The 63,119-nt window shown below is 50.0% G+C and overlaps 1 protein-coding gene across 1 annotated transcript; it reads right to left on the bottom strand.

Annotated features, from left to right (window-relative positions):
• Nucleotides 1–1,447: 1,447 nt before the first annotated feature.
• Notch3 (notch receptor 3) lies at nt 1,448–38,807 on the bottom strand. The gene is given in 44 exon segments (XM_037197999.1): nt 1,448–2,535; nt 2,537–3,109; nt 3,112–3,369; nt 3,371–3,535; nt 5,038–5,135; nt 11,816–11,963; nt 13,599–13,903; nt 14,965–15,127; nt 18,247–18,331; nt 20,117–20,339; nt 20,590–20,744; nt 20,988–21,320; nt 23,200–23,420; nt 23,422–23,766; nt 24,096–24,139; nt 24,142–24,213; nt 24,296–24,328; nt 24,331–24,555; nt 24,632–24,646; nt 24,649–24,763; nt 26,039–26,223; nt 26,593–26,740; nt 26,869–27,070; nt 27,388–27,424; nt 27,427–27,552; nt 27,555–27,611; nt 30,031–30,102; nt 30,105–30,185; nt 30,657–30,749; nt 30,752–30,769; nt 31,290–31,441; nt 31,520–31,712; nt 33,584–33,694; nt 33,819–33,984; nt 33,987–34,054; nt 34,396–34,509; nt 34,813–34,926; nt 36,161–36,346; nt 36,440–36,595; nt 38,081–38,254; nt 38,257–38,313; nt 38,400–38,478; nt 38,480–38,521; nt 38,607–38,807. Coding segments are annotated over 44 exon segments (6,453 nt in total). The 3' UTR covers nt 1,448–2,490.
• Nucleotides 38,808–63,119: the final 24,312 nt, after the last annotated feature.

Consider the following 63,119-nt stretch of genomic DNA (forward strand, 5'->3'; position numbering starts at 1 on the left):
TCATGTTAGAGGGAGACATCATGGGGATAGGAAGAAACCCAGTGCTAGGGGAGTTCCCAGGAATCCATAAGGATGACCCCACCTTAGACTACTAGCAATAGTGGAGAGGGTGCCTGAACTGGCCTATCCTGGTAATCAGATTGGTGAATACCCTAACTGTCATCATAGTGCCTTCATCCAGTAACTGATGGAAACAGATGCAGAGATCCACAGTTAAACACCAGGCTGAACTCCAGGAGTCTAGTCGAAGAGAGAGAAAAGGGATTTTATGAGCAAGGGGCATCAAGATCATAATGGGGAAACTTACAGAGACAACCAAACCAAGCTAGTGGGAACTCATGAACTTTAGACCAACAGCTGTATAGCCTCCTTGGGACTGGACTATGCCCTCTGCATAAGCAACACCATTGTATAGCCCGATCTGGTTAAGGGCCCCCCTGGCAATAGGATCAGGATCCATCCCTGGTGCATGAGCTGGCTTTTTGGAGCCAACTACCTATGGTGGGACACCTTGCACAGCCTTGATGCAGGGGAGGTGCTTGGACCTGCCTCAACTGGATGTACCAGGCTCTGCTGACTCCCCATGGGAGGCCTTACCTTGTTGCAGGAGGGAATGGGAGGTGGGTTGGTGGGGAAGACTGGGGGGTGGAAGGAGGGAAGAGAGGGGAATCTGTGGTTGGTATATAAAATGAATAAAGAATTTCTTAAGAAAAAAGAAATTCTACCAAGTTTACCTCACCATGTTAACCTACTTGTAAACAAGAAAGCTAAATCTCTAAGTTATTGAAATAAAATAATTTGAAATGTAAAAAAAAACATTAATAATAATAATTTTTAAAGAAAATAAAAGTTTTCAAGCAAGGCACTCTATTGGTTCATCTTAAGGCAGATATCCACCCAAGATTCAGTAACTGGAATCACCTGATGTGATGGTTACCTTTGTCAACTTGACAGAATCTATAATCACCTGGGGAGAGAAGTTGTCTACATCAGGTTGACCTGAGAGCATGTCTGTAGGAGATTGTCTTAATTATGTCAATTGATGTAAAAAGACCCAGCCTACTGTGGGTGGCACCATTCCCTAGGCAGGGGTTTCTGAACTGTATAAGAATGTAGAGATCCATCTGAACACAAACAAGTATGAATGCATTCATTTCCTTCTCTCTGTTCTTGACTGTTGATTTGATATGACTGTTTTAAGTTCTTGCCTTGACTTCCTCACAATGATGAACCTGGAACTGTAAGCTAGAATAAACTCCTCTCTTCTCTAAGTTGCTTTTTTGTTAGGTTTTTGTTTAAAGTAACAGAAATGAAGCTAGGAGACCTGGCCAAAAAGGAATCAAAGGTGGACTGGAAAGCCACATGGCTTTGCTCCAAGATGGGAGTTCAAGTTAGCCCTGTGTAGGGCTGTCCAGAAGTGCCCACTTTGGACAGAAACCAAAGACACTGGGTGTTAACTATTTCTTTATTAGGTGGTAAGGGAACTGGGGAGGTGAGGGTTGTACAATGCGAGACCTGGGAATTCAGCTACAACGGCCAGTGACCAAGTGCCATATTATAAAAATAGCCTAAAAACATTTCTATTAGGCAGTGAGGCTGAGCCAAGGGGATACCAGGAAGAGGAGGTGTTACTCCCTCAGGCACCGCATTCCCACCTTCAGCCCTGTATTTACAATTAGAAGTGGAATGCAAACGAAATACATCTCCCCTGACCCCGCCCCCGGCCCTAAAAGGTGAGCCAGGCTCTGGGAGGGGGGCCTTAGTGGGGGCTTTGGTGGGAAAGACCCCTTTCCCAGTGAGTCTACAAGTTTTATCTGGAATGCAGTGAAGTGAGGAAGGAGGATAGGGAGAGGAAGGAGGCTCCCAAGTGTCCCCTGACCCCAGGGGAGGGTGTGCCCAAGGCTGGCTACTTGGTACATACCAGGGCCGCATACTCAGTACACGGGACCCTAGTCTTGTCTGTGTACTCGGTACACAGAGTCCGGATTGGCCGAATGGGCCCACAGACTCAGCCCCACGGGGGCGCTGGAGGGATTTGCAGCGCGGGGAGGGAGCATCTCCATATATATATTTTGTAAAAAATAATAATAATAATAAGTTTGTTTAAATGAATTTGTCTCTATACAAAATGTAAAAAAGAAAAAAAAATAACTCACTCATGCCAGTGTGAGAAAATGAGGAGCAAGAAGAGGCAAAAAAAAAAAAAAAAAAAAAAAAAAAAGGAGGACAGGGAATGGAGGCAGGGTGAGGGGTTAAGTCCCAGACCCCTTACCTTAAAGGGCCGAGATGGTGGGAAGTCAGCCCCTACCCATTATAAATAAAGGAAGACTGGGGGTCTGGGCTGGTGACCAGCTTGGTCACACTATAAGACAGAGAGGTGCAGGAAGGCTGGTACAGAGAAAGGGATGAAAATAAAATTAAAAGGGAGAGAGAGAGAAGCCAGGGAGGGATGTCACTTCAACACCGCCACCCCCGCAAAGATCCAAGAACTTAGGCCATCACTTGCCTCTTAGAGGGGACTTCTGGCTGGGGCCCCCAGCTGTGTCTGGGCCTGAGGGAGGGAGGGAACAGATATGGGGTGTGGCTGAGCAGGTAGCGCTCCAGCCGCTGTGGCACCAGCCGTAGTCGCTGGGCTAGGCGTAGAGTCGGACCAGTCTGAGAGGGAGGGAGGGGATGGGCTGGCCCAGTGCTCTGGGGACTCGGGAGATGGGGTCAAATAAGGATGCTCGCTGGGAACCCGCAGGAAGCGGGCTTTTGTGGGGCTGCTGCGGGTCCCCGCTGCAGGGTATTCCTCTCCGTGTCCTGGGGCAGCCAGGTAGGGTGGCGGCCGCTCCTGGGGAGAAACTGGGGTTCCCGAGTTGAGTAGCTGGGGTCCCGGAGCCAAGGGCAACAGGAATGAGGTTCCTGGTGGAGCAGGTGGAGGCAGCCGGGCCCAGTCGAGGGGGACAGCCACAGGGTTGAGGAGACCCAGGCTGAGCACGCAGCCCCCAGGAGGCTGGCGCCCCAAAGGGCCTGCCCGACTTGCACCAAGCTGTGCCAAGGACACCGCAGTAGCCGTGGTGGCATAGGGACCCTCCAGGGGGAAGCCTCCAGGGGAAGCAGGGGGCCCCCACCGAAAGGCCTTGGGGAGTCCAGCGAGTCCACAGGCGACAGTGTGACAGAGCTGTCTGCCAGGGGGCCCGGGCAGGCCAGTGTCAGCTTCTTGCCCCGACCCCGGGTTCCCTGTGGCCCCAGCCCTGTCTTGCCAGGCTGCCTCCTGCTCTTCTTGGTCCCAGACTGCACTGCCTTGAGCCCAGGAAGGAAGGCCCCTGGTGGGCAGAGCAGGGGCCCCAAGCCATGGGGGCCGGGGGGACTGCGGGGGCCACTGGGGCTGGTCCAGCAACCGCACAATGTCCTGATGCAGCCGCTCCTGGGCCACATCCCGGGGCAGCCTGTCCAGGTGATCTGTGATCTCCCGGTTGGCAAAATGGTCCAGCAGCAGCTTGGCAGCCTCAAAGCTGCCCTCACGAGCAGCCAAGAACAGTGGAGTCTCCTCCTGAGGTAAAAAGAAAGGGCAGAACCCACAGATGTCAGTCACTCTCTGTCCAACACCCGGGTCTCTAATTCCTAGGCCATCCTGAGAAGTACAAGTCGAAACCCTGCAGATGGATAGATCTAGGTTCGGATCCCAGCTCTGCTGAAGGAACAAGCTCTCTCTCCTCAGCCATGACCCTGCTGCAGGAGCATCTGGACAGGACTTACCTTAGGCACAAAATTTAAAGGGGCATCAAAATCTCCAGTCATCAAGATAAATTACACGTTGATGCAATGATTTGTAAAAGACTAAAAAGCCAGGGGTCAGGGCTTTCATGGAGATGCACACCTTCAATCCTAGCACCTAGGGGCGAAGGCAGGTGGATCTCAGTGAGTTCCAGGCTAGCCTGGTCTACACAATGAGACCTTGTCTTTAAAAAAAAAAAAAAAAGTAAAAATGAAAGGAAAACCCAAAACCAGGTGTGGCAACTAACTCATGCCTGTAATCCCAGCACTTGGGAGGTCAAGGCAGAAGACTCACCAAGAGTTTGAGGTCACCTTCTGCTAAAGTAACCAGTAAGACCTGGTCTCAAAAGGAAAAGGAAACAGAGTAGAGCAAGCACTTGTCAGCAAGCCTAGTCACTTCAGTTCCGTCCTCGGTACCCACCCGGGCAGATCGCACCTGGGTGCAACTCCAGCTCCAGGGGGATTCCACACGCTCTTCTGGCCTCAAGGGAACCAGCGACTCATGTCCGCATAACTACACATACACACACACACACACACACACACACACACACACACACTCTAATAAAAAATAAAATACATCATTGAAAAAAAAAATAGCCAGGCACGACAGTATATGCCAAGCATTTTAGGCAGCAGAAACATGAGAATTGTGAGTTCAAGGCCAGCCTGGAGTGTCCTCTCTCTCTCTCTCTCTCCATATATATATATATATATATATATTTCATGTTTTAAAAAGTAAGGGCCAGTGAGATGGCTCTGCAGGTAAATGTGCCTGATGACCTAAGTTCAAACAACACGATCTAAATAGCGGAAGGCGAGAACTGACTCCCACAAGTTGTCCTCTGACATCCACAGGCTTGCTGTGGCAAGCGCACACAAACATATACAGTAACTAAATGTAACACATAAAAGAGATTAGGGACTGGTCCTTTGGCGAGGTTTTTGACAGTCAGCCTAACACTTCCCTGAGGATCTGCTCAGTGCCTGACTGAGGTGCTCATTCCCCTTGCTGAAGCTCAGCAAGTGCCGTCGAGTGGATGTTGCTGCTTCCCTAATCCACAGGAGGACACCAAGTTTCAGAGATGTTTAGCAACTTGCTCCATGTCACACAGTGACTACTACAAATGTCCTCCTTTGATCCGCTATCGGAGCCTTTAGGCCTGACTCCCACTCCCGAAAGCTGACTGTAGGCAAGACGGATGCCCCCTAAAGGCTTATTCCCGCCCTGCGTGTCACGTGCAGGGGGCCGTGGCAGTACAGCTCCCAAGGGCTCACCTTGCTGTCCTGCATGTCCTTGTTGGCTCCATTTTTCAGCAGAGCCAAGGTGGCCTCCACGTTGTTCACGGCTGCAGCCCAGTGTAGGGCTGATTTCCCTGCAGGGAGACAAACGGCAGCAGTCAGGGTCATGCCGGGTCCCCACACAGGACAGGCAGAAGTGTCTAGAAAATGACCTGGCAGCGGGCAGGACAGTTCCAGGCACACCCTAGTGTCTGAGCTCTTGTGTTGAGATCCGAGTAGATGCAGATCTACAGAACGCCTCCTTCCAAGGGGCGCCCTGCACGTGTGTGCGTGTGAAACTGATTTTAAAACAAACAAGGGCCAGCAGGATGGCTCAGCGGGTAAAGGTGCCTACTGCATACACCTGACGACCTGAGTTCCAGCCCCAAACCCACATTAGAGGTAATTTCAACAAGAACAACAAAATAAACAACACATCGCCAAAACTGAAACTCTCATTCTTCCAAGGATACCTTCAAAGACATGCAGGCTAGCGGCTGGAGAGATGGCTCGGGAGCTAAAAACATCTGCTGTTCTATTGTGGGAAGTGGAGGGGTTTTGTTTTAGTTTTAATGTTACGTGTAGGGCTGTTTCACTTGCATGGTATATCTGTGCACCATCTGTGTGCCTGGCGGGCGTCCACAGAGGCCAGAAGAGGGCGTCGGATCCCTGGCACCGTGCTAACCAGGCGTGGTGGCACACGCCTGCCATCCTAGCACTGGGGAAGCTATGTGGCTTACACTCTGTCTTAGGGCTTCTATCGCTGCCAGGAAACGCCTTGACTAAAGGAAGTTGGGGAGAAAAGGATTTATTTGGCTTATACTTCCATACCACTGTTCTTTACTGAAGGAAGTCAGGACAGGAACTCACACAGGGCAGGATCCTGGAGGCAGGAGCTGATGCAGAGGCCATGGAGGGTGCTGCTCCCCATGGCTTGCTCAGCCTGCTTTCTTAGAGAACCCAGGACCACCAACCAGCCCAGAGATGGCACCACCCACCATGGACTGGGCCTTCCCCCATTAATTGCTAATTAAGAAAATGCCATAGGACTAGATCTCATGGAGGCATTTCCTCAACTGAGGCTCCTTCCTTTCTGATGACTCTGTGTCAAGTTGACACTCCAAATAAGCCAGGACACACTCTCAGTCCACAGTCCATCACTGAGTGAAGCAACACAGGGACTTGAAGTCAGGCCTGCCTGCTATTCTCCGCAGCATTTCCTCCAGCTAAGGAACTCACCCCACAGCCAAATACAACAGCAACTATGGGATCCATAGCCAAATACAACAGCAACTGTGGGATCATGCTTGCTGGCTGGCTCACTCGCAGGTTCATCCTCGGGTAACTTTCTTATATAGTTCAGGATTACCTGCTCAGGGGATAGTGCTGCCCGCAGTGGGCTGAGCCCTATTGCACCAGTCAAGACAATCTCACATGGAATGGGCAATCCCTCAATCCAGGCTCACTTCTCAGATGACTCTAGGCTATGTCAAGTAGACAGTTAACACTAACTAGGACTATGTCTCAAAAATTTTATTCTTAATATCTTTTCTTGTTTAAATTATATATATCTTTGTTCTATCGGTTAATCAATTTTTACAGCATTTTTGTCATTTTCATTAGCCAGCATTGGTCAATCCCCTCACATCCCAAGCCCTAGGCAACTGTTGATATGCTGTCTTTACACTCTATATTTCCTGTTCTGAGTGAGTTGTTTTTTTGTTTTTGTAAGATTTATTTACTTTTTGTCTTTTAAATTATGTGTATATACGCGTTTGCATGGGGGAAGCGCATGAGTGCAGGTGCCCGCAGAGTCCAGAAGGGGGCATCAGATCCCCTGGAGCTAGAGTTACAGGTGGTTATGGGTCGCCCACTTGGGTGGTCGGAACTTATCGCAGGTCTTCCCCAAGAACAGTGCATGCTTTTAACTGCTGAGATATCCCCTATTTTCTTGTTGTTGAAGACAAGATCTCAAGTATCCTAGGCTCGCCTGTAACTCTATGTAGCCAAAGACAACCTTAAACTTCTGATCCTCCTGACTCCAGATAGGTCCTAAGCACTGGAACTACAGGCTTGCCTAGAATTATCATCTATATGGTGGTAGGGATTGAACCTGGAACTTTGTGCCTTAGGCAGGGTACTCCGCCAACTGAGCTATATCATCCCTAGTCCAATATTTTAAATGTTCAGTGAACTAAAGAAAACTGAGCTCTTTATTTGTTCAAGCCACATTTCAAGTGCCCAACTGGACTAGACGGCAGCCAAACTGGACTAGACCAAGTATTTCTTCCAACCCTCTGAGAAAGTTCTAGCAGCCAGCCCTGAGCTACAGGAGTCTGATATCAACAGACAGCTCCTTACAGTTAGTTACCTTGTACAACTGCACTCAACTCACGCTAACCTCGATGTCAAAGTCTTCCTCGTGTGCTTTTACTCTCCACACAGGTGCAGCCATCACCCGTTGGCTGCCGTTCTGGATCTTTGCCAGCTGTAAAGTTGTACCACGGTCCCTTGGATGGACCCTCTTCTGAGGCACTCTATAACTAACTGCTGCTCCCCTCGCCACACTCTGTCAGCCTCGAAGCAGTTACAGAGTCACACCCCCAAGTTCCTAAAAGCAGTTCAGGTGATCTCTAAAAGCGGAATAATAAGCCATGAACCATCCAGGTCATCCCTCTTCTTGCCACTCTGGTCATCGTTTTCAGGACTCAGAACTGAAACAGCTGTACTGACGCCTTCGATGCATCAGTTAACCTCTCTGTCTCACCAGCTCACACATCCTTCAGGGCCAGCTCGACCCCTTGACTGCTGCAGTACTCCACAGTAACTAGGTCTGGCAGCTGAGAGATGGCTCAGCAGTTAAGTGCAATGCCTGCTCTTCCAGAGGACCCGAGTTCAAGTCCCAGCACCCACATGGCAGCTCACAACTGTCTAACTCCAGTTCCAGAGGACCAGACACACATGGCAAAATGCCAATGCACATTTAATTAAAAAAAAAAAAAAAAAAAAAAAAAACAGCTAGGCAGTGGTGGCCCACGCCTTTAATCACAGTGCTTGGGAGGCAGAGGCAGGCGGATTTTTGTGAGTTCGAGGCCAGCCTGGTCTACAGATCGAGTTCCAGGACAGGCACCAAAACCACACAGAGAAACCCTGTCTCAAAAACAAACAAACAAACAAACAAACAAACAAAACTTTAATTCCAGGAGCTGGGGAAATAGTTCAGTGGTTAAGAGTGCTGGCTGCTCTTCCAGAAAACCCAGGTTCAGTTCCCAGCACCCACATGACAGTTTACAACTGCCTGTTAACTCCAGTTCCAGAGGATCCCACTCCCTCTTCTGGCCTGTGTGGGCACTGCATGCATGTGGTACACAGACATGCATTCAGGCAAAATACATAAAATAAAAACAAACAATGTTTTTTAAAAATAGCCCAGTGGGGCCCATCAATGACCTGTCCAGGAGCCCACCTTTGATCCTCCAGGAAGTCTGAGTCATCTGAAGACATGCTAAGGACAGGACTTTAATCCCTGTAATGACATAAAGTACTTCTCCTTCCTAGGAGCCCCTCTCTCAATGCAGCTGCCTGCAAGATTTCCACCAGGGCCTCCACGATGCAGCCTGCCACATTTTATGCTTTGGCCATGTATGCACGGTTTTGCGTGTGTGTGTGTGTGTGTGTGTGTGTGTGTGTGTGTGTGTGTGTGTGTGTGTGCTAGATCTTCCAGCATATTCATTGAGGTAGTGTCTCTCAGTCAAACCCTGAACTCACTGATATGGCTACTCTTGTCAGCCAGCTTGCTCGAAGGCTCCCTGTCTCTGGAATCACACACATGTGGTCACCACACCTACTTAGCGTTCACACAGGTCTCTGGAGATCCGAACCCAGGCCTTCACACTTTCGTGGCAAGTGCTGGAACCACTAAGGCCCCTTTTCCTTCTTTTCTATTTTGTTGTTTGTTTGTTTATTTTGGGTTTTTTGTTGTTGTTGTTTTTTGAGACAGGGTTCCTCTGTGTAGCCCTGGCTGTCCTGGAACTCACTCTGTAGACCAGGCTGTCCTCAAACTCACAGAGATCTGCCTGGCTCTATCTCCCGAGTGCTGGGATCAAAGGTGTGTGCCACCACCCCACCTCTATTTTCTTTTGGATTCTGAGCAAAGCCTGGACACGACTCCCTGATTCTCTGAACCCTCTCACTTGCCCTCTGAAGCTCACCCCTCCCCAGCTTCCACCAGGCTGCGGTTTCCCAGCTGCCATCTCAAAAGACATGAATTTCCCTTCCTCTTCTCCATCTCTCTATTCCGTTAGACTGTGTTAGAGCTTTCTTCTGAGTCCATTTCTAATTCTGTCTATCGATGGAACAAGGAACCAAGGAAAGATGCCCAACTTACACAGTAACATCAGAAGAGGGATGCCATCCCCATGCTGTAGCGCACAGCCTCGACCCTCCTCCAACACACAAACCAAGAGTGATCCAACCACAGATGTCAGTGAGGATGAAGTTGAGAACCTAAGGGTACTCCACAGGATGTCCGTAAGTGTCTGAGTGTGTCTACAGCGGGGTGAGACCCTTTGGACATAAGGACAGCTTGCTGTGACTCTGCTCATGTCATACCCAAGACCAGGCAGCTGCCCTCACTTACAGATCGCCGGATTTGCTAGTTTAGGACAGCTGTCCAGCAGGTGGCAGTATAGTCCAATTTTCCCAGCAAAGCAGCCAGGCTGGGGTGCCGCCCAACAGTTAGAGCATTTGCCTAGTGTGAGCAAGGCATCATCTTCCATCCCCAGTATGACCAAAAAACAAAAACAAAAAACAAACAAAACAGATGATGATGATGTATCTTCCTCAAAAAATGGGAAAAAGTCTTTGCCAGCTATTCATCTAACAAGGGAACTGTAGTCAGAATATAAAAAGAACTTAACAGCCGGGTGTGGTGCCGCTCACCTTTAATCGCAGCACTCCGGAGGCAGAGGCAGGTGGATCTCTGTGAGTTTGAGGCCAGCCTGGGCTACAGAGTGAGTTCTAGGACAGGCACCAAAACTACACAAAGAAACCCTGTCTCGAAAAACCAAAAAAAAAAAAAAAAAAAAAGAAAGAAAGAAAAGGGAGGGGGGAGTACTACTCAGCAGAGAAAAACAATGAAAGCATGAAATTTGCAGGCAAATGGATGGAACTAGAAAAAATCATCCTGAGTGAGGTAACCCAAACACAGAAAGACAGTCATGGTATGTACTCACTCATAAGTGGATTCTAGATATAAAATAAAGAACAATCAGACCACAACCCATAGAACCATGGAGGCTATATATATAGCATGGAGGTCCCTAGAACGACTGTGGCATATAATAAATTTCAGTTTTACTCAATTATTGAAAAAAAAATAGCCAAATGAATGGAAACACATGAACTATGAACCAAAGGCTGAGGGGCCCCCAGCTGGATCAGGCCCTCTGAATGGGTGAGACAGTGGAATGGCTTGATCAGTTTGGGAGGCAACTAGGCAGTGGGACTGGGTCCTGTGCTCATTGCATGAGTTGGCTGTTTGAAACCTGGAGCTTATGCAGGGACACTTGGCTTAGTCTGGGAGGAAGGGACTGGACCTGCCTGGACAGAGTCTACCAGGTTGATCGCAGTCCTCGGGGAGGATTTGCCCTGGAGGAGGTGGGAATAGGGGGTGGGCTGAGGGTAAGGGGAGGGGTGGGTGGGGGAGAATAGGGGAACCCGTGGCTGATATGTAGAACTGAATGGTATTGTAAAATAAAATAAAATAAATAAAAAAAAATTTAAAAAAAAAAGAAAATACTGTAAAAAAAAAAAAAAAAGAAAGAAAAGGGAGGGAGAGAGAGAGAGGAAGAATACAAAAGGTAGAGAAAGGGATCCTCATGCACTATTGATGGGAACGTAATTAGCACAGTCACTACAGAGAATACCACAGAGGGTCCCCAAACACCTAAGTGTAGGACTACCCTATGGTCCAGCTGTGGCACTCCTGGGCTCCTGCGTCTATACCTGAAGGAATCTGAGTCAGCATACAACGGAGACACCTGCACACCCATGTCAACTGTGGCATCCACAGCACTATCCACAGCAGCCACATTACGGCCTCAGCCCAGCTACCCATCAACACTGTGTGCAACGGAGTACTACTCGGCCAAGACAAAGGGAAATGAACTGGGTGTGGTGTCAAATGCCTGACTTGGGAAAGAGAGGCAGGGGGTCAGGATTTCAAGATCTTTGGCTACACGGTGAGTTGGAAGCAAGCCTAGGTTACATGAGACCCTGTCTCAAAAGGGGGTAGGAAGGTCAGATTATACAATTTTCAAGAAAATTGATAGAACAGGAGACCATCACTGTAAGTGGAATAACTCAGACTCAAAGACAAGTACTTCAGGTTTTACTGAATATTTGGACTCTAGAAAGACGAACAGGAGGAGGGGGAGAAGAGGACCACAATGAAAGCAGAGGTGGACTGTGTGGGGGGAGGGGAGAACTATAGAAAGGGAGAGGGGGTGAAATGGGAGTGGGCGTCACCACAGTGCACTGTATAAATGAATGGAATTTAATGGAAGGAGTCAAGGGGCAGAGAAGGGAGGGGAGGGGAGGAGAAGAGTACGTCCTGGGAACCTACATTTTCTTCTGAACTAGAGGCACCCTACGGGTCCTGTTCCATCCGTGTGGGAGCCCTGGCGTGCACAGCTTGGTGTCAGCATGGGCACGAGTTCACGCTAAGAGGACAGCAGCACCGGAGCCCCCCCCCCAGCCCTTCCTCAGCACTTACCCAGCTCATCCACCGCATTGACATCGGCGTGGCTGGCAATGAGCTCTTCCACCATGCCCTCCACCGCCAGGCGGGCCGCCAAGATCAGTGCCGTAGAGCCATCTGCCATGCGGGCATCCAGGTCAGTGGAGCGGTTCCTGATGAGAATCTAAAAAAAAAAAAAAAAAAAAAAAAAAAAAAAAGGCCGTGGCAGGACATCGTGCAGGAGCAGAGGAATGTATAGCACCTTCCACCTTGCCAGTGCCAAACCCCACAGCCTTGGGACCCATGAGTTACAGGTACTTCCAGGCTTACAATAGGGTGATATTTCTGCTAATCCCATTTAAATCGAAAATAACCTCAATGAAAAAATGATTTAAATAATAGTATGTAGGAGGCTAGGGAGATGGCTCAGTGGACATGCACCTGATTTTAGATCCATGTAAGAAGCCCAATTTTGCAATGTATGTAAACCCCCAGGCTGTATGGGACAAGGCAGGAGGACCAAGAGAGCTTGCTGGCTACCAGCCTAGCTCCAGGTTCAGTGACGGATTCTGTCTCAAAAGATAGAAAACAATAGAGCAAGATATCCAGCAGCAAGCTGGGCAGTGGTGGCGCACGCCTTTAATCCCAGCACTTGGAAGCAGAGGCAGGAGGATCTCTGTGAGCTCGAGACCAGCCTGGTCTACAGAGTGAGTTCCAGGACAGCCAGAGCTACACAGAGAAGCCCTGTCTCAAAACAAAGAAGGAAGGAAAACAAAAAACAAAAGACATCTAACAGCCTCCTTTGGCTTCTGCAATCTATACAACAAGCATGGGTACACACAGGTGCACATATGCCACACAAACACACAAACAAATCACACACAAAGTAAAACACACACACACACACACACACACACACCAGCACTCACAAAAAACTCAAAAGTGCTAATAAAAGGTAACACCACAATAAAACACAGCACTTTATATGCTACAATTAAGAAAAAAATGAATCTTTGTTTTTGTCTCTAAGACGGGATCTCACTGGGTAGCCCTGGTGTCCTGGAACTCACTTTGTAGACCAGGCTGGCCTTGAACTCACAGAGCTTCATCTGCCTCTGCCTCCTAGGTGCCGGGATTAAAAGGATGTGCCACTATATCCAGGCAAACACCATGGGTTTAACATTAATACAGTGCATTGTGGCATGGTAATGTGTAATCCCACCACCTGGGGGTACAGATGCATGAGGATTATATGTTCAGTACTAGCCTGAGCCATACACAAGACTGTCCAAAAAAAAAAAAAAAAAATAGTGCTGAACATCATGTACGTCCTTGAATATTTCACTGACTGAAAGTGGAGAAGCATGCTCAAGGCAGAAAAAATCTAAGTCAGAGGCCAGGGAGGTGGCTCAGCAGGTGACGGCTTGCTGCCAAGCCTGTGTGTGTGTGTGTGTGTGTGTGTGTGTGTGTGTGTGTGTGTGTGTGTGTGTGTTGGATACTGGGAACCAAACTCAGGTCTTCTGAAGAGCAGCAGTAAGTGCCCTTAACCACTGAGCCATCTCTCCAGCTCCTGAGAACCAGTCCTTAAAAGTTATCCTCTGACCTCCATACTTATACTGTGGCACATGCGTGTATACACGCATGTAATTTTAAAGATAGTTTAAAAAAAAAAAATCTAGGTCAGGCACTACCTATTCTTGACAGGCAGTATGATCCAAATGGCAAAAACAAGCTTTGCAAGACAGGCCAGAGCTCAAATCCAGGTGGATCTGACGCCCACGCAGCAGCTCCGCAGTCTGAAGAGACAGGCCTGTCTCACCTGGAAAACACCCTGGGCATCGGCTGTCACCGCTGTGTGCAGAGGGGTGCGGCCCGAATGGTCCTGGGCGTTGGTGTCCGCGCCAGCGTCCAGCAACCGCTTGGCTGCATCCGCGCGGGCATAGCGGGCAGCCAAATGCAGGGCGGTCTCGCCAGTGCGGTCAGTTCGCGCTCCGAGCTGGGCCCCCTGGCAGATCAGGTCTGATATGATGCTGGCTGATGTGTCATCCGCCTCATCCTCCTCAGCCGGCATCGGCTCCAGGGCTCCCCCGCAGAAGGAGGCCAGCATAAGCGGTGTGAAGCCATCTGCGGGGACCAGGAGGGTGTCACAGGCATAGGGGTCTTCCTGAGGGACAATGCCAGGGGCACTGCAGTAGACACAACTGGGACACACTGCACCGTAAGACAGGTAAATTCTCCCCAACTGCAAAGCCACCCCAACAAAAATCACATGATTTACCATGAAAGGGATTCCAGGAAGCAGAGCGTTAAGAATAAAGGGAAGGGGTACTACTCCTTCCCTGGTTTTTCTTTTCATGCATCCCCAGTAGCAAGTCCTACTTAGACCAGACGGGAACTGGTTTATTTGCATCTTATCGTCCCCTAGCCACACTGACTGGCCCCTGGATGAGTACATGGTTCTAGTCTGCCCAGTCAGAACGCATTCTGAGACTTTCCCGACAAGCTGTACAGCTGGAGCTAAGTGTGAAAAGTAAATCAAATATCCAGGATCCAAGGGCTTGGTGGGTAAACTGGACCGCCTGAATTCGATCCCAGACTGTGGCAGGAGATAACCAGTTCCAGCAAGGTGTCCTCTGACGTCCTCTTGCACTAATACACACAAATAGGTGTCGTTTTTAAATAAACCCCAGCTGGGTGTGGTGGCACACACATATAATTCCAGCACTTGGGAGGCAGAGGCAGGCTCTCTGAGGCCACATCCTCATCTACAGAATGAATTCCAGGCCAGCCCAAACACTGTCTCAAAAAAAAAAGCCTAGCAGTGGCGGCTCTGCCTTAATCCCAGCACTGGGGAGACAGGGGCAGGAGGATTTCTGTGAGTTCGAGGCCAGCCTAGTCTACAGAGTGAGTTCCAGGACCAGCTAGGGCTATCTCAGAAAAAAGAAAAAGAAAAACAGAAGAAATCTCAGCTTCATGAAGAAAAGTTCAGGATCCAGCTATCTTCAGTTTCCAGCTACATGCCAGTGTTTTACTTAAACTGCTTTGCATTGGGCCCTTATCACTTACAACCTAAAGTCTGGCTTAACACCCGCACCAGGCACAGAAGCCCGGGCACTCCCAGAATACAGTCCCACGTGTGATCTATCAATAGGACCAAGGAGAAGTCTTTGGGGAGGGGCACTCACCGGGGCCACGAACGTTGACATCCATGCCATCAGCATCTGCGTCACCCTGGGGTGGAGTCAGTGCCATGGCCGGTGCCACACGGATATCAGCAGCAACCAGGTGGTGTTGGGTCCATTGGCGACAATCCACAGGCTCCTCAGCCCCCATGCTTGGCTCTTCTACCTGGAGGGACACAGATACAGGCTCTGATCTCCCATTCGGGGTGGGACAGGACCAGAGAGGGGTGGGGAGTCCCACGGTGTCACTGATGAAGCTGTATCCAGGTCAAGGAGACCATTGACAGCCTGCTGTCTCAAAAAAAAAAAAAAAATTAAAATAGTGGGAAGAGGTCTCAGCTCGTAGACATACTTGTAGATTAGACATGGCTCTCCACACATTGCCTTGGCACACATGTGCCCACACATGCAAACATGTGCACACATACACAAAAATAAATATTTAAAAAAGAAAAAGAACAAAACATTTTTAATTAAATTATCAAAATAAGAGATAACTTGCCTGATGGCCCAAGTTTGATCCCTGGAATCCACAGTGGACAGAGAGAAATGACTCCCACAAGTTGTCCTCTGACCTCCACACACATGATGTGGTGCCCATGCCCAACACACACACACACACACACACACACACACACACACACACACACACACAAAGTAAATAATAAACAAATGGTTTTTTGTTTGTTTGTTTTTTTGAGACAGGGTTTCTCTGTATGGCCCTGTCTGTCCTGGAACTCCTCCTGTAGACCAGGATGGTCTCAAACTCACAGAGATCCACCTGCCTCTGCCTCCCGAGTGCTGGGATTAAAGGCGTGCGCCACCACCTGGCAATGTAAATTTTTTTAATTATCAAAATAAAGCTGTCACGGTGGCACACCTATAATCTAGCACTCATGAAGGAGGACAAATAGTTCACAGCCAGTCTGGCCTACATATTAAGACTCTCAAAAAAAAAAAAAAAATAGGATGCTAGCCACACCCTTAATACCACCAGCACTTGGGAGGCAGAGGCAGGTGGATCTCTGAGTCTGAGGCCAGCCTGGTCTATATAGTCAATCCTAGGCCAGCAAGATGGCTCTGCAGGTAAGCACACTTACTGCTAAGCCTGATGACCTGATTTGGACCCAGGGGACCCACATGGGTTAGGAGAAAACTGATTCTTCCAAGTTGTCCTCCGATCTCCACACAACACTGTGGTATGTGTATCTAACACATACACGAAATAAATAAAATGTGTTGTTTTTTTTTAAAAAAAAAAAAAAAAAAAAAAGGTGTTTTAAATTATGTGCATGGGTGTTGTGCCTGTATGTCTTTGTACTGCATGCATGCCTGGTGCCCGTGGAGTCCAGCAGGCATCGGGTCCCGTCTTCTGGAACTGGAGTCACAGACTCTAAGCCACTCTGTGGGTGCTGGGACTCAAACACAGGCCCTCTGGAAGGGCAGCCAGCACTCAATTGTTGAGCCATCTCTCCAGCCTCCAATTTTTTGTTTGTTTGTTTTGTATTTTTTTTTTTTTTCCCGGAGCTGAGGATCGAACCCAGGGCCTTGCGCTTGCTAGGCAAGCGCTCTACCACTGAGCTAAATGCCCAACCCCTGTTTTGTATTTTTTTTATTTATCTATTTTACAACTCAACTGCTGTTTCCCCTCCTTCCTCTCCTTCCAGTCCCCCACCCCAACATCCACTCCTCCATTTCCATTCAGAGGTCACGCCTCCCATGGATATCAACCAAACATGGCATATCAAGTTGAAGACTGGACAAGGCAACCCAGTATGAGGGAAAGGGTCCCAAAAGCCAGCAAAAGAGTCAGAGACAGCCCCCACTCCCACTGTTAGGAGTCCCACGGAAGACCAAGCTACACAGCTGTCACATGTATGCAGAGGGCCTAGGTCAGTCCCATGCAGACTCCCTGGTTATCAGCTCAGTGTCTCTGAGCTCCCATGAGCCCAGGTTAGTTGATTCTGTGTGTTTTCTTGTGATTTATTGACCCTTCTGGCTCCTACAATCCTTCTTCCTCCCTCTTCCTCTACCTAATGTTTCAGTCTCCAATTTTTTAAAAAATAAAATAAATAAGAAGAGCAAAATATTTGGAGTTTTAAAAAATTAAATGCAGTTCTCATATTCTATGAAATACAGATCCCTAGTAAAAGAAATGTGGAGGCTAGATGCTGTGGCACATGCCTGTAATCCCAGCTATTGGAGCTGAGGCAGGAGGATTATTTTCTTTATACACTGCCCAGCCCTCAGGTAGTGCGTGAGTGTGTGTGTGTGTGTGTGTGTGTGTGTGTGTGTGTGTGTATGTTGGTGTGTGTGTGTGTGTGTGTGTGTGTGTGTTGGTGTGTGTGTGTGTGTGTGTGTGTGTGTGTGTGTGTGTGTATGTGTGTGTGTGTGTGCCCATGAGTATGGAAGCCAGAGAACCAGCTCGGATGTCACTGCTCAGGACTGTCCGTCTTCTCTCATGAGACAGGTTCTCACTGACCAGGGTCTTGCCAAGGAGGGCTAAGCTAACTAACTAGCCAGGAGTCTGCTGGCTCCACCTCACCAGCACTGGGTTTACAAGTGTACCATATAGTGCCTGGGTTGTGTTTTGTTTCTGTTTTCCCATGTGGGTTCTGGGGATCAAGCTCAGGACCTCAGCACTTTACCGACTGAACCATCTGAAAATGGAGAGACCAGCCAAATGGGTAGGGTTCCTAGAAATAAATGGAGTCCAAGACCAGTTGGGGACACTTTCAGCCTGGACATGCTGGACAAAGAACAGAAAAAGCAGTCACTCTGTGAGCCAGAGTGCTCCCTCTAAGGCAGTGGTCTCAACCTTCCTAATGCTGTGACCCTTTAATATGGTTCCTCATGTTGTGGTGACCCCCAGCCATAAAACTTTTTCATTGCTACTTCATAATTGTAATTTTGCTACTGTTATGAATCATAATGTAAATATCTGATATGAAGGATATCTGATATGCGACCTCTGTGAAAGGGTTGTTTGACACCCCCCAAGGGGTCGTAACCTACAGGTTGAAAACCACTGCTATAGAATAGCCTGGGAGCAGGAGCTTGTGTGAGGAAGAACCAGATGGAGAAGGGGTAACCCGGGTAACCAGTGGCAAATCTCCTTCCCTCCTAACAAGGCAGCAGAGCCACATTAAGAAGAAAATGAGGTCACACAGATGTAGCAATTGTCTGGACCTGGGCAATGGAGAGAACGGAGACTTCCCCAGGCTCTCCGGCTGACCAGGGTGTCATGACCTGGGGCCCGGAGGGAAAGAGAGAAGCAGGCAATACCTTCAGTCTCTTGGCCTCTGGGCACTCTGAGTCCATCCAGTCAGTGGCCATCTCCCCCATCAGACTCTCGCTTTTGGCCATGTTCCTTGGGGAAAACAGGAAGAAAAAAATTTGAAAAAGTGCACTGGAGACATCTGGCCTGGAAGGAGGATGTAGGGTTCAATTCAGGCAGAGGTCATAGAGGCAGGTCATGGGTCACAAACTGAGGTAGGTTCTTGGGTTGTTGACAGGTTCCAAAGAGGGATGGAAGGATAGAGGTGAAGTTACAGGAATCGTGTCAGGTGGCAATCAACCTTTTTTTTTTTTTCCCATTTGTGTATGGCTGCGTGTGCACATGCATGTTTTGGGCACACGAGTGTGCATGTAGGTGTCCAGATATGAAGTTGATAAATAGGAATCATCTTCAATCTCTCTTCAGTCTTGGTCATTGAGGCAGGGTTTCTCAATCAAACCAAGAGCTCATGGATATGAGCTAGTTAGCTTGCTCTAGGAATCAGGACTGCACCTTCCAAGGCAGGCTGCCATGTTGTGGACTATTACTTTAACTACATAAAGGTGTGTTACATTTGTTTATGTTGTGGAATATTACTTGAACTATGTAAAGGCGTAAAGGCGTGTTACATTTGTTTATGCTGCATTTGTTTAATTATGTAAAGGTGTGTTGCTGCTTCACCTTGCCTGCCTAAGGCACCTGATTGGTCTAATAAAAAGCTGAATGGCCAATAGCAGTAGAGGGATAAGCAGGCCTGGTGGGCAGAGGGAATACATAGAGGGAGAGACGAGAAGAGAGAATGAGGAAGAAAGAGAGGTACATGCCTGGAGCCAGAAGCCAGGCAGCCGTCTACCAACCAGACACAGAGGAAGCAGGAAAGTAGGACATACAGAATGAAAGAAAGGTAGAAAACCCCGAGGCAAAATGTAGATGAAGAGAAACAGGTTAAAACAAGAGCTAAGACAAGGCCGAGCATTCATAACTAGTAACAAGTCTCCGTGTCATGATCTGGGAGTTGGTTGGTGGCCCCAGAGAAAGCCTGCCCTACGCTGCCATGCCCACCAAGCATTTAGGGAACTTATGACATTTATATGGGTTCTAAGGATCCAGACTCCAGCCGGCACTCCTGTTCAGCAATCCCTTAAAGTCCTGAGCCACCCCCTCAAGCCCCAGGCAGCCAGAATCTCAAGGTGTCAGGAGTGGTACACACAATGGAACAGGGATAGATAAGGAAAATGAGGGATCTAGATGATAGTGTCAAAGCTCATGGAAGAGGAGTTATTCATGGCTAATGGAGGGGTAGCCAAGATTGAAAATGTCATGCTGAGGAGTCATAGAATCCTAGGGGAGGTTAAAATCAGGATACAGTTGTAGGTATTGAGGGATAAGTCAAGTTGGAGGCTTGGGATCAAGGACCACAGGGAAAAATGAACACTGGATTGGGTGGAAACAGGGGTCTGGGGTGAGGTCAAAGGTACGGGTGGGTTGAAACCAGAGGGGGATTCAGGGATCATCAAGGACACAGTCCTCCTAGTCAGGGACAGGTTGAGATGATGACGTAACGTAGGTCTTGAGGACAGCAGTCACAAGGGAATGAATCAGAATGAAGTCTGTGAGCCCAGCTCAGGATGGGGCCAGGGAAGGATATGAGTCAGGAAATGAATAGAAATAGAAAATAAGATCAGAGGTCAGAGATCATGGGCAATCCCCAGGGATCATGGAGTCTTTGGTCAAAAGGATGAACACTGAAGCCCCAGATGGAATCTGAAGTTAAAGAAGTCAGGTGGGGGTCAGAGGTTGGAATATGACCAAGGTGGGGATGACCCAGAGCTTGCAAGGGCCCCATAGTTAGGGATAGAGAGCAGACAAGGTCCTCACTTCATGCCCAGTGCATCTTGTCCCACGGGCTCCCTCCGGCCCTTGTGGCCAGCTGCTATGTCCTTGTGTAGTGCGAAACCCTCAGGGAACCAGAGGGTGCTGTGTTCACGCTTGCGCCTGGCCACCATGACACCCAGGATGAAGATGACCAGCAGAAAGACGGCCCCGGCCACCAGCAGCGGCAGCAGGGGCACGCTCTGCTCCGGAGGCTCCAGTGGCTCTCCTGTAAGAAGGAAGCAGTGGGTGAGCCCTCAGCCAAGGAGCAGAGCAGGAACAACCCGGCGGGGTTTCCGTCGCAGGCGATGCTTAGATGTGGAGCGAGCAACTAGAGGTGGGCTTCGACTGTGAGAGGCTCTCACCCACCGGGCTGGCTTAGCTACGGGGCAGGGCTTCAGCCAGAAGACCGAACCACTAGGATCGAACCACTCTCTGGGGCCACGTGCTCTAATGGCCCGCTCTTCTTCCCACCTCACCTCGAACGTCCCGCAGTGGGTAGGGGAAATCAAGTCGCTCTACTGCTGACAAGGCTCCCAGGTAGTCAGCAGCGCTCTGGGCATCAGGGAAGCAGTGGTCATTCTCTGGTGACTGCAGGCAGAGCCGATTGTCAATCTCCAGCATCACTACAGAGCTGCGGGAACAGAGCCAAGGGACCCAAAGACTCAACAGCTGTCTATAGCATCCTAGAAAACCTCAGAAAGCCACCCCCATCACCACACCACCCACCCAACTCTCAGCTGAGATCCAACCCCACTAAAAAAACCTGTGGAAGATGCATTGCCAGGGAGCGCTCTCAATTAAGAAGTGTGAAACCCAAGGTCTGGATCATCGGTGCCCTGTCCACTGTACCCAGCCTTGGGCTATAGTCACTCACCCGATCACCTCGGGACCCAGCTCACGCCGGACCCGGGATTCAGAGCCAGGGCTCGGCCGGTGGTAGGGGAAGACCATGGCCTGGCCCCGCGCATCCAGGCGGAAGCGCAGCGAGGTGCGCAGGATAGCGCTGAGTCGCTGCAGGAAATCGGCGCTGGAACGCAGCAGCTCCTCAGGGGGCAGGAGAACCGTGAGGACCAGAACCCCTCGGGCCAGAAGGGCTGGGACCTCGCTGGCGCAGTCCAGCCCATCCCAACCACACTCCTCAGTGTTGCAGCCCTGGTCACAGCGGCCATCTGCAAAGTGGTCGGCGCAGTACTTCTCATACACCGGGCTGGAGGCAGAGAACACATGGTGAGGGATCCCCCAGACACCTAAATGCACACATGGCAAACAGCGGTACTGCACAGTGCTTGCACAGGCGGCTAGAATGTCCTTGCAAATGTCAGGCTTTCTGTAAACGCAGCTGTTGGCTGTATAACCACAGGTTCTGTGTCCGTAATTAGAAATACTTGGCACTAAAACTATTTCAGAGTTTAAATTAATTTGAGTTTTAGAATATTTGCCTATTTGCTTAAATATTATATATGCAATGAAATATCTTTCTATACATATTGTTTTAAGATATGATCTCATGTATCTCAGGCTGGCCTCAAACTCCTATGTCAGCCAGACATGAGGGCATACACCTCTAATCCCAGTACTCCCGGCAGAGGCAGTGGGGTGTTTCTGTGAGTTTGGGGCCAGCCTGGGCTACATAGTCAATTCCAGGCCAGCCAGGGCTACATAGTGAAACCCTAGCCCTATTTTAAAAAAAACAAAAAACAAAAAACAATGTAGCTAAGAGTGATCATGAACTGTCCTGCCTTCACCTGCTGAGTGCTGGGATCACAAGCATGCATCGCCACTCACACGTTAGGTGGTGCTTGAGGCAAAACCCAGGGCTTTGTGCATGTGAGGCAAGCGCTCCACCACCTGCGCTTCCTCCCCAGCCCGAGTCTAAACACAAAGGGACACAGCCCAAAAGTAGCTGAGTGTGCCTGAGTTTGGGGGTTGTTTTATTGCCATGCTGGGGATTGAACCAAGGGCCTCATGCTATCTCGGCAGTCCTCGGCCACTGAGCTACATCTCAGCCTGTGCCTGAATTCTGACTGCAACCTGTCAATGAAGTAAAGGATGGATTTTCCACTGTGGCATCATGCCCATGCTCCACACAGTTCAGGGTTTCGGGTTTGGGATTAGGGGTGCTCAACATCAATTATTAACTGAGCACCTGCTGCATGCTGCTCTAAATACCAAGATCCCACACACAAATCCTTGCCTCAGAAGAACTGGCATCCCTGTGGGTGGAGAGAGATGTCATAGGAGACAAGTGAGGAGAATGTTCAACATTCTAATTAGATGACAATCAATGGTAAATATAAATGTGCATGTGGTACTATTTGGAATTAAATACTAGGAAGCAAGGGATGTGCTGGGGGCACCTAAGAGTAATTTACAATATAGATAACACCATCTACGCAAAGGCTTGAAGAGGTGGGCGGAACTTCGGGAAGAACAATTCAGCCAGTGGGAGCAAGCAGAGCGTCCCCAGTAAGAGCAGGTATAGGACATCTGAGGAGGTCAGGGTGACTGGGGCGCTGGGGAAGGTTGGAATGGAAGATCGTGAGAAGACAAAGGTAGGAGAGGGCTCCAGACAAACAGAGGGGCACGGGGCTGGAGAGATGGCTCAGAGGTTAAGAGCACCAACTGTTCTTCCAGAGGTCCTGAGTTCAATTCCCAGCACCCACATGGTGGCTCACAACCATCTGTAATGAGATCTGGTGCCCTCTTCTGTGTACATAATAAATAAATAAATCTTCAAGCTGGCCTTGAATTCATATAGCGATCTGTCTGCCTCTGCTTCCCAAGTCCCAAGATGTGAGCCACTATACCCAGCTTAATTTTTAAAATTTTAAGGAAGACAGAAGAACAAGTCATAAGTATAGACAGATGGGCTGTGTAACTGCAGGCAGGCAGAAGCAAATGGCAAGATATGAAAATACAAACAGACAAAGATGAGGTACACAGGCGGCGGCAGGCGTGAGAAACGAAGGACCAGCCCCATCAGACAGTCCAAAGACAGACTTTCAGGGAAACTGGGCCAGATGTGGCTCACTGACAGACAGTGCAGCAGCGTATAGATGGACAGAGGACAGAGTCGGGGGGCTCACTTGCAGGTGCGTTCGCGGCCACCAGCGTAGCAGTCAAAGTTGTCATAGAGGCAGGCTGGAGAGCTGCAGGCTGGGTCACACCGGCTGTTGTTGAAGAGGCGCCAGCACTGCAGTGCCTCACACTGCCGCCAGGGGTCGTCCACGCTCAGCGAGCAGTCGCCGCCGTCCCAGCCACAGCCCGGGCTGTTGCATTCGCGATCGCAGTTCTGGTCCCCTCGCTTTGGCCTGACAGGCGGCTCTCGGGCACCGTGGCTCCTCGGGGACCTCAGGAGCTGTGGAAGGGGTCTCGCAACGCGGGCCAGTCCAGCCCGGCGCGCATACACAGCGGAAGAAAGGGACGATCTGTACCGGCAGGCATGAGCCCCCATGCAGACACGGGGCAGCTGCGCAGCTGGCGTTAGTTGCTCCTGAGGGCGACGCCCTAGAGACCCGGCAGAAGGGCCCGGACAGCCCGGGAGGACAAGCACAGCGCGGCCCGCGAGCGGTCTGCTGGCATGGGATCCCCACCGGGCACTTCAGCTCTCGGCAGGAGCGCGCCACCCTCTCACAACGCAGACCCCAGAACGGCTAGTGAGAGAACCAAAAGAGGAAAATTGGTAGTGAGAAGAAAAGAAACAGGAGGTAAAAAGAGAGAAGTGTGAGGGTCGAGACTTGAGAAATGATGACACCCCACCCCACCCGCCTCACCCCATCCAGCGACCTCCCCTTTCCTCTAAAGACCTGACTTTGAAGATAAGCCACGCCTTCCCCAGGAGGCCACATGGCCAAGCCACGGCTTCACTAAGTTACACTCCAAACCATAATTCAGCATCTCTCAGAACTCCTTTTTGCCTTCCCCTTTTCCCTTACAGACATACCCTTCCCCAAGGGCCTCCATCCCTGCCACGCACACCTACCTGGACACAGTGACAGGTGAAGGTCAGCCCACCTCCAGGGCCTGAGCTGGACGGCACTGGCCTCCATGCTGACATGGCTGGGACTCACAAGGGGACAGGGCAGTCTGACAGCGAGGCCCTAGACAAGCAGATGCCGGGAGTTCAACCACAATGGCAGACCCACAGTCAGGTTCCCTGGCCGGTCTATCTGCCATACTTACCTGTGAAGCCGGGATGGCAGAGGCAGCGGAAGTGCCACCTGGATCTTGTAGGCAGTCCCGGGTGTGTGCTGCGTGGCAGGCACCTGGGCGGCACTCATTGATGTCTGCCTCACAGTGCAGACCCGTGTATCCCGGGGGACAGTTACAGCGGAAGCCACCCACCAGGTCCACACAGGTGCCATTGTGTAGGCACCGGAGGCCCGAGTCCAAGGATGATGAGCCTGGGCCACAGTCATCCTCATTGATCTCACAGAGCACTCCTGGGGGATGGGACAGTGGTCAGTCAAGTCTAGAGACTGCCTCTTATCCTGTCCCCCAACCCTGGCCTTGACATACCGAGTGTGCCAGGGGACAGGAACAGAGATATCGGGCCACAAGGTCAATACAGGAGCCTCCATGCTGGCAGGGCCGGGAGGCACACTCATCCACATCGTCCTCACAGCTGTCACCAGAATAGCCAGCAGGACACTGGAGTGGGGCAAGAAAGGGATTCACTCAGGCCTAGGGACACAGACACGCCCAGGCATACCTGTGGACACGGAACCCCAGCACAAAAGGACACACATAGACATCCAATATTCAGCCAACATAGAGGGCAGCCTTACTCAGTACAGGGAAACACTCTGTCCTTGTAATTTTTTTCTCAACTTGAACTAAACCTAGACCTATCTGGGAAGAGGGAATCTCCCTTGAGAAATTGCCTCCTTCGGATTGGCCTGAGAATAGCTGTGGGTATATATATTCTTGACTGCTTGATGTGGAGGGCCCAGCCCACTATGGGTGATCCATCCCCAGGCAGGAGGGCCTGAGCTACAGAAGAAAGGTAGCCGAGCAACCCAAAGAAAGCTAGCCAGTACGCAGCATTCCTCTGTGGTCTCTGCAGCCTCCTGCCTCAGGCTCCCGCCCCGGCTTCCCTCAGTGGATGGACGGTAACCTATGAGTTGAAGTAAACCCTCCCTCCCTCGGGTTGCTTCGGGTCAGAGTGAGACTGGGGAGGCCACCAGCACAGCCGGTACACAGAAACGCACAAGGAAACACCCATCTAGACACAGACACTGGCAAGTCCCTCAGACCCACAGAGAGACGCAGAACTGGAGACAGAAACTCACACAAATGTGCCCAAATCCATCCACAAAGACATGAGGGTTAGGAGCTGAAGAGATGGCTCAGTGAGCAAGAGCACGTGCTGCACAACCAGGGGGACCTGAGTTCAAATCCCCAGCACCCACTTAAGAAGCTACCAGCCCAACTTCAGGTTCAGGGAGAGAAACTCAAGGGAATAAAGCAGTGGTAGAGGGGACACCTGATGTCTTCCTCTGGCCTCCCAGCACACTCCTGGGTGCACCCAGTGCACACACACAGACATACACCCATAAGAAGGGAAAAAAGACTGCTAAGTCTGGTTGCACACTTCTCTAGTCTCAGCACTCAGGAGGCAGAGGCAGGTAGATCTCTAATAGTTCAAGGCCAGCCTGAGCTACATAGCGAGACTCTGTTGAAGAGGAGGAGAAGGAGGAGACGACAAGACATGCAGCCAAGTGTGGTGGTAAATGCCTTTAACCCAGCACTCCAGAGCCAGAAGCAGATGAATCTCTAGGAGCTGGAGTATAGATGACTTACTTACCTCCATACATGAAGCATCCCTGTTCCCCCACCTCAGAAAGAGACATGCCCACACCAGGGAAAAGAAACACACCCAAGCACGATTAGCTTCTCTTCCCTCTCCCTGGGATGCACACTTACCTCACACACATAGCCCCCCATGTAACCACGGCAGGTGCCCCCATGGTGGCAGGGCTGGGCTGTGCAGGGGTCCACTTCCTGCTCACAGTGACTCCCGGTGCGGCCCTCTGGACACACACAGTAGTGGGAGTGGTCCTTGTCTACACACTGTCCACCTGCCTGACACAGCTGCTCCGACAGCACCCCTGAGAAGCGGAGAGCAGCCTCAGGCCATGCCCCCTTCCCTCTTCTGGGCCACATCACACATACATCCAGCATCCCTGCCAGCATCAATCCCTAGTGTCTCACCCACAATCCAGAGGGCGGTCAGGCAACTTGTCAACAGGCCTGGTCTCTTTCCATAACACCCAACTTTGACTCCCCTACCGGCTCAGTCACACACACACACAGCATCCCAGCTTATCTCCCACGACAGACACCATCACCATCCTGGCCAGCTATTCCACAGTCACACACACACACACACCGAACCACACACCTCGTTAGACCCGTATGCTGTGTGGCACCGTCACACCCCCTTCAGCCCCACACGCCCACCGCGTGCTGCCCCTCACCCATCTGGGCTGCAGCCTCCTTGCAGGGTAGACTCTGTATGTCACACAGGCGGCCACTCCATCCAGGGGGACAAAGGCAGTAGGCCCCAGTCTGGACACAGCGACCCCCATTCTGGCAGGGTGACGGGCTGCACCAGTCCACCAGATTCTGCAAAAGAACCCCTCAAGGTCAGCGCTGGGAGAGACCCCAGAAACAAGGTGGGCTTCTCCCTCCAGGATGCCCCACAGGCCCCAGCTGGTTTCCGGACTCTTCCCAGGACCTCAGACACCACCCACCTGACAGTGACTCCCAGTGAAGCCCTCCCGGCAGGTGCACTGAAACCCCGGGTGGGTGGGGTTGCAGATGCCCCCATGCAGACAGGGCCGGGAGAGGCAGGGGTCAGCCTCATATTGGCAGTGGGTGCCTTTGTAGCCCGGGCGACAGAGACAGCTGAAGGAGTTCACGCCATCCACACAGGTCCCTCCGTTGAAGCAGGAACTAGAAAGTAGGACAAGGGAATCAAGTTCCACCACCTTGAAGGCCAGCCTGACCCTCCAAGTGCTTCTCAACATCTGGTCCTCACTGTCCTCAACAAGCTATAGCTCTGTAGAGATCCCACTGGTCCCTTCACCTATGGATCCTGCTCCAGTCTGGGCCTCGCAAGGGCTGGAGTCTGCGACTTCCATGCAGCCTTGCCCTTTCTTGGACATATGCTATCATCACCAGAGCCCTCAGACAGATGCCAGGCCCAGGGAGCCCTCTCTGGTCCACATTCTGTCACAGGGCCCTGAGTGTCCAGCCCACACCCCACCCACCTGGGGCTGCAGTCCGGCAGGTCATTCTCACAGTGAAGCCTCCGTAGCCAGGTGGACAGGTACAGGTGAAGGAGGCCACGTGGTCAGTACAGGTGCCAGGGCCACAGGGGCTGCTCAGACACTCATCCACGTCCAGGGCACAGGTGGGGCCAGCAAAGCCAGTGAGCAGGAGCAGGAAAAGGAGCCCACGCCGTCCTGGCAGGAACCGCCATTGAGGCACGGGTCTGCAGTGAGCAGGAAGGAAGCTGGTCATTCCCTATGGCCACGTCAGCCTGGAATAAGCCAGATTCAATCTAGAGGGGATGCTCCTTTTGTTTGTTTGCTTGTCTTTGAACCAGGGTCTTGCTACGTAGCCGTGACAGGTCTGGAGCTCAATATGTAGAATGGGCTGGCCTCGAACACAGTGATGAGCCTACATTCTGCCTCCTGAGTGTTGAAATTAAAGGCGTGCACACACCACACATAATCCAGAGGGTCACTCCTGATCAGAGATCAAAGTTTGCCCCTTTTGTGGTTAAAGCCTCTTCCTACAAGTTGTCCTCGGGCTCCTAACATGAACGCTATAGCACAACATGTGCAATGTACACACAAGTAAATAAATGCAAAAGCAAATGTCAAATCCCTTTGGAGGAAATGGGAAGGGGAAGAGTGGAGGTGGGGGGTAGGGACTGGAAAAAATTAATTAATAAATAAAAAATAAAATTTAAAAACTCCCCTTTGAGCTATAAAGCTGGCCCTACCTATCCTGAATTCAGACTCTGTTGTGGAATATTCCTTTACACTGTATGAAGATGTGTCACTGTGACTGGTTTAATAAAGAGCTGGATGGCCACTAGCTAGGCAGGAAGAGGTTAGGTGGGACTTCTGGGGACAGAGAGCTCTGGGAGGAAGAAAGGAGAGGTCGCCAGCCAGACACAGAGGAGGCAGCATGGCAGTACAGAGTAAAGGTAACTGAGCCACGTAAAAGAACTTAGATTAAGAGATCTGGGTTAAGTTATAAGAACTAGTTAGGAACAAGCCTAAGCTAAGGCCAATCTTTCATAATTCATAAGTCTCCATGTCACTTTTTGTGAGTGGTAGCCCAAAGAAAAATCCACATACAAGAATTGCAGGTTTGCTGGCAATGGTGGCACACGCCTTTAATCCCAGCACTCAGGAGGCAGAGGCAGGCGGATCTCTGTGAGTTCGAGGCCAGCCTGGTCTACAGAGTGAGATCCAGCCCAGGCACCAAAACTACACAGAGAAACCCTGTCTCGAAAAAAAAAAAAAGAATCTTCAGGTTCAACCAGCAGATGAGAAAGAGTGAAAACCAGAGCTCACATGAGGACTACACACGCACTTTCTTCTTACTCCCTAAGCAACAGAGTGTAACAAGCACGTGCGTGGCATCTACACTGTGCTTGCTACTTTAAGCTGTGTAGAGGGTCCGGGAAGGTGGTTCGGCCGGGGAAGGTGCCTGTCACCCATGACTGACTACCTGAGTTCAATTCCTGAAATCCACACGGTGGAAGGAGATAACCAACCCCTCCAAGTTGTCCTCTGGCCTCAACACGTGCAATGTAGCAAGTGTGTGCACCAACACACACACACACACACACACACACACACACACACACACACACACACCATACACACAATAATAAGATTTAAATTAAAAATTAAGCCTAAATTAGTTAAGACGGCTCAGCATGGGCTGACACCTGCCACAAGCCCGACATCCTGAGTCGTAGCCCTCGGTCCTGGAGGTGGAAGGACAGAATTCCAAAAACTGTCCTCTGACCTCTACATGTGGCACACATACACATAATAAGTCAATGTAGAAATTTTTAAATAAAAAGTAAGGTACCCAGAGATGATTTAAAGTCTCTGGGAGGATATGCAGAGGCTATTTGCAAACACTAAGCCATTTTAAAAACAAGAGACTTGAGCATCCATGGAGTCTGGTATCCACAGAGGCTTTGGGTCCAGTCTCAAAGCACCAAGGGACACATGTACTGTTACTGCCTGCTCGATTGGTGAGCTCAGCACAGACCTTGGTGATAGGGTAGCCACTACTAGCCACAGGAGACTAATGGGCCTTAACATTACTGCTAGTCCAAATAAAATACATTTAGCAGAATTCAAATTTTCAAAAGCCTATACGTGGAAATGAAAATATTTTCTTGTTTGTTTGTTTTTTGTTTTGTTTTTTTGGTTCCTCTGTGTAGCCCTGGCTGTCCTAGAACTCACTCTGTAGACCAGGCTGGCCTCAAACTCAGAGATCCGCCTGCCTCTGCCTCCCGAGTGTTGGAATTAAAGGCGTGCGCCACCACCCGGCCATGTGGGTTTTTTTTATCATTACTTTGTGCATATGTGTGTGTGTGTGTGTGTGTGTGTGTGTACATGTGGTATTTGTGTAGAGAGCAGAGGACAACTCGTAGGACTGAACTCGGGTCATCAGGCTTGGAGGCAAGCCCCTCTAACTGCAGAGTCATCTCAGCAGCCCAGTGCTTATTGATTTAGCAGTGCTGCAGACAGAACGAAGGCCCTCGTGCGTGAGGAGGGTGACAGAGCTGTGAGGACACAGCAACACTGTGCCAGGCACATATATGGCTTGGCGGGTGGGTTCCCTGGGGAAGCGCCCCCATAGCTCCCTGCACTTACTGGGGGCACAGTCGTCAATGTCCTGATCACAGAAAGGGCCAGTGTATCCCCCATGGCAGATGCACCTGAAGCTCCAGGAAGGTTGGTGCAGGTGCCATGGGGGCCGCAGGGTGAGGCACTAGCACACTCATCCACATCCTGCTGGCATCGTGAGCCTGGAGGGGAGAAGGGAAGTAGTTACGGTTAGAGGAGTAAGGTGGGGTGTGAGGGTGCCTGCAGCTCAAGAACCTGCAGGCTGAGGCAGGAAGAGGCAAAGGCAAGCAATTGCCCCTGGGTATTTGGCACATGCCACTCCTGAACTATGTTCTGCCTTATCTCTGCAGCTGGTGAACGTACACCCTTCAAAGACTTGTCATCAAACCTCAAGCATCCCAGCATCCTCAGCCCCACATGGCTCCCTCTTATCCTGAGCTGACTCGTGTGGGCTGCGAATGTCTAGATACAGCTGTCTTTGCCCAGAATGAAGGACCTTCAAAGGCAGAGCAGGGGTGGGTCTGCTTTGGGCTTCCCAGCATCACCCGACATGAAGTGAGGAGCAGGAAAAGGAGGTAGAGAGACAGGAGGAGGAAGAAGAGGAGGTGGGAGGGGAGGAGGAGGAAAAGGAGAGGAGGAGGACATTGGTGTACCTTGCCAGCCAGGGACACAGGAACAGACAGTCGGCTGGCCAGGGTCAGACTCACAGTGGCCTCCATGCTCACAGAGGCTTGGAGTGCAGGGGACAGCACCTCACACTGACGGCCTGCAGGGAACCAGCAGGGTTTAGGTCATCTTGGAAGACTCATTGCGCCCATCTCCCCCAGCCATGGAGTCCCACCCTGATATCCAGAAAGACAGAAAGAGAGAGAAAGGAAAGAAGAAAAGAAAAGGCAGAAAGGGCTGGAGGGATGGCTCAGCTGTTAAGAGCACCGATGCCCAGTCATGGGGACCAGAGCTCAGACCCCAGCACCTATATAACAAACGCTAACCCCAGCTGCAAGTCAGAAGGAAACAGGAGGACCACAGGGACTCACTGGCTTCCAGCTATCCAAGAAAGCACAACCCCAGGTTCAGGGAGAGACCGTGCCTCCGAGGAATGGGTAGAGAGTGGCAGAGGATGACCCCTACGTCCTCTTCTGGTTCTGGCCTCCACGCACAGGCACGTGTGCACAGAGACACATGGGGGGGGGATGGGGGCAACTAACAAAGCTTTAAAAAGAGTAGAAAGGAAACGTGAGAAACGAGGGTATCAGGGACCTGAGGAGGAATGTGATGACACACACCCTGGAATCCAGGGGGACAGGTGCAGTGGAAGCCTAGTCCATCGCTGGTGCAGGTACCACCAGCCTGGCAGGGCTGGGACTCACAGGCATCTGGAGCCAGGCTCTGGCTGCAGCGGGGGCCACTCCAACCGGGCTCACACACACAGCGGAACCTGGTGGGGGAGGCAGTCAGGGGTGGCAGGTGACCAGAGACAGCAGAAGAGGGGTCAGGAGTTGGGGAAGGGCCTCACCCGCCAGAGGCGTCATGGCAGACTCCGTGGCTGCAGGGCTTGTGGGCACAAGGATGATTCGCAGGCAGGCAGAGAGGAGGCAGGGAGCCGGGCGGACAGAGGCAACGGAATCCATTTTCCCCGTCCACACAGGAGCCGCCCTCTCCACACGGGCTGGACGCACACTCGTTGATCTCCACATTGCAGAGGGGCCCTGGGAAGCACACAGGCAACTTCGTTCCAGAACAAAGAGAGAGGTGCTGACTGAGGGGAAGGGAACGCCTTCTTCTACACCACACAGCTGTGTCCCCATGTGAGGAGGCCCTCATTCTGCTGACGGGGGTGACAACCCCCAAACCAGTGAGTGAGCAAGCTCAGGATACGACAAGGCAGGTGTGCTCTCTCTCTCTCTCTCTCTCTCTCTCTCTCTCTCTCTCTCTCTCCATCTCTCCTTTCTCTTTCTGCTTTTTAAAAAGTTGATCGTTTATTTAATTTATTTATTTCATGTGAGTGCTTGTATGTTATGTTAGTGCAGGATGGTGTGTGCTCCGTGCCCATGAGAACCAGCAGAGGGGGAACTGGGGTTACAAGCAGTTGTGAAACACACTGAACACAGAGAGATCAAACCGGTGCCTACATGGAGCCTTCTACATTCTAGGGTACTTGCTACAGGAAGGTACTCCTGCAAGCTACCAAAGGAGAACTGTGAACACCAGCCCAGCCACGAACCCTCTGATCTACAAATGGTGTCCCGCCTCCAAGACAGGCTAGTGCAATGGCGGCGTGAAGTTTATGGGAGTAACCAACCGATATCCCAACCGAAATCTGATTTGACTGAAGGCTCACTCAAGGAGAAGCCCATACCCGACATTTGCTTCAATAGTCAAGAACCTGAGGCCGGGCGTTGGTGGCGCACGCCTTTAATCCCAGCACTCAGGAGGCAGAGCCAGGCGGATCTCTGTGAGTTCGAGGCCAGCCTGGGCTACCAAGTGAGCTCCAGGAAAGGCGCAAAGCTACACAGAGAAACCCTGTCTCGAAAAACCAAAAAAAAATTAAAAAAATAAAAAAAAAAAAAAAAAGAACCTGAGGCTAGGTAGCCCTGGGGCCTAAGATAAAACCAAATACTACTAGTCTTAAGAGTAAAAAAATAAAGTAGTGATAAAATGCCTCCTAATGCTATTCTGCTGTCCTCATAGATCACTGCCTTGCCCAGCGATCATCAGAGGAGCTTCCCCCTGCAGTAGTTTCCAGTCTGATGTTTCTGTGGGATTCCTGAGTGTGTGGATGAGTGGGTCTCTGATTCTTTTTATTGTTGTAGTTGTTGTTGTTGTTTTGGTTTTTTTGAGACAGGGTTTCTCTGTGTAGCCCTGGCTGTCCTGGAACTAGCTCTGTAGACCAGGCTGGCCTTGAACTCACAGAGATCCACCTGCTGGGATTAAAGGCGTGCACCACCACTACCAGGTGGGTCTCTGATTCTTGTGTCTTCTCTTGAGCTCTTTTCCTTCTGGATCTGTTTTGTCCAATTCCAATGTGTTGGTTTTTGTTTTATCTTATTTTATTTTATTACATTTTTATTTTATATTAAAAAACAAAAACAAGCAGTTATGAGCTACCATGTGGGTGCCGGGAACTGAACCCCAGTTCTCTGCAAGTGCAGAAACTGCAGAGCCAGTTTCTTTGGCTGGCCGAGTGCTCACTGATGCTCAGGCTAGCCTCGAACCTGTACCAACCCTCCTGCCTTTGCCTCCGAGTATTGAGGTTACAGGCATACATCACCATGTCTGGCCTTGGATAATCGTGTGTGTGTGTGTGTGTGTGTGTGTGTGTGTGTGTGTGTGTGTGTGCAAATAAAGGGAGGAATGGTTCACTGGGGGGGGGGGATGCTTGCCACCAAGACTGACGGCCTGAGTTGGGTCCTTGGGACCTATATGGTATTATGAGAGAACTGAACTTCACACATACACAAAATAAAATGTAATTTTTAAAAAAATAAAGGTGTGTGTGGGGAAACCCACCCAAAAGAGACTTGGAGCTTAATCCCTATCCTTCAAGGCCCTCCCCGCTCCATGGCAGCCACCTGCCCACCTGTGAAGCCAGGCTGACAGATGCAATCGTAGCGGTTGATGCCGTCATGGCAGACTCCAAAGGTACAGGGGTTGCTGGCACAATCATCAATGTTGACTTCGCAGTTCACACCTGCAGGGAGGGGAATATGGCAGGGAGTAGCCGCTATTGGCAAGTACTACTCCCAAACCCCTCACGGACACCCCACACACACACCCGTATACTATCCCTGTCACAGCCCAGCCCCAGACCCCACCTGTGGTTCCGGGAGGACAGCGGCAGAGGTACTTGTCCACCAAGTCCAGACATTTGCCCCCGTAGCGGCAGGGCTGGCTGCGGCACTCATCCACCTGGCTCTCGCAGCGTGTGCCCGTGTAGCCCGGGGCACACGCACACGAGAAGCTAGCAATGCCATCGACACACAGCGCCCATGGTGGCAGGGGTCCGGAGAGCAGTCGTCCACATTTCGCTCACAGAGAGTGCCCTCAAAGCCTGCAAGAACAAGAGGTTAGGGTCTGCCCGCTCGCTCGTCCATGGCTCGTCTTGGCCCAATTCTAGCTCAGCTCTCAGGCCCCACCCCTTCTCCCTTCCGTCCCACCCTCCAAGCTCCGCCCCTTTCACTTTAAATCCCACTTCCAGCTGCTCCCTGAATCCTGCCAAGAACCCTGCCTACCTCCACCATCAGCGCCACACCCCAGCTGTCACTGGCCCTGCCCTGGCCTCGCTGAAACCCTCCTCTGAGGCTGTCCCCAGTTCCGCTATCGGTCCTTGACGCCCGTCAGCCCACCAGCCCACCTTGAGGTCCTTGCCACAGTCTCACGGTCCACCCTCACCCTCTGCACAGCGACACTCATAGCCATCGGGCTGGTCCACGCACTTGGCACCATTCCGGCAAGGAGTGCTTGCACATTCATCCACGTCCAGCTGACACATGGACCCACTGAATCCTGGGAGTAAGTAGTGGAGGAAAGGCGACATTCATCGTCAAAGCAGGCACCCTGCCTTATTTGAGTAGGAAACCCCCTTTGCTTTGTTTTAAATTAATTTCAAGGTAGTCAAGGCCAGGGACACATCTCAGAGGAGAAGGGTGCTTGCCCACCAAGCCTGACCACCTGAGCTCAATTCCCAAGAATAGTGGAAGGAGAGAACCCACATACACAAAAAAAGCAATTAATTAAGTAATTACTTTCTTCTTAAATTTCAGTGTTGTCATAACCTGACATGCCAGGCTCTCTGTGCCAGGTCCTCACCTGAGGGGCAGGTGCAGCTGAAGCCATTGACTCGATCCTTGCAGACACCACCATTGACACATGGACTGCTCTGACATTCATCGATGTCCACCTCACAGTAGGTCCCCGTGAAGCCTGGGAGGGGACAGGATGGGGCACTGGAAGTTCCCTGAGCTCAGGGGGTCTTTTTCACCTTAGTTTCAGGGCTTTGGTTTTGTTGTTGGTTTTTGTCGAGCTAGGTTCCTGCTATGTACCGTGAGCTGGCCTCAAACTGATGATCCTCCTGCTTCAGCTGCCCAAATGCTGGATTACAGGCGTGCACGACCACATTCAAACTTAGATTTAGATTCAAACAAGCTGAGCCCTCGCCCAGCTGTGGTTTCACATGGACCAGGGTTGATGAAGCTCCCCTTCAATAACATCTGGCAAAATTCTGCTCTGGCCCTGCACCTGCCTGATCCAGGGTCACAAGGTTTCACCCTAAAGACACAGAACTCTCCCTCTCTCTCTCCAGCCAGGAAGCTTTAAACCCAGTTTGGGGCCAGCAAGATGGTTTAACAGAGAAGGACGCTTGCTGCCAAGCCACACGGCGTGGAACCCTCATGGAAGGAGAACTGATTCTTGAAAGTTGCTATCCAATCTCCACACTCACACCACGCCATGAACTCATCAATGCGTGCACACACACACACACACACACACACACACACACACGAATGTAAACTTTCAAAGAATTATTGTTACCAGGCACAGTAGCACATGCCTTTAAATCTAATATTTGGGAAGCAGAGGCAGGTGGACCTCTGTGAGTTCAAGGCCAGCCTGGTGAGTTCCAGACAGGGTCTCACTATGTAGCCCTGGCTGGCCTGCAATTCTCTATGTACTGAAAGTGTGTGTCACCACAGCTGGCTTGAAATTTTTTTTTGTTTGTTTGGTTGGTTTTGTTTATTTGTGTGTGTGTGTGTGTGTGTGTGTGTGTCACACACATGGGTATCCTCAGAGGCCAGAAGAGGGTGGTATATCCCCTGGAGCTAGAACTACAAGCAGTTGTGAACTGCCCCATATGGGTGCTGGGAACCAAACTCGTCCTCTAGAAAACCAGGAATTACTCTTAACCACTAAGCTACCTTTCTAGCCCTTTTTATTTTATTTTATTTGAGACAGGATCTCACCTCATTATCCTAGCCATCCAGAACTTACCATGTGGACCAGGCTGCCTCTGCTCACAAGTGTTGGGATTACAGGCAAGTGTCTCCATGCCCAGCATATTTTTTTTTTTTAATTAATAAAAATGAACCCAGTTTCACCCTGGCTTTTCTTGCCCAGGCTCCAGCCTTCAGGACCCACCCAAGCCACACCCACCACCCACCTGCCATGCAGATGCAGGTGAACTGGCCAATTCGGTCAAGACATGTGGCCTGGTTGCGACAGGGCCCAGACAGACACTCATTGACATCCGTCTCACATCGAGGTCCAGTGTAGCCACGGCCACATTGACACAGGAACGAGCCTGTGTGTTCACACACCGACCCCAAATGTTCACAGGGATTGGCACCTGCGGAATGAGGGTACAGCCAGGATGGGCATGGCAACCACAGCTCCACCTTTCCCTGTTTTCAGACTCATTTCCAGAAGGTGCCCCTCTCACCAATGGAGCACTCGTCCACATCCTGGTCACACGCCCCTCCGGTGAAGCCGGGTGGACAGGTGCAGATGGCCCGGCCGCTCACAGGATTTGTGTCACAGATAGCATCCTCATGGCAGGGATTGCTGACACAGGCATCATCCAGATGACACAAGAGGCCTGAGAAAAGGTAAGCCAAGATCAAGAGCTGGTCCCCAGGTCTACCCAAAGTCCCACATGCCTAGCATTTGAGGAAGAGGTTGATTCTAGGGATGGAACACCAGGACCCTGCGCATACAAAGCATGAATGATGCACTGAGCTAACACTCCCAGCTCCTTGCTTTTGGTTTATTATTACTTTTTTAATTAATTTACTTATCTGGGGGGGGTTGCAAATGTCATAGTGCATGTATAGAGGTCAGAGGACAACCTGGGGGAGTGGATACTCCCCTTTTACCCTGTGGGTCCCAGTGATGGAATTTAGATGGCTAGGCTTATTCAGCAAGCACCTTTAACCTCTGAGTGTCCATCTGGCCATCTCGATTGCTTCCTCTTGTTACTGTTGTGTTTGTTTGTTTATTTGTTTTTTGAGGCAGAGTTTCTCTGTGTAGCCTGGCTATCCTGGAACTCAATTTGTAGACCAGGCTGGCCTGGAACTCACAGAGATCCACCTGCCTCTGCTTCCCAAGTGCTGGGATTAAAGGCGTGCACCACCACTGCCTGGATGCCTCCTATTTCTTGCTTATATTAACCATCCGTGTATTTAGTATCTGTTTCTTTTTAAGCCATTTATTATGAAAAAATCGAAATACACAGAATATGTTTCACATATGGAGCACTTGGTTCACTATTATTTATCTATTAACCTGTTTCTTCTAAACTATTTGAAAATAACTTGGAAATGTTTTACAAACAAGTCACTAAGGGCTGGAGAGACGGCTCAGCAGCTAAGAGTACTAGCTGCTCTTCCGGAGGACCCAGTTTTGATTCCCAGCACCCATACAGAAGCTCACAACCATCTGTAACTCCAGTGCCAGGGGATCTGATTAATTCTTCTGGCCTCTAAGCATACCAGTCACGAATGTGGGACCAGACATACATGCAGCCAAAACACACATATAAAATAAACTTTTTTGGCGGGGAGAGGGGGTTTGACACAGGGTTTCTGTATGTAACAGCCTTGGCTGTCCTGGAACTCACTTTGTAGACCAGGCTGGCCTCAAACTCACAAGAGATCTACGGCTGGGATTAAAGGTGTGTGCACCATTCCCTGTTATCCAAGTGCCCCTCTTAACACGTTCTCTGACCCTTCTAACTTCCCTATGTCCTGCCTCTTTCCCAGTCAGACCTCTCAGGAGTTCTCCCATTCCAATAGCGTCTGCCTTGGGCTGTGTACCAGCATCCTCACAGGACAGAGGCTCAACCTTCCTCCTAAATCCAGTCTCCAGCATCCCCTCCCTCCGCGATTCCTTCCTCCCTCCTCCCCTCCCTCATCTCTGCTGCCTTTCTTCATGCTAAGGATCAAACCCAGGGCCTAGCGCACTCTAAGCACATCCACTCCAGCCCCATCACAATCGTTCTAACACTCAAATCAGAATCTGTCTTCCCTTCCATTCTGAAGCCATCAATGGCATCCTGTTGCCCACAAAGAAAATGGCCACTCACCTGTCTTGCCCATGGGGCAGGCACAATAGAACGAGGCTACACGGTCATGGCAGGTAGCCCCGTGGAAGCACACAGCTGTGGCACAGTCATCGATGTTCTGACTGCAGCTCTCGCCTGTCCAGCCGTTGACGCACACACAGCTGTGGCCACCCAGCAGGTTGAAGCAGGTGCCCCATTGTGGCAGGCATTGGGCTGCAGCTGACACTCATCCACATCCTCTGTGCAGAACTGACCTAGGGCACAAAGATGTACTGGTCTAGGCTTCTCCTATGTGCCCACCCGACATCAGCCCCCAGCTCCCGGCAACCCTGGTGCCCACCTGTCCACTCAGGAGGGCACTGGCAGTTGTAAGTGTTGACACCGTCCACGCACGTTCCCCATTGAGCACGATGTCCAGGAACAGTCATCCACGTTGACTTCGCAGTTCTGGCCCTCGAAGCCCTAGTGGGAAGGACAAGGTAAAGATGGTCACTAGGAGGCTAGCCTACTGTCCCCCAGCTGCCTCCCCTGGGTACCACTTACTCACCAGGAAGGCAAGCACAGTCATAGGTGGTATCACTACTCTGCCTACAGGTGCCACCGTTCCGACATGGGGAAGGGCACAGGGCACCGTAGGGTTCTCACACAGCAGCCCTGTGTAGCCAAGTGGGCACAGGCAGCGGAAGGAGCCAGGAGTGTTGAGGCAGGTACCGCCATGGCGGCAGGGCCCACCCGCTCGGCCACTCATCTACGTCACCCGGCAGCTGCGACCCTGGTAGCCCGGCGGACAGGAACAGACGAAGCGGCCATCCGACCCCACTGAGCAGCGGGCACATGCGCACAGGGGCTGCTGAGGCAGGGGTCTGGCAGGGAGCAGTCTGGGCCTGGAAGAACCAGGAGAGGGTGAGCTTGGACTGACCACATCTTAACCTAACTCGGGCTCTCATCCAAGCCCACCCCTTCACCTCGGAAGCCACGGGGACAACGACAGGAGAACCGGGCAGTGCCCGCCACCACCGAAACTCTGGCAGACGCCACGCCAGCACAGGGGCCTGAGTGGCAAGGATCTTCCAGCTGGCACCGCTCACCCACCCAGCCTGGCAGGCACCTGTGGGAAGAAGAGACGTGTGGTGGGCACAGTATAAAGCATGGTGATCCCCGACGGAAAACACAAGACGCACTCATCAAGAGCACACTTGCCAAACAAACTGTCAGACATCCATCTGCTCTTTCTTCCTATTTTACATAGGGTTTCACTACACACTCCTGGCTAGCCTGGAGCCACAGGAATTTACTTGCCTCTGCCTCTACCTCTAGATCGCTAGGTTTAAGGTGAGTCCACCAGTCTCGGCCACACTCTTTTATTCTGACAACAAATGTTATCAAATATTGCTACTACAAACTAAAACATGGCAGCAAACAAAATAAAAATGATTCTTACCCTCTTGGTCCTCATAGCTAGGTCAGGCAAAGAGAACAAGTAACAAATTAATATGAAACATGCCAGCAACAGCTTTGTCTAAGCCACAAGGGCTTGTGAAGGACGTGGTAACCGCCCCCCCCCACGCGCCCGAAGACATGCCATGTCCCACAGTTGTGACTATCATCTTTTTTTTTTCTTTTTAAAGAGGTGGCTCACACTTTATAACCTGGCACTCAGCAGGTGGATCAGGAGTTCAAAGGAGCCTTAGCCACATAGCAAGTTTGAAGCCAGTCTTGACTACATGAGACCCTGTCTCAAAACAAATACACACATTTTTAAACAAATACTGAGAGGGCTGGGATATAGCTCAGTGGTACTGCACTTGCCTAGGATATACAAAGCTCTGGGTTCAGTCCCAGCACAAGAAAAAAGAAGGAAGGAAAAAGAATTTTTGCCAATATGATTATGAAGGATTTCAAGATGAATTCACCCTGGATTATCCAAGCCATTCCAAATGTCTTTTTTAAAATGATTTATTTATTTTACTTTTGTAAGGATGAGTTTTTTTTTTTTCTTGCATGTATGTATGTGCATAATGTCCATGCCTGCTGCCCGTGGAGGTCTGAAGAGGGCAGTGACATTGAGGACAGTTGTGGGCCACCATATGGGTTCCAGGAACCAAACCCAGGTCCTCTGAAAGAGCAATAAGTGCTCTTAACTGCGGAGCCATTTTTTCCAGCCCCTATTCATTTATTTTTAATTATGTGTATACATGTGTGGCTGCGTGTGGGCATGTGTGCAGTGTCCTCAGAGGCCAGAAGAGGTCATCGGAACCCTGAGGCTGGAGTTACAGGTGGGTAACCATCCAAGCACTGGGAATCAAACTTGGGGTCTCTGCAAAAGCAGTATGTGCTCTAAACCACTGAGCTATTTCACCAGCCTGGACATACAGTATCTTTAGAAGAGAAAGGTTGGAATGAGGCTCAATGGTAGAGCTCTTGCTGGCTTGTGCAGAGCCCTGGGTTCCATTCCCAGGACACAAGAGAAAGAAGTCAGGACAGCAAGAGAAGAGAAGAGAGACTGAGAAAGAAACTGATTGATTTAGGAGAGAGAGAGACAGACAGACAGAGAGAGAGAGAGAGAGAGAGAGAGAGAGAGAGAGAGAGAGAGAGAGAGAGAGAAAAGTCATGTACAGACAAAGGCAGAGGATAAGGTGAGGCAGCCATAAGCCAAGGACTGCCTGAGCCAACAAGAAGCTGGAAGGCACAGTAAGGGATTCTCCCCTCTGAGCGCTGTAGGGAAAGCCAGTGCTGGCAACGCCTTCATTTCTGACTTCCGGCCTCCAAGATTTTTCCAGAGTACATTTTTGTTGTTTTAAGCCACCCTGTTTGTGGTAATCTGCTACAGCAACCACAGGAAACTCACAGGCAGCCCAAGGGTAATGGAATGAGGGGGTGTTACATTTTCACACACTGAAGAAGGTAAAAAGGGTGAGCCAAAGGGTGATGTGGGAAGGGCCCTCCAGGTAGTGGGAACAACAAACGAAAAGCCTAAGACTCCAGGAGACTGGTACACCCAGAAGGGCCCAGAAACCACACAGATACATACAACTGGCCACACTGGCCTGGCAAACACCGACACCAAGCCACAGCCTCCCACGCATATGTGGGAAACTCTCACTCACATGGGCAGGCGGAAGATAGCCACAAACCCTAAACTCCTTTCTCCAAGCGCACACAACCCTCCTCCACGGATCGGGCGGGGCTTCTCATAGACCCCTCAGCCCTCATGCTGGAAGCGGGGCTGCAGCCTGCAGCCCCTTCCCCAAACCCACCAAGGTAGTCCTGAGTGTAAGAAAATAAGAATTGAAGACAAAGCTTTCAACCTTCCCAGGGACAGGGGTGAGGAAGGCTAAGGAGGGTGAATGGAGGAGTCAAAAAGGTCTGGCTCTGCTATGACACACCTTCGACACCCCTACCCCGACCCTCCTCTCTTTACCCTACCTTTCCGGCTCCCTGACGGATCCCCTAGCTCAGTCTGGTCCAAACGCCAGGACAGAACTCAAAGCACTTCTTAGCGTCACCTTACAATATCCCCCACCCAATTCCGTTCCAGCTAAACCCTGCAGGGTGTGGGTGGCGTTGGAAACTCGGAGGTGATGCTCTCAGCCCCCTTCGCCTAAGACCAGCACAGCGGCGGGCGGCGCGGCGGCGCCCCAGGAGGGGGCACTGCGTGCAGGGCGCCGTGGGACTGCGGGTACCACAGCCAGGCTGGGCGCGGCCCCCTCCTGCGCCTCGGGGGGTTCCCACGCTCTGCGCCCCGCGCCCCCGCCGACCGGTCGGGCCGGTTCCAGCCCGGGCCCCGCGCCCCGCCCGCGGCCTGAGCTTTGGGGGAGACGTGGGGGGGGGGGAGAGCACGGCTTCCAAGGAGGAAACTGACCGACCGGCAAGGCAGACAAGGACCAAGCGAAGTAGAGTTTCGGAGCCTATTTGGGGGGTGGGGAGGTGGGGGAGATGGGGGGTAATCGGTGGAAGAAAGTGACATTTGGGGGGTCACCCCTAAGCAGACAGGAGGATTTGAGAAATTAAAGGAGAGGATGTAGGGATCACACTCGGAGCCTGAGCGGGCTCCACTCCGCGCGATCCGGGCTCCCGGAGGCCGAGTGAGCCGGTGATTCACCTGTCGAGGGGCGGGGCGGCCTCGGGCGTATTCACCTGTCGGCAGTAGTCCAGGCATGTAGTTCCACTGCGCAGGCGCCCGGCCCCGGTGTCTCAACCTTCCTTCCAAGTGACTCCTTCCAAGTAAGGACACACTCCCAGCTCCTCCAACTTAAACCCCACCCCCCAGCTCCACCAACCTAAAAACCCCCCTCAGGATGCCCTTCGGCCAGTAGCCCCTAAATGAAGCTAAATGGGGTTCCAGCCACTTGAGTTCATCTGCCACTGAAATGTCAAAGGGGGTTCTCTGTATGGAAAGTCATCCTGGTCCCACCTAGCTTGAGGCTGACCCACTGGCTAGGCCACACGGTACTGAGTAAATGAACATTTATGAACTAATTAATAGTTGCTGGTGGACTGCTGTCGCTATTAAGGAGAAAACAAGCCCGATAAGGCCACAAACTTTGAGGTCCATCCCCGCAAACCCAGGCTTAGGCAAGCACTCACCACTGAACACCTCCAGCCCTTCAAAGAGTTTCAAAAGTCTCTCTCATTTTTAAATATATTTTATTACATTAATTGTGTGTGTGTGTGGTGTGTGTGTGTGTGGTTGTGTGTGCACGTGGAGGTCAGAACAACTTGTAGAAGTTGTTCTCTCCTTCCACCTCGTAGGTCCCCAGGATTTAACTCAGTTACCAAAGTTTGGCAGCAAGCTCCGTTACTACTTGAGCTAGCCTGCTGGGCACCCTACCTTTAAACACAAAAACAAAACATTTTTAAGACAGCCTCGCTCTGTGGCATAAGCAGGCATGGAATTCAATATGTAGTGCAAGCTGACCTCCAACTAAAGGCAATCCTCCTGCTTCTGCTGGGAAAGACAAGTGTAAACCACCTAGTTAAAGGTTCTTTTCAAATCTTCACAATGCCATTACAGATTCGAAGTGGCTCAGAAGGTTCTCAGCACTGGCTACAGATTCCCAGAGCTCAGAGCTCTGTCTGCCTCTACTCAGCTCTTTCCCAACCCCTGCTCTTCTTCCCAACCCTCTGCAATTTCCTTGTATTATTGAACAAATAATTCTTGAACTCCTTCACAGCCATATGCAGGGGAGCCATTCCTAGTTCACAGATGCAGTGGGGCACAGACAGAGAAGTGACTGACCTAAGGTCACACAAACAGAAAACAGTCAAACAGGATCTAGCGTAGACAGCCGGTGTGGTCCTAAGTCCTCAGATATGGGAGGTATGGATGTCCTCATGGCTGTCAAGCCACTGTCATTGGCCTTGGGAATCAATTTTCCGTTCCAGAACACTGTGACTTAATGGGTTTAAGTCTCAGCCACTAGCAACATGATGTGGGATTTGAACCCGGGCCAGACAGACTTCAGAGCTCGGCTCTTAACTCTGTCTGATTCCCAACAGGGAAACACAAGAGGTTACCCAAGCCACACACATGGAGGAAGTGATAGCAGCATCCCCAGAGAGACTCGAGGCAGGGGAAGAGGACAGATCCTCCCATGCAGGCCCGCCCACTGAATGCGCCGGGCCAGACACTCACAGGCAGGCAGCCTCCCGGGAGGCTGCTGGGTGCACCGACCTCCATTTGCACACGGGCTTCCGTCCAGGCAAGGGGGAGCTGTGTAGGGGCAAAAGAAGGTGGGAGGTCAAGACAGGCCCCAGGACCCACAATGGAAGGACAGACCCTCCTTCCTGTCTGCCAGGCAACAGCTGCACAGGGCTGGAGGGTGTCTCTGTGGGTACTGAGAGGCCCCCTATCTACAGTTCCCATGGCCCCCCGCCCAGTCCCAGCTGTTGGGGCCGCAGCTGTCCCTGCCAGCTCAAGCCCTGGGAACCACAAGGCAGGGGTGGGAAGGAGGAGAGTTGACTTGTGCCAGATGTGGGGGCTCAGGAAGTTGCCAAACTAACATGTCCTACTGGAGAAGGGCTACAGAGTAGGAAATGAGCATGCTGGGTGTGAAAGAGGGGTCTTCATCTCAAAGCCCTTGTCCTGGGAATAAGGGACGAGGTGAGGAAGGGTGGGCCGCTGGTCCACCTTCCACTAACGTTGGGGTATCTACTCCAGCCAGGCAAGCCTGCTGGCTCTTGAAAAGAGTAGGCAGAGCAGCACCCAAGGACCAACTGGTGACGGCAGTAGAGAGAATGGCTGTGGGTACGAGATGGGTAGGGTGTGTAGTAGGAGGAGAGAGGCACGGGTGAAGACATGTGCTACCCTGTCCAGTGTCCCCATCCCTCAGGGCTGGTGTCCTCTCGGGTGTATCAGTTCTTGCCAGCTGGATGAGAGGTGTGCCAGGTCTGAGCTAGTGGAGAATTATGTGCTCAGGCAGGTGTGGGGCTCTGTAGAAGTGTATTCCTTGGAGAGAGCAGGAATGGGGGGGGGGGAGCGGGACTGAGAAACAGGGACAGACAGACACTGAAAGGAGAGAGATTCAGAGACACAATAAAGAATGAGTTAAGAACGAGCCACTATTCATTTCTGTGACGTCGCACTGGAAACTGTGTGATGGGAGGAGACATGACGATGTGAGCCCTGTGTGCTGTGTGTGTGTGTGTGCTGTGCACAACATGCTTGTGAGTTTGTGTGACAGTCTGTGGAGACTTGAGAGTATTAGGCCACTGGGGGCTAATAGTGAAAATGCATGTGCATGTTACCGTGCTGATACCTGTGAACAGCACAGCCAAGCACTCCATGTGCACACAAGCACACAAGCTGCACATGCCGTGCATCCACCTATATGAACGGCAGTATTCAAGCATACAACTGTGTGGCACGGTGTGTCTGTATGGGTCATGTATTGGCACCTCTCAGTATGACCTTGACTATGCATGCATACCGAGTCTTGGTATGGCTATGCATGTGTGATCATACTTGACCTGTATGATGCACATTAGCATATGAACAGTGAACACGTAGGTGTGTCTTGTGTGTGCCAAGTGTGCATCCGTGGGTGTCATGAACCTGCGCACATGCACATTTGCATCTCTCTATGTGTGACAGGCCATGAGTCTGCGCCGGCCCCGCGGGGCGGTGGCTCCTGCCTGGTCCTGCCTAGATGAGCCCAAAGGCTACGCTGGGGATGCAGGCCCCTCTCTGCAACTCTCACGGGGCCCAAGTCCCACCGTGGGCTCCCTAGAACTCCCGGCCTAGGCCACCGGTTTGTGCCCCTCCCCCGCTGATCAGGCCTCCCGGGGCGGGGATCGGGGCGCCCCCTCAGTCCCCGCTCTGGCCCTCGTGTGGTCCCGCTTTGTCTGGCAAAGAAAGCGCGAGGCCGGCCGGGGGGAGGGGGTGTCTAGACGGCGCAGCCATTGTCCGAGCGGGGGAGGGGAGTAAGGATTGGAGGAGAAGGGGAGGGGGCCCCTGGGCCGGCTGGGGAGGGGCTCCGGCCACAGGGAGGGGGCCTAGAAGCCGGAGAGGAGCACGTGGGTTTCGCCCCTTCTCCTCCCGGCGCAGAGGCGGGGTACCGAGGCTGTGGGATCCTAGCAGCCAGAAGAGGGAGCGGGCGGCACGCGGGGAGGGGGCGCGGGCGCCGCTGGGGCTTCAGCTCCAGCTCCTCGCGCTCCAGCCCCAGGTCTTGCAGCTCTCCGGCCTGAGAAGTTTTCTCCCAGTTCAGAGCTCCCAGAACTTCGCGCCCCCTCTTCGCCCCCCCCCAACCACCACCACCACTCCCGGCCCGCCCGGGATGGGGGAGCCTTTTGTGCAAGGGGTCTTAGGCCTTGGGGGTCTTGGAGCCCCACCGTAACCTTCCCAGGCTCCAGGAAGAAGTGGGATGGGTGAGCCTGGAACTTTTGATACACCTCACCTCCAAATTTCAGCCCCAGATTCCCACATCCGAGTGCCCAGTCTCGGACTCCTGGCTCATTCAAGGATCTTGATTCCTCGGGCCTCTAGGACCTTGCCTTCCCATCACGAATCCCTGTGCCCCCATGACGGGCATACAGCCTCCAGCTCCTGCACCTCTGCCCCAGCTCTAGTCCTGGGCTTTCAGGTCCCCTAAGTCCCAAACTTAGGGGGTTTTGTGCTTCCCCGCCCCTGCAGCCCCAGTCCCACCCTCCATGTCCCTGATCCTCACCTGCAGCCCCCGGCCCCGCTAGCAGCAACAGCAGGGGCAGCGCCCGCATGGCGTGGTGGCGGTGGCAGGGCCATCAAGCGACGACGGCGGCGGCGGCCCCCGGCCCCCGGCCCCATGGCGGCCGCGACCCTCCTCCTCCCTCCTCCCTCCTCCCTCTTTCCCAGGGCTCCGGGCGCGTCCCCGGCCAGCCTCCGCGCCGCCAACTTCGCCGAAGTGAGGCTGCCAGGCCGCCCGCCCCAACCCTGGGCGGCTCGCCCCGCCCCGGGGCTGGCCCTGACCGCCCCCGCCCCCTGCCCGGCCTCCTGGGGTCCGACCCTCAACCCGCCGAGCCTGGAGCAGCGGACCTTGGTAAGCTCAAGTCGGCCAAGAGATGCGGGCCTAACCGCCGGCGTGACAGGACAGCATCCAGCTCAAGAGCATGCCCATCCCCATCCTCCAGTACACAGCCAAAGCCAGGGCACACATACACAGCCAGGACACAAACGCAGACACCCTCGACTCCAAACCTTCCCAACCTAGGTCCAGAGAAGCAAGCCCGTCCAGAAGTTTCATGGGGACACTAAACATCAACTAGCTCAAAACTCGTGCCCAACTATACCATAAACCAGGGCGGCATTTACAATCTTGCCAGGAGTCGCATGCACGTGAGTCTCATGTGCCTGTGGTCAGCTCTCCCAGGAAGCAGCCTCCTTTCTCCCACGTGTGCTGATCACAAAATCTACCTAAGGGGGAAAGTGCCAATCTTGAAGACCTGAGTTCAATTCCTGGGATTCCGTGGTAGAATGAAAGGACGAACACACACAAATTGTCTTCCGACGCCACATGTACCCTGAGGCACATGCACTCTAAACACTCACTGTGCACACACGCGCGCGTGTGTGCTCTCTCTCTCTCTCTCTCTCTCTCTCTCTCTCTCCTCTCTCTCTCTCTCTCTCTCTCAATAATATATAAAGCGCTTTAAATGTCCACACCAGCCCTAGCACACCCACATCCTACATGGTTTCACCATGCGGCCATTTTTTTCTTTCCTGTTTTACTCTTTTAGTTTTTGAGACAAGGTTTCTCTGTGTAGCCATGGCTGCCCTGGAACTTGCTTTGTAAACCAGGCTGGCCTTGAACTCACAGATATCAGCCTACCTCAGCCTCGCCAGTGCTGAGATTAAAGGCACCACCATGCCTGGGAGGCCTGTCTTTTCATTGCCATTAACTGAGTTTTACAGTACCAGTTTGACCTGCTAAGGTTCTGCCAGCCCCTCTGTTTTAAGGCTGAGAGTGGAAACTCTAGAGGTCTTATGCTCTGTCCGGGAGAGTCTCAAGACACTGCGAGCCACAGGTGGGCCAGAGGACCACAGAATCTTGGAAGGACATACACCACACCCATGTGGTAGAAGGAAAAAACCAACTCCACAAGTTGTCCTCTGACCTCCACAAGTGGAACACACACCCCATCACACCAGATAACAATAAATAAATGTATTTTTTTTTATTGGGCAGGGTTTCTTTTTTTTAAATTTTTTATTTATTTTTTAATTTCTTTTAAATTTATTCTTTGTGTCTTCACATCATGCATCTCCATCCAATTCATTTTCCCATCCCTTTGTATCCACCCTCTGCCTTGTAACCTCCCCACAAATAAAATGAAATAAAACTTAAGAGAAAGAAAAAAGAAAAATCAAGTCTCATTGTGGAAGCTGCAGTGTGTGTGACACAGTGAGTCACACAGTGAACCCTTTTGTCCATGTATCTTTACTTGCAAGTGTTCATTGCAAAGAGTCATTGGTCTGGTCTGAGGCTCTGGCTTCTGCTACACTGTCAATGCTGGTCTTCACTGGGACTCCTCCTGGTTTTCCTGTTGTTGCCCTTTGTGGTGGAGATCCTGAGGCTTTGGGTCTGCAGGGAGTCCTTTCATGTGCTCCAGCAGATCAGGATGGGTGGACGCTGGGGTGGGCAACTCATGACCCTGGTTCTGGCCTGGTAGTTGCAGGGTTGGTCAGCCCGTCAGCTCTTCCTTGTCTTATTACCAGGGTGAGCACTCCTGTATTGTCTGGCTAGGGATGAGAAGGGGCGGGGCCAGTTCTCCTGCACCTTCAGGGCCAGCTCTACTGTGTTTGGGTAGGGTTTCATAGCGCACACCTTCTCTCAAGGCAGAGGCAAGAGATCTCTGTGGATTTGAGACCAAGCCTGGTTACATAGCAAGTTCCAGGACAGCCGGGGCTACATAGTGAGACCCTGTCTTTAAATGTGTGTGTGTGTGTGTGTGTGTGTGTGTGTAGTTGAAGTTTTCCTGTGTCCACCCAGCTCCTGCATCCTTGCGTTTCTGCAGCCGCTCAGACCCAAATAAACACACAAGGCTGATATTATTTAAAACTGCATGGCCATTAGCTCAGGCTAACTATTGACTAGCTCTTTTTTTTTTTTTTTTTTTTTTTTTTTTTCCCGAGACAGGGTTTCTCTGTGTAGTTTTGGTGCCTTTCCTGGAACTCACTCTGTAGACCAGGCTGGCCTTGAACTCACAGAGATATGCCTGGCTCTGCCTCCCGAGTGCTGAGATTAAAGGCGTGTGCCACCACTACTGGGCTTGACTAGCTCTTACATCTTAAATTAACCCATTTCTATTAATCTATAAGTTGCCACGTGGCTTGTGGCTTACCAGTACTTTTACATCTTGCTTCCTCTGTGTCTGGCTGGTGACCCTGACTCAGCCTTCCTGTTCCCAGAATTCTCTTCTCTGCTTGTCCTGCCTACATTTCCTGTCTGGCTACTGGCCAATCAACATTTTATTTATCAATCAGTCATCCACAGCACTTCCCCTCCCCTTTTTTTTTTTAAAAAGGAAGGTTTTAACTTTCACATAGTAAAATTACATATAACAAAACAATTATCAAGCAAGAATTACAGTTATAATATCTAGTCTATTTATAATATCTAGTCTATTTGTATTTGGCAAAATTAAAGAAGATATCCTATCTATCCTATATTGTGAGTCTGTTTATATCTAACTTATCTTTTATCATAACTAAGGAAATTATAACTATCTAGTCTTCAACTACATCAAAGACCCAGAAGGATACGGGAGAAGAATGCAAGCAACTTTAGAGTCTTCAAGAGTAGACAGAGACAGCTGGCAGCCTGGACAGTCATCCAAAGTTCTTCTGTAAAGTTGGGGCATCTGTCTTCAGCCCACAGGCCTAGAGTCTCTCAGTCACTTCTCTCTGTGTCCTGTAGAATGTCTGACAGTTTCCTCTGTGAAGCAGGAACCTGAAGGACCATTTTGCCAAGCAAAGTTCAGTGGTCACCTTCCTATGGGTCCTGCATGTCCAGTCAATCAAGCAGTCCAGGCAAGAACAGTTTCTTGCCCAAATGGCTATTTTTGCCAAGAAGAAGATAAACTCCATATGGAGTGTCTTCGAGCCCATCTCCTCTCGAAGTAAATCAGTGCTGCCAGGAGCAGACATGTCTCACTGTCCAGAAAGTCTAATTTTTAAAACATTTTAAATGCCATATTCTGTAGGTCTTTGAAGTGTTTGAAGATTACTATCTATCTGAAATATATCTATGTATATCTAGAAAACTTAATATGACTATAAGTTTGACTATCATAGAAGACTAATTATTAATCTGTATTTTTAATTATCCATTACAATCTAAATGAGTTACATAAACATAATACCTCAAACAAGAATAAAAATATATATACAGTATAACAAAATTAAGTTTAAACTTGTATCAATAAACTAAAATCCATAGCAATGTAAAACATTTCTAAACAAGTTGTTGCTCTTTAAAAGTAGGTTCATTAATTTCATCCTATCATATCTAAACTACCCCCTTTTCTTCTTTAGAAAGAGATTGCATTTTAATCAACCCGTTTTAGATAAAAATAAACATTCATAAACAATATTTGGGGAATTTGGGTGTAGCGTCTCATACTACTTCCTGCTGGATGAGGGTGCTGTGTTCTTATGGGGACATAAAGAAAATTATGGAGTAGTCCATGAGGTGTATTGTCTGAGCCAGTTGCCTTGAAATCATTCTGGATGTTGGATCATCTGGGCCATGGTGTCACTGAAAACCTTTCAGGGAGTCTTGGCTGGTCAAACCTCATGTATCTTAGTCTGGAAGAAATCCATAGCTTGTTGCTTTCTATGGAAACAAAAGCAGAGACTCCTTTCCAAAGCAACATATCTTTTGATCCAAATTTTGAAGTTAAGGTGCCTTTAAAATATACATATTGGTTAAACTCATCTGCCTTTACAATCAAATATCTCTCTGCAATTAAAATGTCCAAGACAACACAATCCAAATTCTCTGTGTGATACCCATCTTTATGTGACTTAATTTTTATATTACTTTTATTTTCTCTTTAAAGACTTTATTTTTAGAACTATCTATTTCTTTATATAACTGCATATATTACTTTTTTCCTCTTCCAAGCCTATGTACATTTTTACACACATTGTAAACTCTTTAGAGGTTAATCCCATCTGAATCTGTCATATTGTGAATCTATTGCTTTAAACTGTAGCATTCTCCGCCCACCTCAGCTTCCCAATATGGTGGAACTACATTTACAGGCAGCTCTGGGAACCATGCTCACCACCGACTCTGGGAAGCAGTGGCTGTATGCTTCCATCCAGCAGTGTGCACCCCAGAAACCTCTTTTTTTTTTTTTTGTCTGTACTAGCAAAGGCTAAATCCACCACACAGCAGCAGCGTAATACGTGGCTTGCAGATACCTCATTCCCTCCATGAGTAGATCAAGCCTGCTGCACGCCAGACACCCGCCATATAGTAGGTCAAGCATGCAGGCTGCGGCTAACTTGAGAGAGACAACTAGGGAGAAAGACAACTAGGGAGAGAGACAACTAGGAAGCTGTTTTAGCTCAGTTTTTTTAAGCTTTCTCGGTTTCAGGTGGAAACTCCAGCCATTGGGTGCCACTTGTAGTTGAAGTTTTCCTGTGTCCACCCGTCTCCTTTGTCCTTGCGTTTCCAAAGTCGCTCAGACCCAGATAAACACAAACAGACGAATATTATTTAATACTGCTCAGGCTAACTATTGACAAACTCTTACATCTTAAACTAACCCAGTTCTATTAATCTATAAGTTGCCACGTGGCTTGTGGCGTACTTGTGCTTTTATCATTTTCTCTGTGTCTGGCTGGTGACTCCTGACTCAGCCTTCCTGTTCCAGAATTCTCTTCTCTGCTTGTCCTACCTATACTTCCTGCCTGGCTACTGGCCAATCAGCATTTTATTTATCAATCAATCATCCACAGCGTGTGTGTGTGTGTGTGTGTGTGTGTGTGTGTGTGTGTGTTGTGTGCAGAGGCCAGGAAAGAGCACTGGATCCCTCAAAGCTGGAGCTATGGACATGTGTGGAATACCCAGCTTGTTAAGTGAATGCTGGATCTGATCCTCATGATGATACAGCAAGCTCTGGTAACAGTTGAACCATCTTTCAGGACCACTTTGTTGTTGTCCTGCTTTTCCTGCGTCTCCTTTTTGGGCAGAGTCTCACGCAGCTCAGACTGGCCTTGAACTTACTGTGTGACCAGAATGACCTGAAGTCCCGCTCTTTCTGCCTCTGTCTCCCCAGTGCTGGGATTACAGGTGTGTGTGTCCATGCTTAGTCTATGGGATGCTGGGGATGGGACCCAGGGTTTCCAATACTCTACCACCTAACCACATCCCCAGCCCTCACCCAAAGTTATATTAAAGTTCTCTGGTTGTTCCCAGTAACATCCCTTATAGCTTCCTCGCTCATCCAGGATTGGATCCCAGATCTTTACTAAAGTAATTTCTCTGACTTTGTGTTTCGTGGTTGCTGTTTTCAGAAAGTTGAGGTCAGTGTTTTGAAAGGATGCCTCTCAGATGAGTGGCCTACAAGATCCTCAGGACTAACTGTGCATCTTTGGTAGGACCCCTGGATTCACCTATTATCAAGGTACCTATCCTCTGTCCCAAAATTGGTGGCATTAAACTTTGTTGGCTTACCTGGTAGTAGTTCTGCACCCTTTTATTCCAGCACTCAGGAGGCAGAGGCAGGTGGACCTGTGTGAGTGTGAGGCCAACCTGGTCCACAGAGCTAGTTTCTAGGACAGCCAAGGGCTACACAGAGAAACCCTGTCTTTAAAAACCCTCCCAAACAAAAACAAAAACAAACACACACACACACACACACACACACACACACACACACCAAAAAAAACAAAAAAACCAACTTCGATGGCTTAAGCAAAGTTGGCCAAGGTTGTCTCTTCTTATTGCTTCTTGCAATATTTAATTTGTTTATTAATCTATTTTGCAATGCTGAGGTGGCACCTTGAACATGCTGACAAATGCTCTACCACTGAGCTGCATCCCCCAGGCCTTGGTTTTTGAGATAGGTCTTTCTATACAGCTCAGGCTATCCTTGAACTCACAGTGTAGCCAAGGCTGACCTTGAACTTTTGAATCTGCCTCCTACTACTTAGTGCTGAGATTGTAGGCATGTGCCACCAAGCATGGTATCTTCCACAATAACAGTTATTTTATAAGGAGATACTCTGAATCTATAAATATTTTGGTGCCTATTAAACTTTTGCCCACTGAATTTTTGTATTTATTAGTGATTTCTGTTGATTTTTTTTTTTTTTTTGGTGGTGGTTATGTTGCTGCTTTTTAGTTTGCTTTGTTTTGAGACAGGGTTTTTCTGCCCAGCCCTGGCTCTCCTGGAACTCTTCTATAGACCAGGCTGGCCTTAAACTCACATAGATCTGCCTGCCTCTGCTTCCCAAGTGCTGGGATTAAAGGCGTGCACCACCACACCTGATACTTGATATTTTTTTAAAGTTGAGGTATAATTTACATTACGTAAATTTACCTATTTGCCATTTTGATGTTTACTATTCAGTGTCACTTAATATGGTCACAGTTTTGCGTTAATTTTCACCTCTCTGGCTCCGCGGCATTCCATTGTCCTGGAGAAAGGATCTTGTTCCTAACGGCAGCCCCTCCTCTCTCCTGCCGCCAGCTCCTGACAATGTGAATCTGCTGTCTTTACCGCTGGCTGTGCTTGCTCTGGATATTCATTTTCTATAATTTTATCTTATTTATAAACACAGGTCATCAGTTTTGGCTCGGAGCCATCCCTCTTGGCCCCCAGTTATCCATATAAATATAACCCTGAACTTTCTGGCCAGCTTTTCTTTTTTCTTTCTTTTTTTTTTTTTTTTTTTTTGAGGGTGTGAAATGAGACAAGGTCTTGATTTGTACCCTGAGTAGCCTGGAACTCACTGTGTAGTGCCAGCTGACCTAGAACTCATAGAGAGCTGCTGCCTTTTGCTTCTCCCTGCTGGGGTTAAAGGCATGCATCATCACACCGCACCATGGCTTTTCTTTTTCACTTAAAATTTGGAAGTACTGGGGGAATCTATCAAAAGACCTTATATTTGCCAGACAAGTGCCTTCCACTGAGCTACATCCTCAACTATATTTTTTATTTTGTGTGTGTGTGTGTGTGTGTGTGTGTGTTGATTTTGTTCTGAGATGGGGAGAAGGCCTTACTACATTGCCAGGCTGGACTTGAGTTGCTGCCTTAAATGCTCTTCCAAGGCCAGGAACACAGCTTACCCGGAGCTGTGCTCGCTTACTGTGCACAGAGCCTCAGCTGGATCCCCAACCCACAGTTTAAAAACCAAGAAGTCCCAGTAGCCCGTGCTGTAATCACAGTACATTAGAGGTGCCAGTGGGGGACCAGACATTCGAGGTCATCAGCAGCTATGGAGGAAGTCCCAGGCCAGCTTAGGCTCCCTGAGTGGCTGTCTCAAAAAAAAAAAAAAAAAGTGGCCTAGTAAGATGGCTTGTCAGGTACAGGTATTGGATCCCTGGGAGCCACATTGGTGGAAGGAGACTGACTCCTGTCAACTGTCCTCTACAGATGCGCAAATACACACCTGTGTGCCCTGTCTCAGTTAGAGTTACGGTAACTCTTGTTAAAAACATTGAATTGGGGCTTGCCTGCAGTTTCCGTCCTCAGAACCCACACAAAGGAAGGGGAGAACTATGGCAAGCTGTCCTCGGACTCCACACAGAGGTTTAGTCCATTACGATCATGGCAGGAAGCATGGCAGCATGCAGGCAGACATGGTGCTGGAGAAGGAGCTGAGAGCTCTACATCTTGACCTGTAGGCAACAGGTGTGAACTGTGTGTCCCACACTGGGCATAGCTTGAGCATAGGAGACCTCAAAAACTCACTTCCTCCAACAAGGCCACACCTTCTAACAGTGCATTCCCTGAGCAAGCATTCAAACACATGAGTCTATGAGGGCCATACCTATTCCAACCACCACATATGAATACACACACACACACACACACACACACACACACACATCAAACGTTAAAAATATTTTTTAAGATTGATGATCTTCCTGCTTCAGTTTCCCATGAGTACACAGCCCAGATCCCCTTAGATAAGGTTTACTTTTTGATCCATTTGCTAGGGATTCAACTCAAGGCCGCACATGAGCTAGGCAAGAGCTTTGCTATACAGCTTGCTTCAGCCCCCTTTAGACGACTTTCAAAGACTGCAATAGGAGGAGGTGAGGGAGACTGAGAGAGAAGGTTAGTGAGAAAGGAAAGCACTCAGAGCTGGTGTCAGAGCTGAGTTCCAGGATGCTTCCATGCCTCCTCACGGGTGTAGTGAGGAGATCACCTGCCTGGCTTATGGGTGAAGCAGAGTAACTTTGATAACAACCATGACTTCATGGATGTTCCATAGAAGAGCCGAGTTTGTTGTTGTTTTGATAGTGTGTGTGTGTGTGTGTGTGTGTGTGTTCATGTATTCCACGGCTTGAGTGTGGAGTCGGAGGACAGCTCAGTGCCATAGGTTCCCCCTTCCTGTGTGTGGTTCTGAGGATGGAAATCGTGTCACCAGTTTGCCTGGCAAGTGCCTTTACCCACTGAGCCATCCCACCAGCCCTGGTTTGCTCTTCCATTAGGTTTTTGTTCGCTAGGTTTTGGTTTTTTGAGACTGAGTTTCTCTGTGTAGTCCTGGCTGTCCTGGAACTTACCTCTGTAGACCAGGCTGGCCTCGAACTCACAGACACATCTGCCTCTGCCTCCCGAGTGCTGCGATTAAAGGTGTGCGCCACCATGCCTGCTTGTCATTAGTTTTTGTTTTGCAGATGGACCGCAGGACCTGGTGCATACCAGGCAACCAGTTTTACCAATGAGCTACACCCGCAGCACTAAGCTCAGCTCTGAACTGAGGTCTAAGGGACCCCAGACCATGTGGATTGGAGGGGAAGGGGAAGGAAGGCGTAAAGGTTGGACAAAGAAAGAGAATGTTGCATAAGAAGGAGGGCAGGCTGATTCACTGCGGGGTGCTGAGTAAGCTGTCGGTCAGCTGACTCAGCTTTCCACTGTACCCTGCCTGGGCAGGTGCGGCTCAAGTCCCTCCTCTCTATGGGCCCAGGAGGAAATCCCAGCCCTGCCCCCCATCCTGTTGTTCATTCCTCTCCCGAAGGCCCTCCCCGCTTTAAAACAATTTTTGTTACATCTCATTGGCACTAGAGAGATGGTTCAGGGGTTAAGAGCACTACTGTTCTTGCGGAGGACCTGAGTTGGGTTCTCAGAACCCATGTTGGACTGCTCACAACTGCCTGTAACTCTAACTCCAGCGGATTCGACTCCTTTTGCCTCTAAAGACAATTGCAGTCACGTGCATAAATCTGTACACAGAAACACACAAGATCAACAGTAATAAAAAAATAAATCTTAAAATGCATTTTTTTTTTGAGAGGGTTTTTGCTGTTACACAGTTACACAGCCCTGGTTGTCCTGGAACTCATTCTGTAGACCAGGCTGGCCTCGAACTCACAGAGATCAGCTGCCTCTGCCTCCGAGTGCTGGGACTAAAGGCATGTGCCACCAGGTCCTGGCTTGCATTTTATTTATTTTGTGTATGTGAAATGTGGTGCACATGCATTTGCCGTGTGTGTGTGTGTGTGTGTGTGTGTGTGTGTGTGTGTGTGTGTGTCAAAGAACAACCTGCAAGTCAATTCTCTCTCTACTATGTGAGTTCTGGGTGTCAAACTCAGGTCACTAGGTCTGGCACTAATCCATAACTCTTAAAAATCTTTTCAAAGTCTTTCTTCAACAAGCAGACCTGTACTTTTCTGGCCCTGACCCAGACTTTTCTCTCTGTCAGGGATGTGGGGCCCCTTTGGCTTCCTCCCCAAGCAGGACTGACAACAATTTTTTAAAAAATTTTCCCCAACATAATATTTTTATTAATTATTTGGGAATTTTGTACATGTGGTCCATATACTCATTGGAGCATGGTCAAACTCCCAGTGGCCAGCCCCTTAAAGAAAACTGAGTCCGGGGGCTGGAGAGATGGCTCAGAGGTTAAGAGCACCGACTGCTCTTCCAGAGGTCCTGAGTTCAATTCCCAGCACCCACATGGTGGCTCACAACCATCTCTAATGAGATCTGGTGCCCTCTTCTGACCTGCAGTCATACATGCTGTATACATAATAAATAAATAGATAAATAAATAAATAAATAAATAAATAAATAAATAAATCTTTTTAAAATTAATTAATTTAAAGAAAGAAAGAAAACTGAGTCCTTCCCCACACCCCTGCCAGAAGCTGTCAACTCTGAAGGGCTACACTTGAGAATCTTCCTCACGACTTTTGAGGGCTCTCTTCAGTAGCTTCCTGCCTGGACTGTTTCTTTCTTTTTGGAGTGGGGAGGTTGTCACAGAAGCCCCGTGTCTCACCAATACCACCGCAACGGAAACTCCCTGGCAGCAGCAGAGACCGTGAACACCAACATGGCTGCTGGCCACATGGAACGACGCACACCAGGTACAGGAATGGAGAAAAGGAAGAAATGTCAGAGAGGGTCCACCATGGGCAGAGGTGCCTGTGTGAGAAATAACAAATCATTCCTGACAATCATGAAATGTGAAGCTGGAGAAAGCGCTCAGCAGTTACGAGCAATGACTGCTCTGCCAGAGGGCCCAGGTTTGAATCCCAGCACCCACATGGTAGTTCACACTCATCTGTAACTTCAGTACCAAAGAATCCAAATGCCCTCTTCTGGCCTCTGTGGGCATCACATACATGGCATAGGCACACACACAGGCAAAACATTCATACGCATAAAATAAAAATAAACAAAATCTCAAAAAATTAATTTAAAAAACATTAAAAACTAAGTGTATGGTGTTGACCCCTGTAATCCTAGCACTCAGGAGGTGGAGGCAGGCAGAAAGAAGTTTAGGGTTAAAAAAAAAAGCAGGGTGGTGGTGGTCCATTCCTTTAGTCCCAGAACTTGGGAGGCAGAGGCAGGCCAGTCTTTGTGAGTTCAAGGCCAACCTGGTCTACAGAGTGAGATCCTGGACATCCAGAGCTACACAGAGAAACATTCTCAAAACCACTCATCCTAAAAATAAATAAATAGATAGATAGATAGATAAATAAATAAATAAAAGTTCAAGGTCATCCTCAGCTACATAAGGAACTGGAAAACAGCCTGAGCTACATGAAACTGTCTCAAAAAAAATGAGTTTTAGAGCTGGTGGTGGTGCAGATCAGTGGTAGGGTATCTGCCTAGCATGCATCCCTAGCAATTATGTGTGTGTATGCAAACATATACATGTGTGTGTGTGTGTGTGTGTGTGTGTGTGTGTGTGTGTGTGTAGCACCTCTGCAATTGTCATACATGATTTGTTATTTCCCACACATGCCACCCTAAGCCATGTTGGACCCTCTCTGACATTGCTCACTCTTCTCAGTGGTTAAGAGCACTGACTGCAGCTGGGCAGTGCAGGCGCCTTTAATCCCAGCACTCAGGAGGCAGAGACAGGCAGATCTCTGTGAGTTCGAGGCCAGCCTGGTCTACAGAGTGAGTTCCAGGACAGGCACCAAAACTGCACAGAGAAACCCTGTCTCAAAAAAACAAAACAAACAAACAAAAAAGAGTACTGATTGCTCTTACAGAGGACCTGGGTTCAATTCCCAGAATCCACATGGCAGCTCACAACCATCTGGAACTCCAGTTCTAGAGGTTCTGACACCTTCTTCTGGCTTCTTGAAGGTGTCAACCAGGCACAGGATGCACAGACATACATGCAGTCAAAACACCACCTATATACATAAAATAAAATAATAATTTAAAAAAATGAACCCCATGGGCTGGAGAGATGGCTCAACAGTTAAGAGCACTGGCTTCTCTTCCAAAGGTCATGAGTTCAATTCACAGCAACCCCATGGTGGCTCACAACCATCTATAATAGGATCTGATGCCCTCTTCTGGCCTGCAGGTATGCATGCAGAACACTTGTACATAAAACATAAATAAATTAATTTTAAAAATCCATCCAGTGCCAGAAATGTAACTCAGGGGTAGAGTGCTTGTCTAGCACACACAAGGCCCTGGGTCGAACCCCTGCTACATAAAGTAGGTATGGTGGTATTGCCTGTAATCTCAGCTCAATCTCAGAAAGTGGAGGCAGGGTGATCCGGAAGTTCAAGGTCACCCTCAGCTAGGTAGCAAGTTCAGCCTGGGGTGCATGAGACATGTCTCAACCCTATCCCCACCTCCAACTGAAACAGGACGAGAGACGGCTCAGTGGGTAAAATCACTTGCCACCAAATTTGGCAACGAGAATTATCCCCCAGGGACCGCATGATAAAGGAGAAAACAGACCGGTTTCTACATCATAAGTGACTCATGCGTGCACACACAAATAAATAAATACGTTTAGTTTAAAAAGAAATCGAAGCTGGGCATGGTGGCATACGCCTTTCATCCCAGCACTTGGGAGGCAGAAGCAGATGGATCTCTGTGAGTTTGAGCACAGCCTAGTTAGTGTACATATCAAGTTCCTGGCCAGCCCAAGGCTGAAATTGAAATGAATAAATAAATGACTAGAGAGAGCTGAGTGCGGAACAAGGCGCTCCACACCAAGCCTGCTAACCTGAATTCAGGGACCCACGTGCTAGGAAAAAGCTGACTCCAGGAAGTGATTCTCTGACCTCCAAACTCATGCCTCTCTCCCTACATGATGAACACACATTTTATTATTTTTTTTCAAAAGATAAAAAAAGAAATTAAAAAAGAAAAGAATCCCTCTCCAGGAAGCCCTTCCTCCCCTCGAGCTAAGGTCTTCTCCCCACCCCTGGGCTGTCCCCATGATTCAGCCTTGTTCACAAGAGGCTGGAGGTGTCTCTATCTCCCTCTGTGGCGACAGCCTTCCCACAGGAAACGGAGGGGTTCTTGCGGTTCACATGAAAGATGAGTGTCCCAAGAGCCCCCGACAGGGAATGAGTGCAGAGGCGGGTCACAGGGCAGGGTAACCCAGGAAGCGACCAGAGGGGTTAGGATGCCTGTAAAAGTCGTCATGACGGTCCCAAACCACCCTCTTCAGATCCGTTCAGGTACTCATGGGGTCCCGAGAAAGGTCTGTGGCTAGGCAGAACAAAGCTAGAGCCCTAGGGTAGGCCATGTTCTCTCCTGAGCCATCGGAATGGAAACTGTCTCTCAGAATGGATGCTCTAAAGGAATCTGTTGATCCAACAGCGAAGATGACATGGGGGAGTGGAGACTAAAGGAAGACACGCCTACAAAACAGGAACTGGGTCTTCCTCCGCTTCAAATCCCTGCTGCCCTTCTCCAGCTATGGTGGAAGCATTGCCCAAGGTTCCAAGGTCTCAAGGACACAGGACTGGCGCTGTGGCCGTTCCCACAGCTTTGCAGCCTTTGGCTGCTCAGACCTGCGTGGTGTGGATGGGCAAGCGCCTCCTCCCTTGACCCTGCTGCCTGCCTTGGCTAAGGGACTACATTTCTCCTCCATGAGCTCAGTCCCTGGGGACTTGGGACCTGGGACCGGGCCAAGCCGCAGCTGTAGGCACGCTAACTAGGAACCTGAGAACATGCCCTTAGCTTCTCCTCCCAGGACCGCCCTCTGTGTAGAATCTGCGGCTCTGTTCTCACACCCCGGAAGGGTACCATAAGAGCCCAGTGTGATGTAGAGAGGTAAGGGCTCCCTGGACATATGTGGCAAGGCTTAAAGCTCCAGGACATGAGGGCTGGGGACCCAGCCAGACCTTCTGACACAGCCTCCCTGGAATCCTCTGATGCCTGAACTACCAAACTGCCTAGAGTGGCATGGTCACTCTTCTTAGCAACTTCTACTCCCTGCCTCTCAGCCTTCTGAGCCTTTCACAGGCTGTTTCCAGGGCCAGAAACACCAGGCTCACGCCCAGGACAGCTCTTCACCTAGCGGCTCATCCCAACGCTCCTTTTCTTCATTTGTTCACTAAACTATTTGGTTACTTGTCTGCTTTCTTAGAAATTATACTTAAAGTTTTTACTTTTATTTTTTTCTATTTATCACACATGTTCTGCCTACATGTACGTCTGTGCACCACTTGCATGCCACGTGCCTCCAGAAGCCACAAAAGGACCAGGGATCCCCTGGAACTGGAGCCAGTGAGATGCCACGGGAGTGCTGGGAATTGAACCTAGGTCCTCTAGAAGAGCAGCCAGTGCTCTGCTGAACCATATCTTTGGCCTCCTTAATTACATTTTAAAGCTTTACTTATTGATGTGTATGTGTGTGTACACGCCTGTACAGCACGTGTGCCATGTGTTTGTGGAAGTCAAAGGACACCTTGTACAAACTGGTTCTCTCCTGACATGTAGCTCTAAGGATAGACCCAGGTTCTAGGGCTGGTGGCAAGCACATCTACCTGTTGAGCAATCCTACCAGCCCTATTTATTTATTTATTTTTGAGACAGGTTCTCAAGTATTCTAGGCTGGCCTTGAAGTTACTCACTAACTCACTATATAGCCAAAGATGACCTTGATTTCATGATCCTCCTGCCTCTACCTCCCAAGTGCTGGGATTATAGATATGCAGTATTTCATGCAGTGTTGAGGATCGAATCCAAGGCTTTGTATATGCTAAGCAAACACTGTATCAACTGAGCTACACAGCAAGCCCTGTTTTGTTTGTTTTTGGTTTAGTTTTTAGAGACAAGGTTTCTCTGTGTAACAACTCTGACTGTCCTGGAACTCACTCTATAACCCAGGCTGGCCTCTGCTTACAAAGATTTGCCTGCCTCTGCCTTCGGAGTGCTAGGATTAAAGATGTGTGCCACTTGGGGCTGGAGAGATGGCTCAGAGGTTAAGAGCACTGACTGCTCTTCCAGAGGTCCTGAGTTCAATTCCCAGCAACCACATGGTGGCTCACAACCATCCGTGATGAGATCTGGTGCCCTCTTCTGGCCTGCAGTCATATATGCTATATACAAAATAAATAAATCTTAAAAAAAAAAAAAAAAAAAAAAAGAGGTGTGCCACCACTGACAGGCCTGCCCTCTGTTTTTTGATACAAAGTCTTGATAGGTAACCTAAGCTGAACTTGAACACTAAATCCTCCTTCCCTCAGCCTTCCAAGTAGTAGGATAAGAAGTAACACACCCAGTCTGACAAATACCTACTTGTTGTCAGGCCCTATTGTAGATGGAGGTGGCCCAAGTCAGAGCCAGTTCTGTGATGAAAGATGATAGACAGAAGGAAAAAAAACAACGATGCTAGGCATAGTGGTGGATGCAGCACTCAGGTGAGGCAGGAGGATTGTGAATTCAAGAGCAGCCTGGCCTCCAGGGTGACACCCTGTCTCAAAAACAACAACAGAAATCCTATCTCAGTTTGCTTTCTATTGATGTGATAAAATACCAAAACCAAAAGCAACTTGAAAGGAAAAGGTTTATTTCATCTCACAGCGCAGTCCATCAATCAAGGAAGCCAGGGCAGGAACTCCAGGCAGGAACCTGGAGGCAGGAACTGAAGCAGAATCCATGGAGAAGTGCGGCTTACTGCCTTGCTCCTCAGGGCCTGCTCAGCCTGCTTTCTGATACAACTCAAGACCTCCTGCCCAGGGATGGTATCTCCCACAGTGGGCTGAGCCCTCCCATCCCATGTCAATCATTAACCAAGAAAATGCCTCACAGACTTGCTCATAGGTCAATCTGATGGAGGCATTTTCTCAATTGCAGTTCCCGCTTCCAAGATAAACCCTAGTTTGTGTAAAGTCGACAACTAACCCAGACTACCACGCAAACAAACCAACAGCTAGAAATGAGGTGCAGTGGTATAGCGTTGCCTAGCATGACGTAGCCTTGGGTTTGATCCCCAAAATGCAAATATAAACAAAAAAAGGAGCCTCACATGATGGTGCATACCTTTAGTTCCAGCACTTAGGAGGCAGAAGCAGGCCGATCTCTGTGAGTTCAAGGCCATCCTGGTCTACGTAGAGTTCCAGGATAGCTAAGTGAAATCCTAACTAAAAAAAAAAAAAAAAAGTAGAAAGAACCTGGGAAAAAATGGCTCAGCAGTTAATAGCACATGCTACTCTTGCAGAGAACCTGAGTTCACATAGCTCACATATGCCTATAATTCTAGTTCCAGAGGATCTATCATTATCAGAGGGCACCTACATGCATGTAGTGCACATACAGACAGACAGGCAAGACACATGCATAACAATTTAAAATAATAAAAAATAAATAATACACATCTTTAATCCCATCACAAAGGAGGCAGAGGCAGGCAGATCTTGGTGAGTTCAAAGCCAGCCTGGTCTACAGAGTGAGTTCCTGGACAGCCAGGGCTACACAGAGAAACCCTGTCTTGGGAAAAAGGAAAAATAAATAAATAAATAAATAAATAAATAAATAAAATGAGACATTAAAAGCTATTGGAGCCAGACATAGTGATGCATCCCTGAAATCCCAGCATTGGGAAAGCTAACCTGGACAGCCAAATAAGGCCCTGTTTCAAAATTAAAAGGTCTGGGCATACAGCTCAGTAGTAGAAGATCTGCCTGGCATG

Source organism: Peromyscus leucopus, chromosome 22 (assembly GCF_004664715.2).
Source record: "Peromyscus leucopus breed LL Stock chromosome 22, UCI_PerLeu_2.1, whole genome shotgun sequence".
In the NCBI taxonomy this organism is placed as follows: Eukaryota; Metazoa; Chordata; class Mammalia; order Rodentia; family Cricetidae; genus Peromyscus; species Peromyscus leucopus.